The sequence below is a fragment of the Brachyhypopomus gauderio genome, chromosome 2 (genome assembly GCF_052324685.1).
Source record: "Brachyhypopomus gauderio isolate BG-103 chromosome 2, BGAUD_0.2, whole genome shotgun sequence".
NCBI classification, from domain to species: Eukaryota; Metazoa; Chordata; class Actinopteri; order Gymnotiformes; family Hypopomidae; genus Brachyhypopomus; species Brachyhypopomus gauderio.
The window spans coordinates 18,683,344-18,755,432 of NC_135212.1; the positions used below are offsets into that span (position 1 = coordinate 18,683,344).

A 72,089-nucleotide genomic window follows, 5' to 3' on the forward strand; every position below is an offset into this window, starting at 1 on the left:
ATTGTGAAATAACACCAATAGTGCTTACAGTACGCTAAATGATGGATGTAACTGCAGCGTCATTGAAGGAACACTGTAAATGTGGATAAACCTACAATCGAAATCTAACAGCTCTGGAGTTAGGTGAGTGTGCACGTATATCACAGTTTAAATTAGATGCTTGACAAAGAAGCATTGAAAGTGTATGTGTCTTTTAAGCCAGCTAAGCACTCTGTGACAGAAGGGCTTGGGTGTGCATCCATATTTTATATTTTATATGGCCTGCAGGGGGCATGATGTGTGAGAGTATCCTTTAGAGTCGCTTTTAATCTCTTTGATACACAGGAAGAGCTGTCCCAAATATTGATCTATGACTAGTTTTGATTATGTGGGCATTATGGTAAAGGGTAGAATGATTGGAAAGCAAGCGTCCTCCTGGTCAGTATTGGACTGATCAATAGTTCCTTGCTGTGGTTCAATTTTTTTCTGACACAAATGACAGGAGTCTCTTTGTAAAATCAAACCCATGAAGTGATTAGTAAATAACAGAATTATACAAGCAACTTGCAGTGATTAGTAAATAACAGAATTATACAAGCAACTTGCACAACATTTTAAAAGGCCACACCTGGCAAATTAAACTGGCATGTAAAACCAAAGTTAATCACAACAACAAGGAAAAAACTCTTTGAGTCATTGGAACTATCTTACCTTTATTAGATTATTTGTAGATAATAATTGTTACCACATGAGAATTGGATTTTATCAGGATGAAATACTGTATAGATGGTGGAAGAACTTAGCACCCCGTGACAAAAACCGCCAAACATTTAAGACCAAGAATGTGACTCAGCCAAACTAATTCACTGGTTTGTATGACTGAAATAAAATTTCAGAGGAACAGATGCTTTGTTTCCGCATGAATTGTCCTGACAAAATTCTACAATGCTAAAGCAACCCATTGGTTGACATTATTTGAGCGGTTGATACAAAGTCTGTAACACTCCGAATACAAAGTCTGTATTCAAAACCCAAGTATCCAAAATGGTTGACATGTATTCTCCTCACAGTTGCTTGGAAAGTCAGAGCTGGTGTTGCACTTTAGCCTTTGGGCTTGCGGTGTCCTCGCCACAGCGGTCCTCACATCCCATTCCGCCGGGACGACTCGGCGCCGCCCTGCTGGACTGACCCGGTTTGACTCTGGAAGAGGGGCTGCAGGAAGAGCCCTAACGTCCCCACCACACACACAATAACAAAGATCCACAGAAACATCCGGTCCACAACCATGGCGACGTACTTCCAGTCCTCAATGACCTTGGAAAAAAAAACATGGGGGGGTGGTAGTTAAAACCATGGATTATGTTGGAAAACCAGAGCAGAGAAGAATATGAATACAAACACAGCGCAAGATAAAAAACTGCAGTGTAAAAATAAGTCCAAGTAAGCGGGTTTCGGTTTGGTGAGTGCTGAACTGTAAGCCAGAATGGTATTGACCCCATAACCCTGATCCCTGGCAACTGTCTTCTGCACTTTCCGAAGGCCACTATTAGTTATCGGTGGATGCACTCCCCCTCCTTTATTGATTTATTCATGAAAACAATCAATGGCCTGACGAAGCGGTTTGGCTTTAATGTACTTCCTAGCACCTCTCACTCTCACCTCCATCTTTGAACTGTATCCCTAATGGCCTAACGCAGTGGGGCTGTCAGTCAAGGTGTTCATAATACCCAGTACATGTTCCTGAGGCTTAAGATAACAGCTATCTGAGGAAATTAGACAAACAGTCTAAGAAACAAATATGGTGTTCAGAAGGTCTTCTAGGAACATGCATATTTTTGGTCTAGTGCTTCTAGAGTCTCTTCAAGAATTTATGAAACCACTGTGTGAATATATACCCAGTACAAGCAAACTTTTATTTGACTATATACTGTATACAGTACAACAGAGATATATGATGAACAGTACAGGACAGAATGGAAGCTTTAAAGCACCACTTACACTCTGATCATCATCATTTCCCATCATGTGGTCAGCAACGTAGCGAACCCCATCCACCGCCTCCTGAACGTCAGCGCCCCAATCCAGACCTGCCCTGCTTCCTCTCAGATCCTGGGCGGAGGTGTGACCATTAGACTGGAGCTCGGCGGGCCTCGTGTTCCCTCTCCTGGGGGCGGGCACGGAAACGCGCGGCCCCACCTTGCCGTAAAGGTGTCCCGGGGAACAGAGGGCGGGGGCGGAGGATGCAGCAAGCAGGGCGGAGGCTGAGGAGGACACGGCCGAGTTGCGGGGAGCCCCGTAGCCGAGGTCCGGCGGGTCCCTGTGGTCGGGGAGGTGGCACTGCTGCCGAAGCCGTTGCCGGGCTGAGTGGCCCTGGGGCCTCCGCATGAAGAGCATGGTGGGCAGCTTCTCCAAGAAGACCAGCTTGACCCAGGACGGCATCGTGTGCGTGCTCGGAGAGCGGTGGTGCACATTGAGCACACACACGCTCGTAATGATGGAGAAGGTCACCAGAACCATGGTGAACATCAGGTACTTCCCGATTAAAGGTACGTCCAGGGAGGTGGGCGGCACGATCTTGGAGATGAGCAGGAGGAAGACAGTGAGCGCCAGGAGGACGGAGATGCACAGGGTCATCTTCTCGCCGCAGTCGGACGGCAGGTAGAAGACCAGGATGGCCAGCGAGGTGATGAGCACGCATGGGATGATGAGGTTGATGGTGTAGAAGAGCGGCTTTCGCTTGATGATGAAGTCATAGGTCAGGTCCACGTAGGTGGGATCCTGAGCGTTAACCGTCCTTCTCCCCGGCAGCGCCAGTATGTCCCACTCGCCGCTGGGAGTGAAGTCGTCCATGCTGGCTGCCTCAGACTTCAGGACGAGATCGATCTCCGTGTGGTCGTACGTCCAGGAACGAAACTTCAGCGTGCAGTTCTGCTGGTCGAAGGGAAAGTGCTTGACCTCGATCTTGCAGGCGCTCTTGTAGATTGCAGGAGGGAGCCATGCAATGGTGCCGTTAAACAGCACGATGGCGTTGGTGAAGACTGTCACCTCATAGGTCCCATCAGCACTGAAAGCAGGTGAGGTAATGACATCTCTATAATTGCTGCTATAAAACCCGATACCTTATCACAGCCCTTAATACCCAGTTACGTTTTGCTAATTGACTGCAGACACAGTCGAATTAATAATTTAATAATATATCAGTAATCCTTATTTAATTTTTTATGCATAATTACTCCCATTATACTATTCTGTAGACTAAAATGATAGCAAGAATTCTTAAAATTAATAGTATGTGTATTATACATGAGCCTCTACATTACTAATTAACAGAGCGCAAAATGATTTTCGAATGCTTTAATGCGTTTTGGTGTGCATTTAACTTACTTATTGTATAAAACGATGTCAGGTAGCCAGATGTGTGTGGAGGGAATCCGGAGCTTATCAATACCCTCATACTCAGACGGGTCCCATGACAGTCGGTAATCATTCCAGTTCTAAGCAAAGAAAATGACAATTGCTGTGGTTGAGCTGAGATTATTTAGAAATAAGGCCACCAAGCAACCGCATGCTTCTCAATTACACACTCCGTTATCATTTTAATGTGCGGTAGTGAGAGGGAGTGATCGCCACTCTTCCAGTGAACAGGCATGTCGGTGTGCAAATCCAAGGACAAGGATAATGAAGCCCTTTGTTATAACCGCTGTATTGTGAGCGTGTGGCGAGCTGCTCGATCGTACCTGCGTGAGCCACACGTTTGTCGTCATGATTTGTTCTCTCTCGTTCTGAGTGGATCAAAGAAGTGCACAGAGAAGTGTGTTCACATTTTTACACAAATACTCACAGCAAACCATAACAAGACAAATTCAGACAAATTCAAAACTACCACATGTGGAAAACAGTTATGAAAAAGCTTCGCAGTTCTGGCGCATAGATACAAGGCTGTTTCCACGATGAACTCACACCGGTCCTCTCATACAGACCAATTTTATGTGACAGTGATTTCAATTACAAGATGGGAAAAGGACAATAACGGACCATAAAACAGGATATATGTGGACTGCTATGTTTTCCCTTGTTATGACCCTGTAAATCACGGTGTGGGTTCTGAACAGTATCTCAACACTACAGCTTCCTTTGACACAAAGTGCAGATATTACAAATAGAAGCCTTACCCACAGGCGGATTCCTATACTAACAGTCCAGAACACTTTCGTGTCCCATATAATATTTTAAAATGAAACATAATACCAAACAACCAACTATAGACTTATAGAGAGGCTTTTTGCTATGTGTGCAAGCCCCAAATAACATGAATTCTGAATTTACCACATATAAAATGTGCTATTATTTACAATTTTCAGCCTATTTACAATGATCTAGTAAAGCCTACAACATTTTGTCTTGCAAATATTTTATATTTCACTTGTTTGTGTTGAAATTTCTTAAGACTGGTCTTAGTCTTAAATGCTAGTGGTGATTCACAGTTGAATATATAATACGAATTGGGTCTCCTAAGTTTTCATTCCAGTCTGGCTTTGGGTGTTAGGGTTAGGTTTCAACTCTTGGCTTCCTGTCTTCATCTTGGCCTGGTGTTTCTTCTCACCACGCTGATGAGCTGCGCCAGGGACACCTGGAGCTTCACCGTCACTCGCTCCGTCCTGTTCAGGGCCGGCCGGATCAACTTGTTGTAGCGTTCTTTCTGAAGGAGCCAGTTCATCAGCTTCTCCTCCGAGTCCGCACCACCGCCACCTGCACAGGGACACACGCCCACCGCCGCGGCATGAAAGTGCCATTTGTGGTTTTATTGGATGCTTTGGTTGGTTTTTTGCTTCTTTTTCTCGTTGTGTTTTTGTGTATTTGAAATTGGGGGTGAAAAGATGTATGTTGTGCATGAAGGGCACTCTCTTTTGTTTCACCACAAGCAGTGCCCCCCCCCTCTGCAACCACCCCCATTAGTTTTTGGTGGTGTTTAATCTCTTCTCTCACTTGTCTGCCTGTCCACATTACAGCAGTATGGATCCTCTTTTATTACTGTGCTGTGAAACTTGATGCTGACTTCGCTGCCTTTGTACCTTACAGCAAGGCCTGTTCCTGAATCCACAATGAGCCAGACAGCTTTAGCATGCATGGGAGACGATGGAAGAGCTAACAAGACTGCAGGAGGAACTAGCCTAACTTTTATCTGTTGGAGTCAAGCAATTCAGGGTTTAGTCTTATTTAGCACAAAGGAACCTTATATTTAAATTTCAGGCTGACATATACATAGTGTATATGGCAAAAGTATGTGAACACCACTCCTAATGAATACGTCAGCCACATCTAACAGGTGTATAAAATCAAGCACTTAACCATGTAATCTCCACAGATAAATATTGGTGGTAGAGTGGGCAGGTCACAGAGCTCAGCGACTTTAACGGTGGCACAATCATATGATGCCACCTTTGCCACAGGTCAGTTTATGACCTTTCTGCCCTAATATATCTGTCCAGGTTAATTAGGTTATTACGTGGTGCAATAATTGTGAAATGGAAGCGTCTAAGAACAATCATTCAGCCACAAAGCAGTGGACCATGCAAATTCACAGAATGGGTCAGCAGTGCTGAAGCCCATAGCATAAAAAGACCCTACCAAAGTACCCTGCCCTCCAAACTGCCCCTGAAGGCAACGAGAACTGTGGAGCATCAGGAGCATTGTGAAATAGGTTTCCACTGCTGAGCAGCTGCCCAAGATCACCATGCGCAATGGCAGGTGGAGTGGTGTACAGCACTGGACTCTGGAGCAGCAGAAATTAGGTTATCTGCAGCGATGAGTCACACTTCACTATCTGGTGTATCTACGTTTGGTGAGTGCCTGGGGAACATGACCTTCCAGAATGCATAGTGGCAACGGTTTGTGAGAGGAGATAATGGTCTGAGACTATAGTTCAGGGATTAAGCCCTTTTTTTCCAGTGAAGGATAATGTTAATGCTATAGCACAAAAATAAAACATAGACAATTATATGCTTCCAACTTTATAGCAGCAGTTTGGTGGAAAGTTCATTCCTGTTCCAGCAGGACTGTACCTCTGGGTCCATATAAACGTGGTTTGAAGAGTTTCGTGTGGAGGAACTCCAGCAGTGTACACAGAGCCACACTGAACACCTTTGTGATGAACTGGGATGTTAAATGTAAGCGAGGCCTTTTCATCCAATATCAGCATCTGACCACAAGGTTTCACATCTGAAACCTTCCAAGAAGAGGTTGTTATAGATGCTCAAATGAAAATGGGACAAAGGTCATGTTGATGCTTATGGTCTTTAGAATGGGAGGACCAACAAGCTAATGTAGGTGTGATGATTGAGTTCCACATATTTTTGGCCAAATAGCATATATACAGTGTTTTCCTTATAATTTCTTCTTTCAGCACGACAGGTGGGTGGTTGTTCAAATGCGACACTTCCTACTCTGCTGTCCCACTGGAGGTGAGCTGGGGTTCGAGCCCATCCTCTGCTGAGGCTCAGCGTACACGTGGAACATGCAGATGCATCATTCAGGCTTTGGTGCTCTAATTGTGAATAATTGATTCAGATGAGCAGCAGCGCTGTTTAATTAACACCGCGTTAATTAGCGCCTCCCGGGGCTGAGCTGGGAGCTTTGGCTTTGCGCTGCTGACAAGAGAAAATGCCGAATGAAGATGAATGAACTACAATAAAGCCACTAACAAACAAGCCGGTGGAAAAGCTTGGATTCAAAAGGATGATGATCTCATCTTGCCAGCACGAGGCGAGTCTCACGCTCCCCGTTTGGTCGTAAGTCCTCAGTTCCCGAATGATCTGGCGTTGGGTCCACGTGTGCGCTGGCAGGTGTGCCTGCTCCTGCAGAAGCAGCCAAGGTAGAGAACCAGCTGTCTCCGTCTAGCTTTTCACTGTCCAGTGCCATGTTGAGCCAAGACTCTAAGCTGATGGGAGACCCTTTAATCAGTTGCTTGGCTGGGCTCTCTCATAACTCAGAGGGCTTTGATCAGTTCACTACAGCAGATGGCCTACTGTCAAAGCAGCGGGACATGCCTGTCAAAACAGAACTTTCTTGTCCAAGTGTACCACACAGTACAATGTAAAACAAGGCCTGCATTAATGAACTTGCTGTTCCTTTAGCAGCTCTTTATCTGTTCATTTGGGTCGCCCAGTTTATGTGTACTAGGTTCACAGTGTAAGAACTGTGACTATTGAGCTGATTGATTGCCAGCATGTCAGTGTACTGGCCCTGATACAGCCTTTAATACACCATATCTAACCAGACAAATAATTTTTGCACACCTGAAACAGTGCAAGACTCCAGACATACTTTCAAAACCCTTGCACCTCTTGCTTTCATGTTTGTTTCACGTCTTAAACATACTTACACAATTTCAATTAAGGTTCCATATGTATAACATGGAAATTCATTATTCACATAGTCTACTTTCCTCTTTTAAAAATGCATGGCTGACTAGAACTGACCTAAGCTTCTCTTAACCAGTAATCGTTGTGCATCTTCAAAGGGATGCACATCACACACACACACACACACACACACACACACACACACACACACACATAACATAAGCACACACAGCTGGCCATGGTCCTAAATGTAACACTGAAAAAATGACCCTGAGACCATTTCAGTGTAGCATTCCAGAGAGTTTCATGAGGAAGCTCCGCTCACAGGAAGACTTGGCCTTATCTGGGCAGTGGGAAGTGGGTGAAACACAGGCTACGCCGGATAAATCCGAGTTACCTACATCCATTCATGGTTTATACCAGGCACATTCAGTGTAGAATTAAATGGGCTTTAGTGTAAACATTAGCTACTTATACAAAACAGCGTTTCTTGTCATAGTGGACAACGTAGCAATGCACTACGATCAAGACATTTCATTATACAAGGAATAAATACATCCACGTTCAATTTAGGCGCGCGGACGTGGATCCAGATAAACACACAGCGGTAAAGCCACGTCCGCGCGCCTAAATTTCTTGACTGACAAAATGTCTCAAATTTCCGCCACATCACTCATCTCCATTTTTAAAGTAATGCAAATGTGTCGAATGTAATTATAGTCAAAATATTCAGGTCAGATGCATAATAATTAATGCGTTTTTTATTTTTAAAGATCGGCTTGCACTTTTTATGTCTTTTCGTTTGTGTTCAGGTAACCAGATATAAACTTTTCATACAAAGGCATGAGACAAAAAACATTAAGGAGACAATAAAACTGACTTTTACTTACTCTGAACAAGGGTAAAGATGTAAACGAGGGTGAGTAGAATCCGTTTCATAGTCGATGTGGTGATGTCTGCGCGCGTTCTCCTCACTCAGTCTCATTACGCTCAATGCCGTGCCATGTCCAACTGAGCGAGAACGCGCTTCAGCTCAACAGTCTTGTGCCTGCCTGTTTCGGGGTAAAGTCACCCAATATCTACCTAAATCAAGCGCATTTACCAACCACCGTATCGGTGTCGAAAGCTCGAGTGTTTGTTGGTTTGGATGCACAAGCGAGCTGTCCCGCGCTGTCGCGACTCCCCCTCCCCGTAATGTCACTTTACGCTCATTCAGAAGCAAGCACCATCACCGAGCGCGGTGCACGTTTGTAGCTTCATCTTTGCGTGGATTTAGAATTGGCGATTTAAATCTTTTTTTTAATGTATTTTCATACTAGGAATGTTAAGAGCATTCATTTCTGTCTTTTGTCTTGCTATTATTCTCTCTTTAGTTTCATTAATGCATTTCATGAATACATTTAAATATATGTAAATTTTAATATAAGCAATTCATTTAACCAGGAAATATGGCTCGTATTTGCGTGTTGTAATGAACAGCCTGTGCGTACCTGATTTGTGTGGTGTCTTTGCATGAGGTCAGTGAGTGTAATGCAATGGTGTTCGCTGGTGTTTGTGAAGTACAGTAAACAGTGACTACAAAGCCATTCCACAGTTGACAGGGAGATCACAGCTCAGAGGGCTGTGTCAATTTCACATTTTGACCCGTACTACCCTTCTGACCCTCTCTAGGTCATGGTCACTCTCTGTCTCCATTTCTCTCTCTCTCTCTCTCTCTCTCTCTCTCTCTCTCTCTCTCTCTCTCTCTCTCTCTCTCTCTCTCTCTCTCTCACACACACACACACACACACACACACACACACACACACACACACTCCCAATCAGTCATGCCACAGTGCATTCGCATGCTTCGTGCTCTGATGTTTTCTGAAATGAGTTATTTTCACATTACCCAGCTCACCCACATGCCGTGTTCCAATCAGACCGTGAAGCACACTTCCTCTCCGTCGCTGTCCTCTTCATGCCAACCCAGCTGACCCTCCCCGCACCTCCACTCATGTAATCATGGCTAATGATCTTCTCTGCCCATGTCCCGCTGTGCTCCCCTGCTCCTCGTTATCCTCACCTTGTAGCCCCCCCCCCCCACCCCCCCGATGAGAGTGATAATTCACCCACTCCTGGGTTACACTGGGGACACACTCAAGGTCCGGCCTGGGCCAGATAAGATGGCTTTCTGGAACAAGAGATTTACACGGTGCACATCCAGCCAGCTCTGGGCTAATGTAGTCGCACCGAGACAGATTTAGCACTTGACCACAACTTTAAGAGGCATTAGCAGGCAGCTTCACCGCAGGTCAGGTTCTAAGCCCAAGGTCTAAGCGCTTGCATTGATTGGAGGACTCTGTCTTACGGGGAGCACTGAGATCCACCTCCACAAGACTCCGTACTGTGAGTTGAAGCGGAATCATATTTTTGCTCTTCATCTTATACCGTCAAACCAGTGTCTCCATCCTCCCCCCAGGTCATTCAGTGCGACTGCTCAGATTCTCAGGACGGTCTTTTCACGCCTCCTTCTCTTTGCTCGCACCACCACTCCGTCTTCCTTTTGCGGGGCTGCTTTGGTTTAATGGCCGCAATCTTCAGGGTCAATTTACTGAAACAAAGGGTGAGGAATCCTCATTCCTCTGACATATTTCACAGAGGAGGAAAGTGAGAGGGAGAAAAGCTCATAATCCCTCAAGCCGCTGCGCCCAAGCCTGTAGTGCACAGATTTTCACGTCTGCCTTTCTCCTACGCACAGTTTAGAGGGAGAATCTGGACATATCTGTGTCAGTGCTTGTGACACAGACCATAATCAGATAAGTGCTTAATGGACGTGATATGAATCGTGGCAATTCAGTTCAAATTAGTAAATAAAAGGTGAATGCTGTTCAACTCTAGATGTTCAGACGTATGTTGTTCAGCAAAAATTGCTAACTGAAGGTCATCAGTAATTTATCAGTTTGTAGAAATTCGTAAAGTGGAGCTATTGAAAAGATAACATAAATGAACCATTTACTTAATTTAATATTCACATTTCCGTGTGTGTAATGCATTGGGTCCTGTACATAATCAGAGTGCAGGGTAGATATTTATTTCTGCAGCTTTAGCCATTACAAGGGGCCATCACTTTAATCCATGTCATTCTCCAAGTCATAGGGCACACTGACACACATGCAGGCAGGGAGTAAGACACTGACAGACACTACAGACAGTGAGTAAGACACTGACAGACTTGCAGGCAGTGAGTAAGACACTGTCAGACACTACAGTGAGTAAAACACTGACAGACACTACAGGCAGTGAGTAAGATACTGACAAACATACAGGCAGTGAGTAAGATACTGACAAACATACAGGCAGTGTTTAAGACACTGACAGACACTACAGGCAGTGAGTACGACAATGATAGATAATATAGGCAGTGAGTAAGACACTGACAGACACTACAGGCCATTCCATTTCATAATAATTCATCCCAAACGGAAACACAGAGATAGTGTTTCAAGAGCTAATTTTTGATTTTATAAAAGGCGCATTGTAATTTGTAATTCTATTGTAAAATTGTAACTCATAAGATTGGTCTCAAAATTAATGATTGTCCACACAGTGAGTCTTACCTTTTTTTAAAATAATTTTTTAGTTTGTCTTTCTATTGCTGTGTGCATGTCACGTTGAGGACCCCGGCCCCTCCCTTTTGGGCGTGTGTTTACGTAGTCTACGTGCATCGTCTGCGTCTGTGGATATCCGTGGTTATGGCTCTGTCATGTGATAATCTGTCTCACCTGTGAATCGTCTCGTAATCACGTGGGGCTAATGTGGTTTGTCTATTTAATGTGCGCTCGCGCAGTGTCCTGTGCTCGTCTGTGTTCGAAATAGCCTACTACATACTACTGGCATACTGATCGAGCCCCAAATCAGTATGTCGTATGCAGTATGTGACCAAAATGAAAATTTCCAGTACGCAAAACATACCCGGATGACCTACTACTTCCGCAAAATATTCCAGTACGCGAACAGAGCTATCTTCGTGGTGTACTGCATCCCATCATGCAACGCTACGTTCACGTGACCCCGTAGTGTGCTTTGCTTTTGTCACATACTGGAAACTGTACTGCATACTACTACGAGGACCAGTATGCAGTATCCAGTATATACTGAGTCCAGTATGCAGTATCCAGTATGTAGTAGTCTATTTTGAACACGTTGTCTATAGTCTGCACGTTGTGTGCTTTGTTTGTTCTTCGTGCGCTATTGCGCAATATACGTCAAATAAAACGTGTCGTTCCGACCAGAGACCTGGGCTGTGTTCGAAATAGCCTACTACATACTACTGGCGTACTGATCGAGCCCCAAATCAGTATGCCGTATGCAGTATGTGACCAAAATGAAATTTTCCAGTACGCGAAACATACCCGGATGACCTACTACGTCCACAAAATATTCCAGTACGCGAACAGAGTTATCTTCGTGGTGTACTGCATCCCATCATGCAACGCTACATTCACGTGACCCCGTAGTATGCTTTGCTTTTGTCGCATACTGGAAACTGTACTGCATACTACTACGAGGACCAGTATGCAGTATCCAGTATATACTGAGTCCAGTATGCAGTATCCAGTATGTAGTAGTCTATTTCGAACACAGCCCTGGACTCGTGTCTCGTCCTTTCTCCAGCGCCCCAGCGTCACAGTGCAAAGAATACAAATGGCCCACTGTACGTTAATTCACGTTAATTCATCTCTTATAATTATATATTCATTTTGCTATTTATCCATAATTTGTCCCCACTGTAGATGTGCATCTTATTACCAGCGAGTTTCCCGTGATGCACATGAGGTATATATATATAGAACTGAAATTTAAATTACACCTGATTTGTTTGCGTGTGCTGGTGGTGTGGGCGTGATGGAGGAGGAATGACTAATCAAAGAATTGCTGGTGTAGTGGGGCTGCATTGCTGTGTTTGAGGAGAGATAGATCAAACAGGCAGTTCATTACCTCAAGTGCTTGGCTCCTATGGCAGAGAAAGCAGCAGATGCAGTAACGTATTGATTCCACTCTGAGCATCTGTGGAGATACTGGTCTAGGAAGGGATGTTCAGATGTGTATTAAACTTACAGGCAGGGAACAGGCTAATGGGCCTGACTGAGTGAAGTTTGCCAGTTTTCATTTGTGAAATATATATATATATATATATATATATGAAAAAGATTGGTGGTAAGTATTTGCAGAATTGATCACTAGCCACTAGCCATTAATCACTTGTCACTATTGCAAACACACTTTACAATCATACACTTTACAATCATACAGTTTAAAATCATAGAAATCATTCTTGTGAGCATGAGAAAAAGTGTGATATTTGTGTATTACTATGTGAAACAGATGATTCAATTAAATCTGTCTACTGATTCAGTGAAATCTGTCTATTAACAGGCTTGCAAAATTGATTCCATTTGTCAAAAGCTTGTGGTCTGTTTACTGACACCAGTTAAATGACAGTGTAAGTTCAGCCCATCAGTGTAAGTTCAAGTCCATAATATGTGACTTCCTGTGTGAATGGATGAAGGTACTAATAGCAGTATGGGCGGAAAATATATGACTCATTTTCAGTGTTGGGAACGTTACTTTTAAAAAGTAATTAGTTATAGTTACTCACTACTTGTTGAAAAAAGTAACTGAGTTAGTAACTGAATTACTCTAAAATAAAAGTAACTCGTTACCAGGGAAAGTAACTATTTGCATTACAGTAAAAAAAAAGTTATATGCCAATGAATAAGGATTTTTTGAAAAAGCAGTTTTCACAGTCAGTTGAAATGAGTAAATCAGAAAAGTGTTTAACTTTTGACATTTATTGCACATCAACAGACCAATGCAGGATAAAATCCTTTAAAATCCCAAATCTTTGAAAAAAAAGAAGCAAAAGTAAAGTTCAACCTGAGACAACTGGTTTGTTCACAACAGAAGTAAACTTAACAATTAAACCTCCATTCTTAATTAAATAAATTAATGGTAGACATTCAGGAACAAGTATTTTCTTAAATAATGTTTATTTCGCCGCCTTGAAAATGATCATTTTTCTTCGGCTTGCTCCTGACTTGCCATTTCTGCCTCTTCTCCGTTTGTGTCGTGTGCTTCGGCATGCGTGTAAAACACTGGCTCTGATTGGCTACCGTATGCTGCCTTAGACAATCGCTTACTGACTTGTTAAGTTAAACAGATGTTACACTGAGAACTGTGACCTATCGAGATCTGTTACTCCTCACTAGCCTGGGCAGCGGTCCGCTTGGATTACTGTTAGTATATCAATATATAGTAACGCACCGCTTTTAATGACCAGTAACGTCAACGGCGTTGTAACGACAGGAAAAGTAATTAATTATATTATCCCGTTACTGACCAAATGACGCCGTTATTTTTAACGGCGTTATTCGCAACACTGCTCATTTTGATTTATATTGTTATATTGTACTCTTTTGCAATTTCTTACTACCTCAGAATAGATGACAGTGAAACCCCAGCCTAAGTGTTTGTTTTGGAAATGGCAGTTTACAACTTTACTAGTGCAGTGATTGATATGAAAATGTCCTGTCACAACTAGGTCTGAATATAGGGATTGAACTGGGTCAATGGTTTCTGAATCAATTATTCACCAATCAAGCTGAAGGGTTAAAGGCAAAGACTACAACAAATGAAATCATAAATGGCACCTAAATAATGAACCATCATGTCAATCATCCTGGCCATGAGCAAACTTTTTTCCTCTGTGGACTAATTCCTGGTTTAATCTTTACCATGGGTGCCAGTAAATTTGCTGTTATAGCTTGTAAAATGAGGAAAATATATTGATGTAATAATTTATTGGTTCACAATTTATTTCATTTTGATAAATCAAATCTATGCAGTGTTCAAAACATTACATGTACAAACACTTTGCCATTTGCCCTTATATCATTGCTCATTTATGGTGTCATGGCAACAGCACACTGATGGATTTTTTGCCTCCATAGTCCAGCACACAATAACAAATAATTTCAAACATGCTGTCGTTCTTGAAAGAGGGAAGACTTCATACTGAACTCTGCAACCCCTTTAAACATTCATATAAAGCTTTCAGCAAGTTAGGCAAATTTTAGATCTGTAATGTCAACTGTGTTTGATCCATATCATCGGTCCAGGTATTGTATTTTAAATCCCGCCAATCTTTAGGTAAATTATAGAAGATGGGAAGTGTCCAATCCCAGTATGCTTCTCCTTGGTGCAAGAGGATGGGCCTGTGTGTAACACTCTTTGTGTTTTAATCTTTGTGTAACACTCAGCGAGATATTTTACTTCAATTTAATTCTGCAATAAAAAACCTGGCTAAAACATTTACATTTACATTTACAGCATTTAGCAGACGTTTAGTCAGAATATGCATGTCTATCTATAAACAGGTTTAAGTCCAAACTACTCGAGCTCAAGCACTGCCATAAACAAAATATAAGATTAGACACAGAGCAATACCTAGCAAGACTGAAATACCTACCAGACTACATGCAGTATTAGTGCAATAATTAGCAAGTGTTCCCAGAGATAAAGTGCAATTACGATTTATACCAATGCTTCAGTAGATTAGTGCTTATAAGTGTTTTACAAGCACTTATAAGCATTTACATACATTTAACTAACGAGCTACACAGTGTGTAGTGTAACTGTAGAGGATTTGGTGAAGGAATTACTTTGTCCACTGTCTTACTACCCTGCCTATAACCTTCATTATAAATCATGAGATGTACACCCCATCCCCTAAACATTTCTTTCTCCTGGGGCTTATCCTGTGTCCTGAGTCCTGCTGGGCTTACGGGTTTTACCTCCCTGTCCTGCAGCTGGACCCAAACAGGATGTGGCTTCAGGACTCCAGATGGCCTCTCAGGACTCCAGATGGCCAACCACCACACCCTCTGTTCCCTTGACTACAGGTGAAAATGATGTGTGTGGAGTTAGTTCTCTGCACAAACACCATATGTTCCTGTACATGTAAATGAGTATCAGATCCATCCTTCCACTCTTTTAGTCTGTGGTGGGTTACACTTTTTTTGGTCATGTTACACAGATCACTACATTTCATCCATGTTTCATTAGGTAGTCCAAAACAGACATGACTCCTTTCAAAGCATGAAATTCAACAAAAATCTTTTTTTTTTTCTATTTTGTGAGAAGAAAATTCTTCATATTAGGCAAAGCTTTTATTTCTCCATTTGTGTGGGGAGAATTCTTCTCCGATAGCTTTCACACCCTGCTGGTAGGAACAGTGTCCTCGGGGGACTCAGTCCTCATCGAACCACTGAGAGTTATTTATTAAGACAGTGAGGTGAATGAACCACAGAGTTTCTATTTGTCCTTCAATTCTTCACTGAGCAAGTCTAAACCACCTTTAGTGTAAAGCATTCAAAGCATTTTTGTTTGCTTTTGAGGCCATCATGAGGTAATCCCTTTTTAACTTTTATTGATGATACATTGATGGTGAAGCTTTTTCATCTTTAATACAATAAAAAACACAAAAAAGAAAATAAATATTTCAGAAGATGAGACACAGAGTGCATCTACAAATAAACACAAGTTTTTAGACGTGTGTGTTCATTTGAGGAGACCACAACATGACAGTCTTGAACACCTTTACTGAGCCATTTGTAGAGGTGTTTAACTTACCACTGTTTTCTATATTATCCATCACTACTGGAAATAACTGATTTCATAGCCCATGAGCACAAAATATGTAATATACCTTAATTTCATAATTATAACTCGTTAACAGAGTTATACAGCAAAGCTGCAAAAATTGCATCCACAGATTACACAGCATTTTATGCTAATACCCTTGGGATTGGCAGCTAGACACATTTTACAAGTAATGTGATCAGCAATGTGATCAGATCTTTGAAGCCTCTCTCTCTCATTTATGTACTTTCTCCCTGTCGCTTTCTCTTCTCCTTATATCATGCTCTCTCTCTCTCTCTCTCTCTCTCTCTATCTCTCTCCAGTTCCTTCTCTGACTCAGCAGCTCTGCCTGTCAGGTATTTGCCCATAACTCCAAGACTGGCCCTGACTAAGCACTACCTACAGTTCTGTGCTCTGCCCTAACTTGAGCAGGTTCCTTAGCTCTCTGTGATTTAGGCTGGGTTGGTCCTCTTAGCTAATTGATTTAAACCAGGCCTGCTTCCCCAATTGTCAGTCTGTCAGGGTCCTCGCAGGCCCCATAAACTGCATTAGCTACATGACTGATGGATCAGCACAGGTGGGGCCACTGTGGGGTCCACATGCACACCCAGACACACTCACTCACACACACACACACACACACACACACACACACACACACACACACACACACACACACACACACATAAAGACATCATGTAAAGACCCAAGTCACCCCTGCCAGCCTAGAGTTGCTCTCATCAGTGAGTAAGGTAAACAGACTCTGGCAGACGATTTGATTAGGCAACCGTTTACTTGGTTAGAGAGGATGGGGAAAACATGACCCAGTGCTTGATACTGATGTACTGATAGCCATCATCCAATTACACAATTACACAGCGCCAGAAGAGTCCATTACTACATTATACTCCTGCATTCATGCAATATACGTGGTCATCAAACTATGCGATTCCCTGAAATGATGACCCATAGTACCAAATGGAAGGGTCACTACCGCATGGCTTAGTCTGCATGCACATCTACACAGTTGTTTCCTAAGCTGTTCTCAACATAAATTTACTAGAAAGGGACTAATCAAATGGTAAAAAAAAGTACATATTGTGTTTGAAAGCCTTGTAGTTTCTGAGTCTCCTGGACATATTCAATAAAATCCTATTACACATTTCAAGTAAACCTTTATAGGTTTTACTACGATATTTCAGGTTTTACTAGAACGTTCAGGTTTCCCTTTGGCACTAGAGTTGTCATTGAAACACTTGGTGAGCAGTCCTAGTAGTCCAAGACTGTATCAGACCTTGGCTATGAGAAAGGCACTATATAAATTAAGCTTATTATTATTATTACCTTTCGATTTATCTGTAACCTTCTAACAAACCCTTAAGGTTCAATAAAAGGTTATCAGTGGTCTTAGAAAAAAACAAGACATTACATGTACCTTATTTCTAAAGTGTCATGGCCGTATTATCTTTATGGCATCTTTCATCTTTCATATGTTCATCTGTCCTTGTTATGACACTGATGTGGTGCTGTCATGTTCATTCATGCTACTGCCAAACTGCTGTGTGTTTGAATTCTCAGCCTATGCAGGAATAATATGGTAGTGACTCAACAGTGAACAGGAGAGTGATTTAGATCACTGAACAGCCACTCATATAGAAAGAACAGGCACATTTACTCTATGTGCAAAACAACGAAAGATGGCTGTCAAGGGCATGTGTGATTGTAAAAAGATTGTAGAGAAGGGAAGCTTTAAAGACATCAAATAAAGTTAAATATACTGTATGATTGTGTAAAAGGAGTGCTTCGGAGCTTGAAGCTATCTCTCTCTCTCTCTCTCTCTCTCTCTCTCTCTCTCTCTCTCTCTCTCTCTCTCTCTCTCTCTCCATTACATAATCAGGAGGAAGATCTGTGTCTGCTGGCTGCCTGTACACAATGCTGACTCCAGCTGACATTAGACTCAGCTCAAATATGCACCGTGTTACTTTTTAGTTTGGCTGTTTACCATGTACAGAACAGGCGCAGACAGGCTGTGCTAAATAAGGCTCTTATTGTAGTGACGTAGTCCTTTGGGTGGGTCTGTATGAGCTAGGTAGCAGGAGATGGAGGTCAGACCACCACCACCCTTGGGACATTATCAGGAATATTATAACTCCAAGTGGGGCAGCAACGTTTTTATGATACACCCCCATTTGTTCAGTACAGCTTTCGAGTCAAAGCAGCTTTTCTTAGTATCCTGCCATTATTTGTAATCAGTTACTCCAAGTTCATAACAAGATGGGTCTTCCTCCCTGGTTCAGGAAGGTATTTCGAATGATTAAGCTTTCTTTTGCTTTGACCATTTGATTGAATACGTTTGTTCTTTGTAAAACCTGGGCACACCAGTTCTCATCATAACCAGGGCGAAACTGCACATTTGGAGAAAATCCGTGGGCTACAGCTTCTGCTACATCTCTGACACCTGTGATGCTATATAACATCTCCTTGATGCCCAGGCATATTTCTGCTGATCAGCAGATAGAGTGGAGAGCACGTGGCAAGGGGGGTCCAAACTGCGCTGTCCCAGATTACGAACTGCAAAGGAATTAACTGCATCAGCAAATCAGAGAAAAATGAAGTGAAAATAAGGACTGCATTGGCTTCAACTTACCAGTGAGATATCTCAGGTAAGGTCATAGCCCATGTTACAGGGATCCAGCCTGCAGGATGATGGTGCATATAGATTTTTTGTCAGGGTGGCGGTTTATGTATGATATTTTGGCCATCTGACATAAATTTAAATTTCCATTACTTTAATCCTATGGAGCTCATGACATTAGATTATATTGTGAAAATCCTGCACTAGGCTGCACATACAGATCATTGTGTTTCTTGGAACCAGCCAAGTCATTAGCTGTTCATAAGAGGGCAGGCTATTATCCAAGGACAGCGTTTTAATCACCATGAACTGTTGAAGTATAGAAAATGGCTGAGAGCTTTGCGCTAGCACACTTGAAAGAAACTCGTATTCTCTAGGGCTTGAATGGGAGTCCACCAGGATCATCTAAATTGCTCGTGAGAAAGTAGTTCAAATCTCCAGAAACTGTAATGAAAGTGTGCGCCTGTCATCTTCACCCCTACCAAATGATCAAGAGGAGGCGAGATTTATTGTAGCTTTTTTTTTAAACTTTATTAATGTTATTGAAACGCATCACTCATTTTAAAGCACAAATTCCTTCCACGTTACAAAGAAGGAACCAGAACAGTGAACACTACATGCAGGGATGTGATTGCCCATGTCCACATTGAAGCAATTATGTGAGGGGCTTTAATAAACCTCAGCAGTGGTACAGACAGAGAGCAGAAGTCTTAGCTCAAGGCACCCCACTGACATTCCCGATCTGACTCTTTATTACAAGAGCATGAACGAGCTCCTCTGAGCAACCAACAGATGCTGCCACCATCGTAAACTACAGCCTAGGAGCCAATTGGATGCAAAGCAGGCACATTCGTTTTGGGTCTGTCACTGAATGCGACAGCTTTAGTATAGTTGTGAATGAAGCCCGGTGAGATTTGGAGTGTTGGCTTCAAATCGCACAGCCCAAGGTTAAACGTTGAGTCTTGTTGGAGTTTATCAGTGTAACAAACAGAAAACAGAACCATGCTCAGGTCAGGATCATCTTCTTAATATTACCCATTAGTAATCAACTGATAATTAAACTGCTCCAGCCCATCACACTACAATGTGATGTCTCTCTACCAGAAATCCACCAAGAAAGAATTTGATGCGGCTATATATTCCTACAACCAGATGAACAAATACGTGGCCCTGGTGCTCTTCAGTTCAGTGGTTTCATGGATCAAAATCAGCATTTTCAGACAGTAAAACCGAACCCTTAAATCTATCCACGGCACTCTCAGGCCTAATTTTACAACACTTAAAATGTCAAGCAGTGAAGATTCAAGGTCTGAGAAGTGGAATGCAGCAGGAGAATGCGTGAGCCGCTGTTTACTGCAGTTCATTAGTTATTCTTATCAAATGGCCCGACCGTGTAAGATTTGTTCTGAAGCAAAGTCAAAAGCTGTAATAGTATGGCATATGCAGAAAAGGGTTTTTTTGTGGGTTTCTTTTTTTTGGGGGGGCTGACTAATGGTCCGGATGCTGCAGTTTGTTCATATGACCATATGATTATCATCATAAGATCTTTCAAAACCACTGATAAAAGACTCACTTACATCAATAAGAAATATTTAAGAACAGCAGGAACATTTTCTTAAACATTTATTTTCTATACAACATTTTGCATTGTCTTATCTGTCTAATGAAAAAACATTAGCCTTGAAGTAAAGGTCTGTACGAAAAACAAAGGCACACAAACAAAGGCTTCTTCCTCAGACCTGCAAACAGTTCCTGGTCATTTTCAGGCGGGTATGGGCAGGCGAACAGGCTACCTTGACACCACGTGTGAACGGCTTGAAGAAGGTCACAGCATGTTTTCAGACTTGTTATTTCATTTAAAAAACACACGCACAAACACACAGAAATACATTGTACCAATAATGAATAAAGGTCACCCTTAAGATTAAGTGTCACTGCTTTATGGTACTGGGGCTATTCTCTCCATTTATGCTGTGACCATGCAGGACCCCCCACTTTAAATGTCACTTGAGAACACAACGTGCCACTTCTTGAGAACGGAATGAGTGCACGAATTAAGCCTTCTACACTCCATGTCCTACTTAATCATATAACTTGTTTTCACTCTGCTTATGTAAAAAGAACTGTGACAATGACATTTTAGCATTCCATTAAAAGGTAAAGCTCATAGTTATTCGAAATACACATTTCATTGAACTACTGTGCTGAAACGTGTTTCTATACTGTATATCCATTCCCAATTTGTGCTCTACAATTTCTTCTAGCCTTTTTCTACCATATTAAATAGATGCCATTAATCCAATAGCTTATATTTTCTCAAACTGACCCACTCCTATGAACCTGCGTACGCTGAATTATTGTGGTGGTGACATGACCAATACCCTGACCTCTGTTCTCCATTCATCTCCTGCGCTTGGATGCGCTCTTGGCAGTAAAGGGAGAATTACAGGAAGAGGGGAGATGACGATAAAGGCACCATATCATTTTCACTCCACCCGACTCCACCCGTTTTCTTTAATAAACATCTGTGGAACAGTCAGCCCCGAGTCTGCCTCACCCGTCTGCTCTCAGCCCAAGGCAATGAAAACAAATTACAGCCGTGCGGTGGGCCACAGGCATGACCTTTCACCTCGCCGCCCTCCGTGTCTTCTTCACCCCCCCCCCCCCCCCCCCCATCTGCTCAGCAGCCGGCAAAACCCACATTAATGTAGCTCCATGTTAACGAAAGATGGCGCATTTTCACAGGGTGTTGTCTAAAAACAATGTTGCCGCAGGACAGTTTCTCACTCTAAGACCGTCACGTCCGCACAGAACGTCAGACATTTTAATCAACACGGTTTCTGGGCTCAGTTTCTTAAAGTGCTAATCAGTGCCTGCTCTCGAAGTGCTCGTCCATGACTCATCTTTTTTTTATCTCTTCCTCCTTCTGCAGAATTGATCAGGAGCAGCTGGAGTGTTGATCAGGAGTCTAATGCAGCCTCTCCCTGTGGGGGCCACTTACTCATTAGTTTAATGTATAGTTAGTGCTGGAGTGTGAATTACCCGTAGCGGAGACCGTGAGTGTGTATGTCACAGAAAAAGAATACTCATTTTAGGGAATTGCCTTTTTAATCACAAGAGCCTCTGGTTTGTGTGAATTATTCATAAGTACCGTCAGTCTCTCCCATACCCCCTGCACCCCACAATCCCGTGTCCCTGACTTCCCTGCTTTCACAATCATGTGCTTTGCGGTTGACTGCTGTGATGTAGCGCTTCATTTCAGACACTCCCGGCTGTAAATTGCAAACATGGCCCCTGCTGTAGCGGCCCTATGCTGAAGTGGACCGGCACCAAACTTGCGTGGACAATGTCCGTCTGGACAAGGTAAAGAATGGGTGACTTTGAATCCGTATAAGACTGTTTATTTCATTTGAATGTTCTGATAAAGCTTTGAAACCAATGTCTTAAAAATCCATCTACACATGAAAGCACGCTCAAAAATGGCACATACACTGCACACCATTTGTCTTGGAAGAACCTATAAGGTGCTGCCTTGTCATAAGTTCCCAGTGGTAGTGCTCTGCGTGTAAATGATGTCTCAGCAGAGATGCCTTGACCCCCTTTTTTCACTCCTATTCTTCTTCTAGGCAAAAACTTCACAATGACACAGCTAAACATAGAGATCATAGAGAACATCTGTATCCGGGGCATATCTGAAGATAGGCAGTATTATTACGTGCACGAGGAGAATGACGCTATAGAGCCCCCATACTCAGATAGCGGCCCGTGGGCCACATGCGGCCAGCGGGCTGTTTTGAAAAGTGTTTTTTTAGGATTTTTTTTTTTTTCAATCGCGCTATCCGCTCTTATTTTGAAATCGCGCACCGCGATCTCAAGACGATGCCGGGGATTGCCTTTATGGCAACAACAAAGAGGTAGCAGACACCCAAATGCGCCCCCCCCCCCGTAACCGGCCCCTTCAGTGATTGAAAAAATAAAATGCGGCCCGTCATCATTTCTATTTGAGTACTCCTGCTATAGAGTATCTCTGCACTCGGCAGCAATTGCATTCCACTGACAAACCTGTATGAAACTTTAACATGAAACAAGAGCTATCAGATTGGTATCTACCTCCACCTAGTGGTAGATATTGAGTTTAACAATGATTCATAATGCTTCAATAAGCACCAAATTTGTTCTTATTTTTAGCTAATTGTTTTAAAGGTTGGTTTGGGGACTTTTCCATTATAATGTGCTTTTGCTGAAGCATTTTGGAGGAGAAAGAAATTGCACTGTTAACCACATAAAACACGGTCTCAAACAACCAGTTCAAAGCCCTTCAGTGGCCTGCCGACAATCCCGCCTTGTTTCTCTGACCTTCAGTCACAGGAAACATTTAGGATGACATGTCTGCACACACACACACACACAGCCCGTTCCTCTTCCCTGGACTCACTTGTGTATCTCTCCCACACCTAAGCTCTGTGATTAAGGTCCCCCTTCCATGTGATCTGTGTTCAAAGCTAAAGTGATTACAGTACCACATTCCACCCTATCAAACTTTTTATGTACACTTGTTAGGATTAATTCAGTGAGCTACTCTCAGTATTTGGGGGTAATAAAATAGATTGTGGGAATGTGAATGCTGATTAATTAATCTATTTCACCTTTATGTATTTATATTGGCAAGTGTCCTTAAAATGATTTATTCCCCATATAATGTGCATATGAAATGTAAAGGAACAGAAGTGAACTATCATACAGGATTTAAAAGTTAAATATGGATTCTAATTTTTGGAATAACAATGAGCTTTATACTAAAGGTCTTCCCAAATCTAATTTAGGCTAGGCCTAAACTTCTCCAAATACTAGAGATTGTTCTCATAAATGGAGCAAACTAGTATTGAAATTGTTCTGTCCTGTGGGGCCTATTACAAACTGCAGAGTAGGCTGGACTCTGGTTGTGGGCATTTACTGACACCAAAATATGCTTTTTGAAATGCATGTTCTTCTTTAGTGGAAGACTGTTCAGATCTTTTTACACAGAAATGCACTGTGTAATTATAAAAGTTATCAGGGCTTGAGTAGAAAGTTGTCATATATTTTCTCTAAGGTAATTACCTTTTTATTTTTATTCTTTGATTTGGTGGTCATAACAGGCTATTAACACAAGAGTGGAAACTGTTGAACTGTTTAAATATAATTACTTACTCGCTCCAACGTCTAAACAGTAAACAGTAAACAGTAAACTCCTGCCTGAAGTCCCTGTGCCTCTGTTTTCCGCGCACTGCATGCTGGGACTGCGCGTTCACGAGAGGCACGCCATCTTTAAACCCCACAAGAAGCTTCCGTTTAGCGCCAGGATTTAGAAGGCAGATAGTTCCCGCATTTTGGCTCTAATTTTTATAGCATCTCTTGAAAATGGAGCGTTAAAGGAGTTAATATAGAACACGCGATATCAGAAAAACGCTTTAGGGACACGCCTGATGTCTCGGGTCGCTTCTTTGTTCACTGACATCAACAAAACAGGCGGAAAAAACAACGGAGCAGCCGCGGCGTCGTTAGCCCGTTAGCCCCGTTAGCTCCCCGAGGAGATTTCAAACTGTTTTAACTGCGTGTTTTTTTTACTCCGTCGCCCTTTCGCTTGTTTTTTCCGTTGCTCGGAGCGGGCTGCGTGGCCGACTCGCGTCCCCCCCTCCTGCGCTTCTCCCCTCCCCTGCGGCCTCGCTGGAGATGAGCGGAAGATGTCGGTGTCGGGACTGAAGGCCGAGCTGAAGTTTCTGGAGTCTATCTTCGACCCGAACCACGAACGTTTCAGGATCATCGACTGGAAGCCCGATGAGCTCAGCTGCCAGTTCAACGTGACCGGGGACAAGCTGCTCGTCATCCACTGTAACATCACGGTAAGAGCCGCCCCAGCCCGCCGGCCACGGTCGCCTTAGCCCGCCCCACATAAAGACCAGTCAGTTGGGCCGCTGCTGGTGACCCAGCTACACCCGACGGTCGCGGTGTGTTGTGGCTCTCTCGGCTGGCCAAGCTCGCCGGCTAACGTCGCTCAACAAGGCGCCCTTGTTCACCCGCATTAGCCCGGCTAACCAGCTCCGTTACTGGGCGACCACAGCTAGGTGGCTGGCCCCGACGCTCCAACGCCCAGCTACACGACTAGTGCAGCGGTCAAGGAACGATGGCGGGCCAGATAGCCGATTAAAACACGGCAGACAGGCCGAATCAGTCCAATCTACACGTCTGATCTACACGTCCGATCTACACGTCTGACGTGTAGCTAGCCAACTAGCCCGTTAGCTCACTGATTAGCTGCGTCGCTACGGTCAGTTACACAGGCTGCTGCTCAGGTGCGTTAGCTGTGCGTTTGTGTGTTTAACGCTAGATTTATGCATATATATATCAGCATATATATATATATATATATATATATATATATATATATATATATATATATATAATGACGTTATATATGCTGATTTTTAACGTTTAGCTATCGTTACTTAACTAGCTATCAAGCTCGTGATACCGTTTTAATCCACCAGTTTGGCACCATTATCCGTTTTAATGGTTTCGGTGGGTGATTTGGTGGTTAGGAGCTTCCTTGAGATTGAGAGAAGTTATAAACCGACGCTGGTGTGAATTTGAATGAATTGCTGCGCAACGGCGAGTTGTTGTTTTTCTCTCTCCTTTCGGTCGTGTAAAAGCTCAGATCCTAACGAGACGTTTCCTAAAACATGTTGGTGGTTTGTGTGGGTGTCGTGGTGGATGTGTCGATAATACCTGGAAAATCTGACTCATTTGTAAACGAAGTTCCGACCAGCGTTACGAGTGGCTGCAGGTCAGGGTAAACACATGGTAGATTCAACACATTTCACAATCATCACCACTGACTGGGCACTAGGTTCGTTATGTAAAGTCCAGCACTGCTCACCACAAACACACGTAAGAAAATATACTAGGACTGAATATACATAGTGTAATGTAAGTATTTACTCGATAAACTACCGTGGTGACAAAGTGATTAATAGCAGTGTGCAGTTTACAAGGACACAATGGTATTACTGCAAATGCAATAGATTTGCTTGCTGATGAATCAGAGATGGGGCATGGGGAAAACATTCAAAGTGCTTGCTGGTTTTGGTCAGTATGGATTTAAAACATTTCCCCAAGGGATAGAGTAAGTGTTGTTGGTGTCCTGGGTGTGATGGGTGTTTTGATGGATTACTGCATTCCAAATTTCCCACATTGATAACTTTTCCCATCAGAACATTTAATGATCTCTACAAAATAAGTTTACCTTTGCTATAGACCAAGCATATGTAACAGCCATACGTCACGCGTGATTAATATGTGATTAAAACATGGTATGAATAATTATACACATGATTTTGTATTGTTATAATGGTTATTGCTAGTCATAAATTGAATCATAATCAGTTTTCACCCTTTTACTGTTTGAGAGAGCAGTGATTAAAACACCCTTTTGTAGTCAACCACCCAACTAGTCATCTGTTGGATGACTAGTTAAATAGTTATTGTTTAAGTCACCAGGGATTAGGGGTAGGGCAGTCATTTTTGGGCCACCTCCTAATCCCTGCGAGCGCCCTTATTGGTGTATGCCAGCATGGGGGTCAGTGGACGAGGTTAATGCTGTGTGTGCTGGTAGGCAGCCTGTGTGTGAGGGCCCATCAGGGCGCGTGCTGTTCTGTGTGTCGGCGGCGTCATTGACCAATTTGCAGATCAAGTAGTCTGTAGATTTGACAGACTAGCGGCCGTTCCGGGGTTGGGCCATGGAGCACTAAGCTACAATCCACAGACAGTATCTTGATCCTAGCATGTGTTCCTACAGTCCAGATGTTGGCTGAATTGAAGCCACACACACACACACACACAGACACTTTATTTGGACTGATTAAGCACCCTGGTACTCTACAGTATGAAATGCATAATTAATGAGTTGTACCAAAGCTTTTTTTTCTCTTTTATATTTTGTTCACAAATATAATTCACACATTGTAGTGCAAATGTGGGCAAAATGAGATTCTTTTCAGCTTGAAATAAACGGACTTGTAATTCTTGTAGAATACTCACACATGCCAAGTATACTCTGGTTAGATTTGGTTTTTATAATCTTATCTATTTATGTGCAGAAATTGGTCTGATTATTTCCATGTGATCTGCCTCATTTTATGCTATACTTTGCCACAGCAGTTCTGTGTATTTTAAAGATAGAGGTGTTACAAAATTTGATCAGATCACTTTATTTCCCTCTTTGGTATCCAATTCAGCACAGTAAGCTGGGATTGACATGACACAGATAGTGAGTAGGCCTATTGGATTGGTACATGTCATATTGACCGTCTCGAATTCCTGCTGTTTGTTAAATAGATTTGGACATAAATGAGGAAGGCAGGGTTAAGTGGCCACTTCTGCTACTAGTGAGTAGTTAAGGATTGAGAGGCTTTGAAGACTTCAGGTTCTGCTTGTATGTGCGTAATCTCGCTACCATTCTGTGCGCTCTGGACCCTTCAGGGTGTCCCTGAGGTGCACCTCCAATTGTACAGTTAGTCTCTTGTTTTCTACTAAACCAATAATTGTTTGTATTTCAGAAGTCGTTTAGTTAGGTTGGCACGGTTGATATTGCACACGTAATTATGGTTCGATTAGGCTAATGTTCCAAGCCCGTAACGTGGTCATCTAGTGCATGCTGTGCAGTTTTCCTTTTAAACGTCTAACAAATGAATTTTGTGGAGCATAAAATAAGAAAAATGTCTAGGAAAGTTTGTGCCACCCTTAAAGCCATCATGTTCTCGCTGACATGGACACTCTCGCCATTATCTCTGCCTACTTTTTGTTAACCTCTTGCCTCAGACAGCTCTGATTTGCCTGTGTTCACCTCACTGTCTCCCAGGAATCTTATCCTTCAACGCCCCCGATATGGTTTGTGGACTCCGATGACCCGAGTCTGACACAAATCCTGGAACGCCTGGAGGATGTAAGGAAAGGCAGTACTCTGGTGAGGTGCTTTCTATCTCCCATATTATTAGCCCACTGGAATTCTGCTCCTGAAATCAGAGTTGTAGGTTGTCATGTCAGTGTGTCAGGCTATATTGTCCTGCTTGTGAAGGCTGGTCATGGTGTACGTTACAAAGGTCTGGGCTTTTGCTGAGGTCGTTACTGATGCAGAATGTGATGTGTTGGGCAAAAAAAGCCTGCCCTTGTTGTATTACCCCCCATTAGCATGCCTTCTTATACCTGTAAATGCTAAGATTTGCAGTTAAATGTTTAATATTCATACCAGCAGTAGGCTGATCCAATCCATAGCATGGTAATTTAATGATGCTGAGATTAAAAGGTGGGATGGTTTTGGTATTATTGTCATAATAATGATATCAGGTTAATTGTCAGGACTGTGCTCCCCTGATAAGTCGTAGCTTTAAAAGGTCTCCCGTCTTCTTTGTCATTAAACATGATACAATTATGGGGGACTTGTGTGCTACAGCAAGAGTGTAAGTGAGGAAGCTATCAAGTTAGCAGTTGGGAATGAGAGGTGGTCTTGCACAGCAAATAAAAATTGCAACTTCCTATTCATAAGCCACAGCCTTTAAGAGTGACCGACTATAGATTGATTTCCCAGTAACAGTTTGTGGGAGTCAGTGGGTCCCAACATAGGATTCTACCATAACCGCTTTAACAAAGTACAAGAAAAGCCACCTTCCATGAAGTTAACCATGGGTAGATGTTAACGAGGGAGATAAACAAGACTGTTACAAGTGTACAGGCATCTCACCCCCTTGCTGTTGGCAGCTGCATTAAGTGTCTACATTTGGTGACGGTAAATACAGTCAAGCTCACAATCTGAACTTCAAATCCCTATCCACAGTTTTGGGGCTTTGCACATGTTCGAGCAGTTATTTCATATGGGTGTTGGACAACCTGTGGCTTTTAAATGTTCTTTACATATTGGGAGAGAGGTGAGATCCTGATTACATGCAAGTGAGATTATTTGAGCTGCTGTTGTGATGGTGTCAAATGGGCTCCATTACCCCGCTAGGCTGCTATATATAAATAGCCACCGGCTCCTCAAACGGCTTGAATGTTGGGGTGATCGAGACTTCACAATTTGTGTTCATGGAGATTTTGTCCCTCCCAACCCATAGACAGATTGGTGCGTGTCCCCTCGTTGCAGTTTGTAGTAAAGGTTATCTAAGTCCCTAAGTTTCTGGTGTTTTTCATCCCCAGCTTCTGCAGCAGCTGAAGAGGCTGATCTGTGATCTGTGTAGGCTGTATAATCTGCCCCAGCACCCTGATGTGGAGATGCTGGATCAGCCTCTCCCCGCTGGCCCCGTTAACCCGGAGAGAAAGGTTCACCGTTTCTTACCATTAAATTTTTTTTTACTTGGGCTGGGCTCCAAAACACTGGTGGACTTTATATTTCACCGGACTAACATGAGTCGTGTTTAACAGAGCAGCATCTGATGGAGCTCAGAGTTGTTAAAATATGCTGGATTGTGGTTTTATTTTTGCTCCCTTCAGCATGGCACCACAGACGAGGTGACTTCAGAGGAGGAGGAGGAGGAGGAGATGGGAGAGGTGCGTGCTTCTTCCCCATATTGTTGCTTTGCTCTTTGGTTTGATCACCATTATTATTTCACTACTATTTAACATTTTTGTACCTCACTGTCATTCACTAACTGTCACTGAGAGTTTCCGAGCTCTGATCTGTCTTGTGTATCGTCAGCAGGACATCGAGGACTTGGATCATTACGAGATGAAAGAGGAGCCAGTGGATGGGAAAAAATCCGAGGACGATGGCATAGAGAAAGAAAACCTGGCCATCCTCGAGAAGATCCGCAAGAACCAGAGGCAGGACCACTTGAACGTAAGTGCTCATTCGGTAAGGTGACTTTTCTTATGCTTTATGGGTTCATGGGGGATTTTAATGTGTTTATTTTAATGGTATGTTTGTTATTGGTACTTGAGTGTTTGAAACGATTGTTGCAATGTTATTGATCTTTAAAATAAAGGCATGTGCATGCACATGGCTCTGCTCTGCTGGTCTTTAGCATCGCTGAGCTTTTGCTTTTGAAGTCTTGCATTGTTTCCCTATTTAACAGTACAGTCGTTTGCAGGCTGTGCTAAAAATGTGCAATGAAAGTGGAACACAAGTGCTCTGTTAAGCCTTAGAAGCTGAGAAATGGAGCGTCCCATTGGCTCGAGCTGGGCCACAAATGCTACACTTGCTGCCTTGTTTGTATTGATTAGAAGTGTTGAGTAATTGAGTGTTGGGGTGATTTAGCTTGTGTCGGATGGTCATGCCTAATTTTGCTCATTTGTGTGTAAATGCTCTACGTGCTTCCTTTGCTTGAGCAATAAGTGCCCTGGTAGTTTTGGTTTGTTGGTGTGATGTACTTTGTGTGTGTGTGTGTGTGTGTGTGTGTGTGTGTGTGTGTGTGTGTGTGTGTGTGTGGAATTTCAGGGTGCAGTGTCTGGGTCTGTTCAAGCGTCAGACCGCCTAATGAAGGAGCTGAGAGAGATCTACAGATCTCAGAGTTATAAATCAGGTAAAACCCCCTTTTGCACCGGCCGACTGTGACCCGCCTTCACACCAGCCACACGCCCTGTGCTGGTTCTTTTAAAACGAGCTGTTGACCCGCGTCACACGCGGCCCTGAACAATGTCCATCCAGACGTCAGGACATCACACTGCGTCGCACTTCAAATCTTGACCGCACCGTCACACCCGTGGAGCCTTTACAGCTCCTTTACTGCTGCTCTTGAGCACTACTTCAGATTTCTAGTGCTTGTTCTTTTTAAACCAACTTGGCTAAACTGTTGTGTTGAGCTTGGTGTGTAAAAAGCTTGGCTCGACCCGAAACTCCACGCTTAAAGTCTCATGGAAGACAAAGCTCCAGACTATTCTCTGTCCTGGCTCCCAAGATGGTGGAACGATCTTCCATTAGCTGCTTGGACTACAGAGTCTATTGATGTCTTCAAGCATAGACTGAAGACTCACCTGTTTGTTGAGTTCTTAAAAGAGCACTAACTCGGCACATAGCACTTGCCGTTGTTCTTAAATTGTATGTGTGTCTATGGTTTTGTGCTTCTTGCTAAATGTTTAACTTGCAAACACTAGGTAATGACATTGACTGCTTTAGTTTAGTAGTAGTCGGACTCAAGGGTATCTTGAATTCTGGCCTATCCGTACTATTACCTAGGATGAATTCTGTTATCAGATGCAAAGCACTCTGAAAGTCGCTCTGGATAAGAGCATCTGCTAAATGCCATAAATGTAATGTAAAAAAGAGTGTGTGCTTGTCCTTGCGTGTACTGTGTGGACAGGAAAGAGGCTGAGGACGTTGCCGCTCATGTTATGCCTTACTTTCGCAGGTATCTATTCAGTAGAGCTCGTTAACGACAGCCTGTACGAGTGGCACGTCAAGTTAAGAACGTAAGTGCCCCGTCCCCCATTAATCCCGATTAGGGCTGCCACAAACGATTATTTTTATAGTCGACTAATCACCGATTAATTTTTATGATTAGTCGACTAATCGGATCGTGCGTTAATTGAATATAAAACATACAGCTTATCACACTAGAATGCAACTGCTATTATATAATCATCATTAGATTTCAGCTAAAAATAAAATCAATTAAGATCATAGTTCATTAAACCTTTAATGAAATATGCAACTTGTTGCAACAATTATTAAAATAAGTATAAGGCACTGGCTTAAACAATGCAAAAATAAATACATTAATAAAGAATTTTTTTTAGGTTTTTCTTTCTTTCATTTGTCTCTGGCATCAAACGTAGCTACATATGAATCAAATTAGGTAGGTACCTGAAACTAAGGAATTATTCACAAAAATAAAGTTTTGGTCTCACTGACGTTACAGAAAACACACGAATGCGTGCTAAGGCTAATGAAACAAATCGGCATCACTAATGTTAACTTTTACAGTTACCACGATAAGTAAGTACAAAGTTAACGCTCTGTTTACGGTAACGTTAGCAGCTAACTAGCGATTTAGATTACAGAGATGACGGTCCCTCTTCATCATTGTCACAATAAGCCACAACATGCTTCAGGTGCTCGTACATCGCGGTTGTGCTGCCGTGGAAGGAAAGTTCTGCCTTGCAGATATTGCACGCGTTTCGGAACCCGGTTACGGAAAATGATCCCACACTTTTGAGTTCCGTAGCCGGGTAGCCATAATACCAGTCTGTGTAATGTCCTGGGATGTCGTCCACTGTCTACCTCGGTTTCCACTACTGCACATGTGCGTTAGGGACAGAAAGGCAGTCGCGACCGCAGCAGTATGGAGAGAAAAAAAAAACACGACACATCGACTATTAAATTAGTCGTCGACTATTTTAATAGTCGACATAATCGTGACTAGTCGACTAATCATGGCAGCCCTAATCCCGATATCAACTTTGTGAGACTGACCCGATCGTGCGGTGAAGCCGCTCTCTCAACGCCCTGTGCTTCTGCATCTTGGAGCAGGGTCGACCCAGACAGTCCTCTGCACAGTGACCTCCAGGTGCTGAAGGAGAAGGAAGGCGTGGACTACATCCTTCTCAATTTCTCCTACAAAGTGAGTCAGCAAGTCTGCAGACAGACGTGTTGTTCTGGAGGGTGGGCTAGGCCGGACGCGCCAGTGAAGGTGTGCTCTGGTCCCAGCACCAAGCGCTCCCTCTGCTGTCAGTGCTGGGGCGGCGCTAGTCATAACTCAGGAAGGGGCAGCTAGGCTGGTGATTACATTTCAGAAGACCAGTGGCACATTCTGATTTGTGTACATCTACACACAAACAGTGGCTTTGAGTTCAGTCGTTTATTCCTGCTTTCTTCTTCTTCTTTACAAATATGTGTTGGTCGAACTCCAAAAAACAAAACACTCTGTTTGTCTGTGGCCTGCAGGACAATTTTCCCTTTGACCCGCCATTTGTACGAGTAGTTTCTCCTGTTTTGTCTGGAGGGTGAGTACCTGCTGATAGATCTGATTTTCTTAATTGTTTCACTATTTTGCTGTCGTAAATGTTGCCTTACCGGAGACCTGTGAAGTAAAGGTGTGGTGTTCCTCTCTTATGCTTTCACAGTAGGTCAAAAATAGAAGCATATTATATATTGTATATATATTTGCTTGTTCATATAAAGCCAGTAATCCTGTTTGTTCTGGTTTTGCTCTAGTTACGTCCTTGGAGGAGGAGCCCTGTGCATGGAGCTTCTCACCAAGCAGGTGTGCCACGCCCCCCTTCTGACACGCCCCTTTTGGTGTCATTATTTACCATTCATCTCTTTGATTGCTTAGAGTCCTGCATTTTGTTGTTTTTTATTAAACATCTTGTATTTAACGAATCGCTCCACGTGGAGATGGAAAAGTCCTGCATGTTGTTGTTTCTTATTAAACATCTCATATTTGACGAGTCGCTCCACGTGGAGATGTCCCATAGCGCGAGCTGACTGTGTGCTCACCGTTCACAGGGCTGGAGCAGCGCATACTCCATTGAGTCTGTCATCATGCAAATCAACGCCACTTTAGTCAAAGGAAAAGCCAGAGTACAGTTTGGAGCCAATAAGGTAAAGATCCATATTGAACACGCATAGTCAAATATACAGAATGACCATCCGTTATGTTTCAGTGTCTGACTGCTAAGCACTAGATGCAGAAATGCTAACAAAAGTGTGTTTGCAGCTGGAATAGACTGATTGCCGTGGTGGAGAGGGGTAGTGTAGGCTGGCCGCTCTCTAGACCAGTGGAGCTTTGCTCTGGATCTCGCTTCCAGAACCTTTCCTTGCATGTACCACTCATGGCTGGTTAACTGATCAGTTCCTATGACTGGTCATGTGTTATCACACTGTAAAGGGAGTGTGTGAAGTGTGTATAACCCAGACTCTGCTAGACTGTGAGTGTCGGGACATAGCAGTAAATACTCCTCTTGCAGGTAGAGCGGCATCACAGGTAGGCAGAGGAGCATTGCGGGCAGGTAGAGCGATTCCTTATCCAGAACAGGCAAAGTGTCTCCAATTGCTCTCAGAATTAACTGGCATGTAAATTAATATAAGATCTGTGGTGACTCGTAGTGCCTGATTGAGACAGATTTGATCTAGCAAGCAAATGTTTAGCATCAACGTATTTAATATCCCCAAAGCATGAAAATTGGTATTGATTGGTTTTGGTAATTGATATGTGGTAATGAAACCTGATGCCCAAGAAAATGGCATCATTTACATTGTCCTGTAGTCTTCATAGCATTTGGTGTATACAGGTAATGTACCTTTTGATATCATTTTTACTTTGTGGTCCCCCCCCCCCCTTTTCAGAACCAGTACAATCTTGCCAGAGCACAGCAGTCTTACAAATCACTGGTGCAGATCCATGAAAAGAATGGTAAATATTCCTTTAGTTTTTATTTTGCATGGTATTTTAGATCAAATCATTTCTTCTTGAGTCTTTTGAGTAGGTATGTGCACTGTACCAGAATATGAAATAGGGTAACGTATCTGTGTGGTGTGGGTGTTCTCATTACGCTCAAATACATGCATATTCACCCACTTAATCTTACTACAGCAGACTTCACTTCTTTGATAACAGGACTGTTGTGCTGTGAACCATGTTATTACTTCAGTGTCTGTCTCTTGTAATTTTGCATGCCACTGAATTTTGAACATGGTTTCTGAACTACAATGTTAGCATTTTGCTTCTTGCTCACTTTTATAAGTGACTGTTCTATATGCATGTGTTTTAAACTTTATTATAGTTATTTCTTTTCTACATATATACAAGCACATTTACTCCCCACACGACTCATTTTTGCAGTATAATGCCCGACGTTTTCAAGAGCAGCGATCCCATTTGTCCTGGGCAGATCAAAGTCTTGGCCAGATCAATAATTGTGCTGGCTTGTTTCAATCAGAAACTGTCTACTGTCTTGGTTCCTGTTTACACCTTGCATCAAAATGCATCAAAATACAATCCAGACACATTTTGCCCATATTCCCCAGTGTGAACGGATGAGTTATTGTATATAACTGAGATTGAACATTCAATACACAAATCCTGCCTAAAACACACCAAATGCATACATCTCTTATTTCCATAGCGTAAACATAGTTTGTCACCTGTGTATTAAATGCTGAAATAAACAATTAAAATTATGAAACATATTTTATACATGCATCTGCTGTCCAAGTCCACAGGACTTTGGGTTATGAGCAAGGTCAGAACTCGGCAAATGAATTTCCATTTATGCAATTTTACAATTGTATGTGAATAGCAAACACATCTGTTCACACTTGTCTTAAACGTGGTTTTCTGACCATGTCCAAATGTGGTTTGAGTGATCGATTTGGCTTTTCATTCAGCCAAGTGAAACTGAAATATGGCCTGATCACCTGAAGTGTGTGTTAGTGCAACTTGTAAACAGAACCTTTTTAAGGGTTTTGATCATTAGCCTTTTAAGTGTTTCACAGTTCAGTTAGTGTATGTTTAACACTTGTGCTTTGGCCTCCACAATGCCAGGCAGGGCTTAGAGCTCCTGACAGAATCAGAGTAGAGCCAACAGGGACCATGTTTTAAGGCAGATATATTTTGACAGTTGTTGTTGTCTTGGAAGTTTCCAGGCCAGTATTCTTGGTCACTGTGTGTGTGTGTGTGTGTGTGTGTGTGTGTGTGTGTGTGTGTGTGTGTGTACGCCTTGCATGCATGCCTTTTATTCTCACAGGCTGGTACACACCACCAAAAGAAGATGGATAAGGAATTTCTCTCTGCATTCAAACTAGGACAGAATGTCTTGGAGTCAACACCTGTTCTTTTTAGTTCCCCCCCCCCCCCTTTCTTTTTTGTGGTGTCGTTATTCTCCTCCCCCCCCCCATCATTATGTTGCTAATTGGACATCTACATGTCTGGATTATGTGACTTCTGAACAACACCTTTGGCCTGCAGAGTTAACGGGTAAAACATTAATTCTACCGTTTTGTCGATACAGCTTCTTTCTCCTGTATTCTCTCCTGCTGGCTGTCCTTACCTCCTCTCCAGTCGCTTTCTCTCTCGGGCTGCTTGGTTGACAGACTGGAATTTCATGTGGCACATTTGCAAAAGAGATGCCTGTGACTCTCCACGCTTCATGGATGGATGTCCTTTTGTCTTCTTGATCTGGGCGATCCGAAAAAAAACGGCAAGATTCTCGCAGAGTAACGGGCCTTGTGGACGCTTGGCTGTCCGACGGTCCAAACTCCCCCGTGCCCACAATGGCGCGAAACAGTAACCTCCAAAGGGCGAGTATGAGAGGCAAGAAAAGACTAAGTGTGGTAGGGAGTTTTGTGGACATGGACGCTTACGGTGACGAGGCCAGCTTCTCACAGCCCGAGGGTCCACACCGTGGCCCATGTGTTCTTGCTGTTTTCGGAGATTTCGGCTTCTCTGGTCGCGCACTGAAAAATGTCTGTGGCCAGGCAGGTTGGACGTGATCACCGCAGAGTCATCGAAATGAACTCCGTCTGTAAGTAAACTTGTAAAGATGCATCGCAGCAAATGAATTTTCCCATCGAGTCCGGCAGGTTTCACTGAGACAGGACTGGATTGCTTAGAACATGCCTGCATAGTGCGGAACGTCCTTCCTTCTGAAGATATATCTCACAAATAGAATAAGGTAAAATTACCTAATTGATATCCTCATGGTGACAAAATTGAATACCTTAAACATGTTTTTATGTATGCATTATGACTACTGCTTATTATTATTATTATTATTATTTTTTTTCTTGTCAGAATGGAAATTGTATGTTGCTCTGCCATCTTTAACTCCAGTTGTGACCATTCCTCTTTTAACAAGTGTGATTTCTACTGTGACTACCATAACACAGTAATGTTACACCACTCAAGCCATGCCGTAACACCTTCACACACACACACACACACACACACACACACACCCCTATCTCGGGCACATGGAGAGGTTAAAGTATTAAACAGTCCATTCAGAATGCAGATTCCCATAGCTGCCACCCTGCTGAATTTATTTCCAGCTCTAACCCAACACGCTGTGTCCAGGTAATCAAGGTCTCCATAGAACCTGAATATTAGGACCAGGCGTGTTTATCTGCTGGGTGGCATGTTTCCTAGGCTTGAGGTTGGAACCTCTGCCGAAAAACTAACCATTATTGCCTTATGAAAGGGGCCCTTCTTTAATGTTGCTGTCTACGTGACCTACAGACATGCCATATGTTTTCAAGCAAACTTCATATTGCTTTTGCCATAACCCACCATTACATGCATCAGCTATAAGGAGGATGAAAACAGATCCATGAGTTTGAGTGTTTAGTAAAGGGGGGGGTTTCTTGCATCAGTGCTGTTTAATACTCCAATATGCACAAGTCTTCAGGAAAAATTATATCGTGCTCAGTAAATTTAAAGCTCAAATTGCCATCAGTCCATATGTGATCCAGCTGTTCTGCTTTGGCTCTGGTTCTGTGTAAATGCTTTTATTTTCCTCTGCACAGCCTCTGTTTGGTCTTTGTGGACTACTGAGTTCCTGAATTTAAGCTGTGGGGGGTTTAAATTGTGACTTTGTTAAAGTAACTTGAACCACAAGTCTGGGTCAAATATTGGACACAATGTTTGTGATGATGAAATCTTAACGAGGAATAAAATTTAGTATTCTTTGCATATCACCAACCCAAGAAGTCATTAACCTATATTAAGTCTTGCCAGCTTTTTAATATCCCGAGCGTGACGCACCTGGTTAGTTAATATAGTGTTAAATGCAGCTGTAGATTCATGGTGCCCTTCATAATGTGTTGTGTCCAGCTGTTTTTTCCAATTTTGTAATCCCACATTTAAAATCTAATTATGTCCCAAATCTCCATTATGCCTCATTGGTCAGCGTTGGCACCTGTAAAGGTTCACCCACTTCACAGAAGCCCTGGCCCGTCCTTCCACTGTCGGCCTGACACACACTTGCTGTTTTAGATTCTTACCAACATTGGGAATAACCGATTCCTGGGCTGCGTTCAGTAAGCAAACATTTTTGTAAGTTGTGACATACATTAATTTTCCTACTGACTTGGTCTCTGAGGCGTGTTTGCTCCTGTTTGAAGGGTGTGGCAGTAAGATTGAGGGCAGCAGGTGACGTGTAAATAAAAAGAGAAAAACCTCAGTGTAACTTAAGCTGCTGGATTTTGGTGGAAATGAAGATTTTAAAACAGTTTTGGCCTCTTCGGGGTCCTCATGACCTGGGGAAATATTCTCTTTAGACAAGTATTTAAGACTCATCGAACGTCTTGAAAATGTGAAACGCAGTCAACGCAGTTCTAGGTGTCTTGTACACTCCAACATAAAAAGAAAAATAACCATTGCACTATGGTGTGAGTCTCTACAGCAGGACACTCGATACAAAACTCTTCCCTCCTGGCTGAGCGCAGTCCTGGTCTTTAGGAGCAGAGCGGGAAGGCAGAATCCTGCACAGTTATCTTTAAGTGGCAGTTGTACAGTAACTTGAAAGGTCACTTCAACACCCTGAGCAGTTCTGGTGGAGGGGGTTTGGGTGGGTAGGGTGTGTATGCACTGTTGGCATGAATTGATTTTATTTTGCCTTTTTCCCCCCATTCATTGTAAGTGTAATTTTGGCCATGTACAGTACAATTTGTAAACTTGCATCAAGTTTATGAATAAAGAATTTTAAGAAACATTGTTTCCATCAAGTGTATATTTTTGAATATGGGCGGGATGTTTTTGTTTTGGTCTGGAATGCTGCATCCAAATACATGTTGGTGTTGGTTTAATTTGTCCACCAGGTGGCAGCATCGTCTAATTTTAGATGTACAGTAGTTCTGTTACTTGGTAAGATTTAAAAAGGGCTTGCTGACGTTATGGCAATTGTAGCATTTCAAACAAGATATTTTTTAGATTAGAAATGGGTTGTAATAGTCTCTGAGTGAATAGACTCCAAATAGTAAGAGAGTGACGGATTGGTAAAGATGTCTGTGATCTTTCATCTGCATCTTTGCTTAATAAAATTGTTCTTACCTTTTTACATCAGATGATGCTTTGACAATGAAAGTAATCTGAGAGGAACTAACCATACATCTAGGTAGATGTGTGGAGTAATTACCAGAACCTGTTCGTATGGTCTGAAGACACCATAAACCATTCAGAACGATTCCCTAGGTTCAAGTCCTACAAATTTTCCAACCTTCTAAGTCAGGTGTGATGACCAACCAGTTACATTAATCTTTTAATCAACTACAAGGGATTTGAAAAATTCACAATTTTATTAGGATTTAAGGTCTCTAATACCACTGGTATAAACGGATGGAAAATGGCCATATACAATAAAACAATTTTTTCCATAAGATACATGTCAAACATGATAATAGCATCTGTTGTACCTTACATGAAGTCCTAAATGTACTGAAAGTAATTTAACAGGATGGCTATTTTAAATTCGACTGTTTAGTACAAGGTTGCAAATGAGCAAAGATGAGCAGACAGCCACATGCCTGTCGCAGTATTTACAGGGGAGGTGCTGTTTTGCATAGTGAGTTTCACATTGCACCTGTTTCTGTCATTCTGATAAATCCTCGTTTTAATTTTGTTTGTGCAGAGGTCATGACCAGAAGTCTCCAGACTGTTTTTTAAGTGGTCTGACTTTTAAGTGTTTTTGCGACTCTTTCATCTTTGTCTTTGGTAACATTTAGACCTGCATGCTAGATTGTTCCTTTGGTGTTTAATTATTGGAATGGCAACTTTCAAATTAGGCAATGAATGAATACATTTCAACATGTTTATCTGTGGAGTTTTTGTTGTTGCTAAAGCTCCCCAGTTAATTCTTGCTTAATATTGCTCCAATTTGAAATTTAAAGCAGCCAATGTTTTAGCTGTATTTATGACTCATTTCTGCTGATTTCTTTTGAGATTTCGTTTACAGTGTCTGTGGCACTAGGCATGGATATGTCTGCTCTCCATGTTGAACAAAGGCATCATAACACTACCCTAATGCCACCTTTGTAATCAACTGCAAAGTAACTGAAGCATTCCAGCAAACTAATGATGCATCAACACAGCTTGCCAAAAAACAAACAAACAAACAGTTGATTCATGAGTCATGATTTTTGTTCCACTGTGATAAAGGAGACCTGTGTGTAAAGAGGGCTGTCATTCAGTTTGTATGCACAAACACGCCTTCAAATTGGAGCTAAAGTCATAGCCTGCATTTGAACCTGGATAGATAGCAAATCCTGTTTTGTAGTTTATATTCGTGAGGATGATTCTCCGGAAGCTGACTAAGAATATGCTGGAAACTAACAATATAACATGGTAGTCGCATTTTTTAAAGATCCCAGTCGATGTGCTTTGGTGCCAGCACAAATCCTGCCCATCCTGCCCCGTGAATCCTGCAAAGCTTCCAGCGATTTTTAACAGAAGCCCCATGCTGTCTCTACGCCGCCTCTATGGAGCTACGCTTTAGACAGTGAAACAATGATTGCTCTAATCGCATTGCCGCGGCCCGGACCTTGTAAGCCAGGGAAACGGATGTGGTGTGCTGTCGCTCCAGGGACGACCCATAAGTCTGAGGATGGGATCCTTGAGATGCTTTCTGCAGAGATGCTCTGGGAGGTTAATTGCTCATTATTGAGATCATTCTTGTCTATGGCCATGCTGTGATGTCATGCTGTGTTTACCTCCGGATGGGTAAAGCACATTAACCGGCCGGACTGATCTGTTTCCCTAAGCATGTCTGGGGTTTAGACGTGGACAAGCCAAATAAGACAGAGGAGAGCGAAGGAAGACCAAGACCGGGTTGCACTGCAACTGGAATAGTAGCACCAGTCAGGTTTGAAGGCTTCTGATTGCAAAGACTCCCCCAGGGCCACCAGAGATTTGATGTTCATCGCTGGGCATTGAAGCGCTGACAGTTCACCCCCCCTCCAGCCCACGGTCCAGTTCCACCAGGACATGGGTCATACTCATGGTCTCTTGTGTAATAAACTCATGAAGTCTATCAGGATAGCTTGTGTATCTGCGAGGGATGAAGGAGGGGCCCTGCCTGCTGTTTTGTTTTCATATTCAATATCATCAAATTCGATCTCTGTGTATGACACAAACTAGGACAGGGGCCAGCAGATCGTGCATCCTGTGCTGTTAGCGATTTCCGCCCATGGCGACCCGCCGATGTATTTATCCAGAGTGCCTCGCTATGGCTGTCGATATTGTGTCCCATGTACTGTTCAACGGCTGTCTTGTCCACTCTGAAGGCCTGGGTGCACTTTCCTTGAAGATGCTCTGAGATCATCATTCGCCGAGCAGCATATGTATATATGTAGGAGTTCAAAGAGCTTCGTTTTTGAGTGTGGCGAGAAACATAAAAGTGGAATTTTAGCAGTTTAGCAGTGGAATTGAACATGAGGTGAATAAATTAGAGGTGAGAACTGGGTGAGTGAAATCCTTTCCTCTTTTTTTCCTTTTTCTGTTTAAAAAACCTCTACACATCATGGGAGCTAGAATTAAATCCTAGGTGGCGCAATCTGTATTTCTCATACGTTGCAAGTAAAGATGCCCACCATTAACCCATAACTATGCGCATACCTTGCTTATAAGCATTCAATCAAGCCTAATTGCTGTGTTTTTGCACTAACAAAGAGTTAACTCCCCGGAGCTGAGCTTCTAATAGAAATGGCTTTCCTCTCCACACAGGAATCTCATTTCACTGCCTTACAAATACGCAAATCAGTATTTCCAGCCCCATGTAATTGCAGGAAGCAGCATTTAGAGAATGACCTTCACAGGCATTTCAGCATGTTGCTTTTTCATAAATTTACTTTAACCGTATTCACGGCCTGCCACCCTGGGTCCACTGTTGTCATGGGCGGGAGATAGGATACATACATTACTGTGAAAGGCCAGCCTGCCAATTCAATTTCTCCAGCTTGCAGTCAGTGTAAATATTAATGGGCCACCCGTCTGTATTTCAGTGCGTATTTCAGAGCCAGGAGAAGTTTCCAGGGGATCGCTCCCTAAACTGTGTCTTCTGCGGGTGCCTGCTTTGCCTGTTTCTTGCTGTGAATGGCAAAGACCCATAAGAAATGGTTAATGCATATTAAAACTATGAATTAAAGAGAGCCATCAGATGTGGCAGATGTGATAACCTATGGAAACATTTTTTTGTTTGTTTTTATCTTGCATTCGTTCTTCACTGCCAGTAAGGTACGCAACTTTATATCTGACCGAACTACAGTAACTCGCCATTTAAGGGCCTATAATTTACTACATCGGTGCAGTTCCCATTCCCATGTCTGTTGTCCCCCTCCAATCGGTGACCGTCATCGCACAGCAGAACAGACAGATAAGTGGATTTATATTATCCTCAGTGGATTACTTCTGCAACCTTTCTCTGAAATGAGTTTTGGTCCATTGCATTTGAGTCCTAGCGGTAATTGTGTTAATGGTGCCCACATCATTTCTCTCTCTCTCCCTGTTTCTCATCTGCCTGGCCTCTGTTTATGTGCCCTACCTGGAAATCACATACAGTTAATGGATGAGAGTGATATGTTACTGTTGTGATCAAATATTGATACAGATCGAGTATATGGTGCAGAACGGCAACTATAAAGGAAGAGGCTTCCGTATTAATGTCTAACCGTTTGCTAACTTAGTCATATAAACTGCTGTCATGACTCAAGAGACTTGGCACCAAGTCCTGGTTTTGTTTTTATGATCCTCCATTACCCACAATGCATATCTGGCAATTGGATGGGTATCCGAGCGTGACGGAAGGACGGCAGGAATACGACCGAGAAGATGCGAGATAAAGGACATTAGAAGGAGGAAGATGGAAGGAGTGAAAGCGGAACATGTAGCAGCAGAAAGGACAGGTGTGTGTGTGGCGTGCTGGGAAGGGTTCGTTCAAAAATGGATTCCACTGGCCATTAGTCATTACCTGGGTTACACAATCTCAATACCTCTGCTTAAGAACGTCCTGTTTCTTCATCACTCAGCTTGCGCATTATGGAGCAATTATGCCTGTACCTGCCAGAAATCATAGGGGTCACCAGGAGGTATTGTTTGCCTTGTTTGTCTTCCAGTGTTTTTTTATGCTAGATGTCTTTCCCGTCTGTTTTGTTGTTGTTGTTTAAATTGTATCATGTTCTTCTTCACCCAAATCTATAGTAGGGAAAAAAATAATAAAATGGTAAAACAAGGTTGTCAGTGAAAAGTATGATTTATTATATCTTCTCCTCTGACTTCTCTCTTTGCCTCCCTTCCTTTCCACCGCGCTCTCTCTCTCTCTCTCTCTCTCTCTCTCTCTCTCTCTCTCTCTCTCTCTCTCTCTCTCTCTCTCTCTCTCTCTCTCTCTCTCTCTCTCTCTCCCTGTCTCTCGCATATGACTCAACTGGAGCTCCTTCTCATCTCATCAGTTTGTTCCTCTCATCATGAGAGCATTAATACATTAACAATAAATTACAAGCAAATCCATTACGCTCTCTGCATATAGATAGCCTACTTAACACTCCAGTGGTCCTTAGCATAACCTGCAGGAATTTCCGGATAATTACTGCTGCACGATGAGGGTTCCTTATCCTCACCTGTCCGGAGTTCACGCACATGTCCAAACAGGCCACAATATCCTTTTTCACTATATTCTTCCCCATTGCACATATACACAGATGAGCCAACGAGTCACATCGCCTGTTTAGGGCCAAGCAGAGATTCACAAATGGCAAGTGTGCCTGCGTTGTCATCCTGTTGCAAATAACAGCGTATCTCTCACGTCGTATGTCACATTGTCATCCTGTTGCACATAATAGCAGTGAACACAGCAGCCTCTGCCATGAGAGATAAGACATGCTGACTCGTTTATGAACACCTGCCAACTAACCTGTCCATAATGTAGAAATGATGAAGCCACTCCCCCAGCACTACAGACAGGTGCTGAAGACATACGCGCAGGACCGCAGGAGGGTCGAGACGTGGCGCGGGAGTAGAAGCGTCAGGTCATATCCTACAGGAAGCTAGAATTAGCTCATGCCTTCTCGCTCATTTTTAAAGAAAATGAGAAACATCTGTGTTGTGCACATGCTGTTTTGTACAGGATTTATTGTTGGTGGGTCGCTAGCTTGGCCTCGTCACCTATAATATTAACAGAAAGCAGTGTCCCTTACGATGCTAAAATGCCAGTGCTGTATTTTATGATCAGGCAGTACAAAGACTGCCCTTGGCCTTGGGTCTTCATGCGAGTCCAAGATCCACTTTGGAGATTGATGCTGTGCCAGGCACTGCCAAGGACCAGACTGAGCAAAGCCAGCACTCAGCTAACGACCCCATCGCTGGGAGCTGCTTGTAAAATATGAGATAAATTAAATGGCGAGGACATTTATGGGCTATCCGTCAGGGCCCGTGTCGCGGCTGCCCGAGGCGGGGCCCGGTTCGATGGCCCACCCTCGCGAAGGGAAAAAAACAGAGCCGTCCCGGTGACTGCTCAGGCCACGCCCCTTTTGGAGTGGGACGATTGTTCATGTGTATGTCGGCCTTCCACTGGGAGCCTGGCTGCAAATGACAGCATGGTGCTGTCAGGCAGTTGAAGGTTGTCGTTGTTTAGTTTTTTTTTTTCTGTGTGTGTGTGTGTGTTGGAGTTGTGGCCATACGTGTGCATCTGCAGCAGCTCCTCTTTCACGGTCGACTGGGAAACTCTCTTCCTGCTCCCGAGATCTTCACAGCTCATCCCTCCACTCACCGACGGGCTTCTAATCGGCCGCCCGAGCGTTGCTTGTGTGATGCGGCGTGCCGTTGTCCTGACAGTCATCCCTTTCATCCCCACGAGACTGCAGCCCGATGTTTATGTTAACGGGGATGGATGGTGGGGCGGAGAGAGGGGTGGGAGAGGCAGTCGAGCTGATCGGGCCGGGGTCCGGGGTCCGGGGGTCCGGGGGTCCGGGGGTCCGGGGCAGTGGAGCCAGCACTGAGTCCTGATAGCGCTTCACTCTATATTTGGACACAGACACAGGAGGCATGTTGTGCCTGTACCCCATACTCGTCAATACAATGTGTCTCCTGCTCTTGGTTGGGGATATCGTTTGGGCATGATTTATCAGCTAGTTATGCTCTTCTTTTGTATTATTTCTAAGCTCTGTGATTGATTAGGAATGTGTGCGTGTTGTGCATCTACGGTGTGCTGTGTTTGTTCTCCCAGCCGTGGTCTAACACCCAGCTCCAGTCTTGTGGTGAGTCATATCTTGTAAATTCAAGAGTAGTAAGAGTCTGCAAAAACATGACTTAATGGTTCAACTCATTAAAGCGTTAGTGCCCAAACTGAAATATGCATGTAAAAGTCTTAATGCCCAAGTGAATCTTCCAGCAGCGTATACCCAACAAAGCACAATTAAACATGCAGCTCTCTTTTGCAAATCGGTTGTCCTGATTCAGCAACAAATTAGCCTCAGTTAGAAACTACACAAACCCGGACTAATCCCCCAGCGTGCAGTAGTGCGACGTGCTCTGCCCATGACCCCCCCCCCCCCCCCCCCCCCCACCCCCGTTCCCTCCATCTGTCTCCAAACCACTGGAGCATGCGTAGCTCCCATATGGAAGGGCTCCTGCCTTCCAGCCTGCTAGAGATATACACCCTGCAGAGAGATCGAGGTAACAAAAGAGACGGGGGGGGGGGCATTAAGTGTGCTCCCCCAGGGAGAGATGGATGGCTCCTACACCCCTTGCTGATGGACCTTTCTGTGGGGGGTTCGTACGAGGAGTCCGTTCTTAGTAGGATTAGCGGTCAAGGTCCTATCTGCCGTCCTCAGCTAAGGAAAATGCATTTCCTTAGCGAGGAGGATGAAGTCCCTGATTGATTATCTCCAGGCACCCGGACCTCATAGTTCCTCAGATGCCTCATGGCAAGTCAATCTGGAGCCATCATTCATATGTACGTGGAAATTAGGTGTCTGCCAGCCCCGCGTCGGGAAAACCATTAGAAAATATGACACGTTATATGAGAGGGGAGGGCAAGGCAGAGAAACGAATCATCGTTTGAGAACGGACGTACGGGGAAAGATGGTGTGTGACACTGGGTCCTGCAGGGCAGAGTCTATCAGTGTGAAGGTATGAGGAAGACAGAGGGACAGACACGAGCGTGTGCAGGTTCACCCAGGGGCAGCAGGAAGTTCACCAGGAAGTTAAGGATGGCTCGTTTGAAGCCAGGTAAGCAACATGCATCAGCTAGTTCTGCTCTTCGTTTCCTACCACTGGGGGTCGGTCGGTGAACATTATGCAGCACCACAGGTGCCCTGAGATGCCTACACACACACACACACACACGTTCATCAGATGATGTCCTCAGCAGATCAGGGTTGGGATGGCACGGTGCTCGTTCTGACAGTAGAGGACACGCGTTTTATAGCCCGCACTGCCACCCACACGTGGCTCCAGCTGAACACGACTATGCTAATGGAGGGAAACGAAGCTCTTTTTGACGTTTGGAGCTGTCGTTCCTCGTCCATCCGTTTTGATCCCCCCCTGACCTGACCAGACTCGGGGTGGAGGAGGCACCCCATCAGCTTGGCTGCTGTCCAGATGACGACATCATTGAGACAGATCTGGCCTGTCCTTCACCCCTCATCCTCTTCCTCAGGTACTTCATTAAAGTATCTCACTGCACTCTCTTCCCTTTCTCATAATGGAAACTCAGGATGGCAATTTTTCATTCCTCCCTCTTTTGCCCCTGAATTTTGCACTACATACCGTCCTTAAATACCTGACTGAATTCCTATCTCTCATTCTGTATCTGTGTCCATCTCTCTCTCTCTCCTTCTCTCTCTCTCTGAAATGATTATTTTCTTTTTGTGGATGCAACCACCAACCATTACCTTTCTTTTCTCTTTCTTTCTGCCTCCAGTATCCAATTTCAGGTAGACATTTCACCAGGTATATATATATATATATATATATATATATATATATATATATATATATATATATATATATATATATATATATATATATACCTGGTGAAATGTCTACCTGAAATTGGATATATATATATATATATATATATATATATATATATATATATATATATATATATATAATGAAACAGAAATATGGGGGGGCATACATTTTTTGGGGTAAACAGTGTTCCCACCATCTCTTGCCAGCTCTGAGAACCTCTCGGAGAGACCAAGATGCTGATTGTAGTGAAGAGTCTTTTTTTATGATGTTCAAGCTGACGAGCTGACATAGGAAGCTGTCACACAGGTGATATTCCCAATCCCACAGATGTCTCTGGATGAAGTCGTATTAGAGTCAGCGCTGCTGGAGAGGGCTCTTGGTTCCCAGGTCCTGGGTAGAACTAGAGTCCAGGGGGACAGTGCTCTTATTATGGTTCGCTGAGGTGCCCAAGAACTCATGATTCTTTCATTATGAACGTGAGGGTTTTGTACTCTTGAAGGGAAAACATTGCCATGTTGCATGAGCTGCAGGGACCTTGCACTGCCTGGGAGCGTCATGACGGGCTTATATATATATATATATATATATATATATATATATATATATATATATATATATATATATATATATATATATATATATCTTACCATTAAACCTGGGCCCACTCCCATCCCATAATAAAAAAGCAATAAAGATTAAAGAAAAAACTGAGATGATAGTAAAGCTTTAGAAACGCAATAAACAATAACACTAGATAACTTCTTAAGCAAAATAAGGTTCCACAGCTCCGTGTTCCTCGGGAGCAGAATATGTAAACGAAGCGCACGGGGGCATCAAAGGAATTAATCGAAACTAGGTAGCGGTGGTACGCTAACGCTAGCTAGCATCCTCATAGCGGGCGAAAATTATCATAGAGTTAAGCCCGCCCACAAAGAGGGAAGATATGATTGGTCAATTTTGGTATTGTGCTGAATTATAACTGCCAGGGCCTCTGTAAACGAACAGCAAGACCACCAATCACCACCATTCTGCGGAGGCATCACAGTCCTGATAGGGGGAGACAGGCTCACAGACTTCCACTTAACTTAACCCCTCACCTTCCAACACAGATTGAATAGACATTGGTGAATCATTTATTTGCTTATATATTTGTAAGTAGATAAAACTGTAAGTAGATAAAATAAAATTGGATAATCTCCCTTTCTCACCCTCACTCACACACACACACTTCCTCACTCCCTCTCTCTGTCTCTCTCACTCTCTCTCACTTCCCTACGCTCTGTCTCTCTCTCTCTCTCTCTCTCTCACACACACACACACACACACACTTCCTCACTCTTGCTCCCTCTGTCTCACTTCCAGTGAAAACTGCTGAGTGATGTCATGATTGTTAGCATTTACATCAAATGCTACCTCATTAAAAACCCTCATTGTCATGACTGTGTAAACACACACACACACACACACACACACACACATTCTGACAGGACCTGAATGAGTTTGAAGGAAAATGAGAGAAGGCAAGAGGCAGAGAAATGAACCATTTTAGCTTTCACACCTGCCAAGACACACACACCTCTCTCCCTCTGAAATTTTCTCTCTCTCTCTCTCATGTACACACTGCAGTGCCGATGCTTCTCCCTGGCTGATCAATAGTCGCCCTTGGCTCCTGGATTATGCGGCTCTGATAGCGCATCCCCATTGTCGATCTTCCTCTCTACGAGCAGAAACACAAAGCTTGTCTTTTTGCTCAAGTTTAAACTGACAGATTCCTTGTTCCCCATTTTTCTTTCGTATGTATCTAGGCTTTCCTAACACACACTAATGAACAAATGTCCCTGCTAGACCATATCATGATATACACATCAAAACTAAAGAGTGGCCTGGTTCTGTTTGGGTTTGGGACAGCCCAGTCCCCTCCCCTCTCTGCCGTCCCAGAGGGACGCCTGCTGTCTTAACTCTCAGAACCTGCCATGGAGCCTTCTGGCTCGGACCATATCAAGTCGATTACTCCACTCAGAGAATAATCTTAAGCGTCACTTTGGGCTCAGCTGTGCAGCGAAGCCCGCGGCGGCTCGCGAGGCCCAACTCTAATGGATTCTGCGGCAGGCTACAGTTGGATTTTGCTGTGAGCCCTGTGAGTGAAAGAGCCTCATGGGTAATGAGCTGCATTAGGTCTTGAAGGTTCTCCGTTGCTCCGGACCGCAGTGTGGAGACGGTTTCGAGTGCTGGGGGGGGGGGGGGGGGGGGGGGGGGTCCGCTGGGCCTGGTGCCTCTGTCTCCCTGCATCGATCGCGCTGTTGACCTGTTAAATATGCCTGCTTACCTGTGCACGGCCAGTGGGGACGCAACTGTCGAAGAGGTTGCAAGAGACAGGGAGAGAGAGAGAGAGAGAGAGAGAGCACAGCATGGAATGATAATGTGCAAAGGATTGTCCAGATGGGGGAAATACTCGTGTGGATGGGTAGATTCTATAAACTCCTCCTAATCCTCCCTAACAGCTCAGCGTAGGGGAAAGCTGTGTACTGTACCTCCATGACCCACGCACCGCACACACGCCACGTACCACACACACACCGCGTACCACACGCACGCCGCGTACCACACGCACGCCGCGTAGCACACACACACCGCGTACCACATGCACGCCGCGTACCACACGCACGGAGCATACCACACGCACACCGCATACCACACACACGCCGCATACCACACACACACCACGTACCACACACACACCGCGTACCACACACACACCACGTACTACACACATCACGTACCACACACACGCCTATGTCTTTACATGCGTACAGTTTTGCAGCATCACCACGCTCACTTGTGCAGCAGATTTTGCGGAGGGCTTTTCTAGGCTGACAGGGGAGCAGTGGAGAGGAAGGAGGCCTCAGCTCCACTTAACTCCACACCGGGAAGCTGGTGATTGCGCGTGAGATTGGAGAGAGGGAGGCACACGTCTTCCTCACACGTGAACGTCTTCTCCCTGCATCTCTAGCCTTCTATCGTTTTCTCTGTATTGTTTTTTTTTTTTGCTTTCAATTCTTGCTTGTCCATATCTCATTCTTTCTCGCTCCTTCTCTCTCTCTCTCTCTCTCTCTCTCTCTCTCTCTCACACACACACACACACACACACACACACACACACACACTATAAGCCCTACTGCTATGTATCCATTATGGCTGACATTCCATTCTGCTGTTTAATCACAGTATTATATCACCCTCCAGCTGCCCCAATATGACTCCATAAACCTTTCACATACACACACGCTCACACATTTATATACACACACATAAACACATCTGCGTTTACACACATTCACATATGTACATATGCTGTTCACATACATGTGCACGCACAGACTTTCTTTTCCACATTCCACACATACTTATCATCTCAGCCAGATCCAGCCTAGCTGCTAAGTAAACCAACAGTTCTGTCTTCTCTCACCTCTTTATGACAGACATCCCTACTGGCGTGTGTGTGTGTGTGTGTGTGTGTGTGTGTGTGTGTGTGTGTGTGTGTGTGTGTGTGTGTAAGTAACCACCTGACAGCAGTTCCCTCCACCCATCCAACAGCCTGCTTTTAGCCCACTGAACAGACACACGCTTACATTTCAATCACACAGTCTCTTTATCCATTCCCTGACCTCTTTCTCTGCCTGACTCTTTCTCAATTCCTCTCTCTCTCTCTCTCTATCTATCTCTCTCTGTGTATCCTGCAGTCACTCAATCCTCCATCATGTTGTTCCAAGGCGTGGAAATCAGTCTTTTCTCACCAGAGGCAATGTCTTTGGCTGTCCTTGGCAGAAGAGCTCACCCGCACACACACAAACACACACACACACACACACACAGCATAGGCGGTGATGGGAGAAGGTAGGGTGCTTTGGCAGCCACCAGGCCTTTTCGTTTCAGGGACAACCATTTGTATTCCTCTCATACTGTGTGTGTGTGTGTGTGTGTGTGTGTGTGTGTGTGTGTGTGTGTGTGTGTGTGTGTGTCTGTGTGTAGACAGTAGGGGGTTTTAAAGGTGCTGATATCAAAGAAAGAACATTCTAGTCACTTTTCCCAGTGACACAGAAGGGGAAAGTGATTGTGTGTGTGTGTGTGTGTGTGTGTGTGTGTGTGTGTGTGTGTGTGTGTGTGTGTGTGTGTGTGTGTGTGTGTGTGTGTGTGTGTGTGTGTTTGCGTGTGTCTGTGTGCGTGTGTGTGTGTGTGTATGTGACGTGTGTGTGTATGAAGTGTGTGTGTGTGTATGAAGTGTGTGTGTGTGTGTGTGTGTGTCCAGTCCAGCTCCCATCTTGTGCCCAGTGCTACCAGCACAGCCTCCAGACCCCTGCAATCCTAAACTGGATTAAATGCTTTACAAGATGAATGTACACATAGAATATTCTTGTCGCTTTTAGCCATGACCCAGGAGAAAATGCATGTGTGCATGCTTGAGCACCTGTGTGTGTGTGTGTGTGTGTGTGTGTGTGTGTGTGTGTGTGTGTGTGTGTGTGTGTGTGTGTGTGTGTGTGTGTGTGTGTGTGTGTGTGTGTGTGTGTGTGTTTGTGTGTGCGTGTGTGCGTGTGTGCGTGCCTGTATGTGTGTGTGTCTGTCTGTCTCTGTGTGTATGTGTGTGCTCACAGACGTTGGTGGGCCATTTAGCAGTTATCAGCTTTATCTGTTGTAGATAGAAATGTGAAAGAATGGAAGAGAGAGAAAGTATCCGAAGAGCCAGTTGAAAAATATATGACACAGAATCCTCCAATCACTGTGTGATCTCGCATATTTATAGTATCGGAGTCTGTGTAATCTCTTTGTAATCTCATTATAGTTCACAAATCTCTGATACCACCCCTGGTTGGTCTCCCTGGGGCGGGTCAGGGTGTGACAGCCCTCGCCCTGCAGCCGCTCGGACGTCTAAGCTGACCCGTGCTCATTGCTCTCCTCCTAGCCTACTGAGGTGTTCCTGTGAGACAGATGATGTGTGTGGCTGGGGGGGGGGTGTTAACTGCTCATTACGGGGAGTGTCATACCGGGATGGGGCTAAGGGGTAAATCAAGAATGGAGGGAGAACTTAAGACTTGAAGGAGTCTTTAACTTTTACCTGTGAGTGTCAAGCTTTTGTGTGAGACAGAACGCAAAAGACGTGTTATGTCCTCAGGAGAACATCTGGCATATAGGGGAGACAGAGGAGAGAGGGGGAGGGGGGGCAACATGAGAAAGGGACACGGGGAGAGGGGTGTTAAAATGGGGCGAGAGACGAATGACAATGAGACTTAAGGTGAGAAAGGCAGGCGAGTAGGGGAGGCATCTGAAAGACTCAGAATGGGACAGACAAGAATGAGAAACTGAAGCTGTGAGGAATATGAGGTGTGACTGTGAGTGACACCAGGGCTGAGCTGAGCCTCAAATGAGCTTTACACACTTATCTCTAATAGTGTATACGTTCCTGCATGAGTTTCCATGTGCGTACGTGCGTGTAAGATTTTAAAACATGAAGAAAAATTCAATGACAATCTGCAGCCATGCAAATAGCTTCCATATGCGTCATCTGTGAGAATGCTGTCACCTTTTGTCACTTTTTTATGGGAGGTCTTCTCGACGGCTTTGGTCTGATGCACTATGCAGTCAATGAAGTAACTGTTTGCTCATCAGAAACTGAATCCTCCTGACAGCGATTTCCTGAGAGGCAGCTGTGAACCTTCTGCCTTTAGATGAACAGTGCAGCAGGAGACCCACTTCTGCATAATGTGCTATTGTTTCATGGTCAAGTCATGGCAAATTTGCATGAACATTATTTATTATTTGTTACAGGTGACATAAAAACAGGTCCAAAACCTGAAGAAAACATGAGGAAAATACCCACATAATATTTGTAGAGAGAGAGAGAGAGAGAGAGAGAGAGAGAGAGAGAGAGAGAGAGAGAGAGTGTGTGTGTGTGTGTGTGTATGTATGTGTGTGTGTGTGTGTGTGTGTGTGTGTGTGTGTGTGTGTGTGTGTGTGTGTAACAGAGAAATAGTGTGTGTTAATGTGTGCATCTCACGCTACCAGTCCCCGGGTTCTGCTGTGACTGGTCCTGTCTTTGAAGGTTAGGACCTTTTCCATGGTCTGTCAGTGCCAGAGCTCAGCACTCTTCTGCATGGCAGGTGAGTAGTGAGGCCATTAGCATCCTCTCTCCCTCTCTCTCTCTCTCTCTCTCTCTCTCTCTCTGTCTGTCTGTCTGTCTCTGTTTTACACATCTCATGGTTGCTAGAAGGTGAGTCACTCTTGTACTCTATGTAGAGACTCCTCATTATGACTGCTGTCTGATTTATTGCTCCCTGTCATTTAGCTCAATTAAATATATTGTGCAGGAACAAGTCTCTGAGGAATCATTTTTATCACCGTGGCCTAATTGTGCTCACTCACACATGACAAAGAGGAAGGCCTGACCATCACACTACTGCCTCCCCTTCTGGACTGTGTGTGTGTGTGTGTGTGTGTGTGTGTGTGTGTGTGTGTGTGTGTGTGTGTGTGTGTGTGTGTGTGTGTGTGTGTGTGAGAGAGAGAGAGAGAGAGAGAGGGTGCCAGTTGCAAACCTGAGGACTAGTGTGTAATTCATAATCATATTGAGCATATGCAGTTTTGTATGTTATAGCTTTTAAATTCGTTCGACTGTTCATAAACTGTAGTTATGTAGCTGTGAAGTGATTCAAATTCCATAACATATGCGAGAAGTGATATCTCATTATCTGATACATATCTAGTAGTCCATGCATAAAATCTGCATATTACATTCACCAGATTCTGCAGCTGAGCATGTAATGTCTTGAGGGAAAATGAGGAAATGGCGGCCCTGTTTAGTCGGAGGGGAGTTGCAGTTAAATCGAGCAGGCGGCGAAAAATCGCCTATCAGCCACACGTGTCATAAGATAAATAGTTTAGCCCGTGTGGCTGGGTTAATGAGGCTGCCCCTCCAGCGGACCGGGGTGGCCGTCTAGCCGGCGAACCGCCAGTTGGTGCGCTGCCCGCACGCGTCCGCGGTCGCGGAACCATCGCCTCGATCATCCATCATCTTCAACATCTAATCATCCTTCCGACAACCGCACTTCTATCGGCCCGGCCGGATCCGCTCGTGCGCCTCGACAAGCCGGCGAGGAAATTACTTATTTATCATCCGCGGGCCGGTGATTGCAGATCGGCACGTGCTAAGGATTCTCTGGCTGTCCCGAACATGAAGATGTTCTGTTTCTATGGAGCGTTGTCATGGTAATTTCATCCCTCAGCAGAGTGCTGATTGGAGATGATGGTTCAGGAATGGCGCAAAACGGTGTTCCTGCCATGCACAGAGAGCGCTCCTTTGAGATCACTTTCTTAAACAAGCGGCACGTCGTTATTCTCTACTTTTAAGCTTTGGGAAATAAAATAAGGTGAGACGGTGGGTGTCGTTTCTTTTATCACAGCCAGTATTTAACATTCAGAACCTAATGAACCTAAAGTTCTGGAGGCCATTACGATGGTGTGTGCTGTGATTCCGAGGTGAAGATATATGTCCTTCTATAAAACTTTGTTTCAGAACTGGAATTGGAAAGTAAAACTGTCAAGTAAAGTAGCACAGTGCAGAGGTGGGGACTCGAGTCACATGACTTGGACTCGAGTCAGACTCGAGTCATTAATATTAAGACTTTTGACTTGACTTGAAAAAATATTCAGAGACTTAGACTTGACTTGGACTTTTACACCAATAACTTGGGACTTGAATTGGACTTGAACCTGTTTACTTGCAAAGACTTGATTTTTTTTTACCCCAAATCTAAATTTTAAAACGCATATTAATATTTATAGTGTGCCCCATTAATTTCATTTCCGTCCTTCTGACGCAGACCGGTCCTCTGCTTTTCCACACGTGTGTGTGTGCGTGAGCTGCAGCACAACCAATCAAATGGGGGGGTTGGCGAACGTAAATTTTTACCGGGCGGGGTGTAAAATGTACACAAATTAAGTATTATATCGCGATCGATCGATCGCCAGTGGTTGGTGCCAGAGCGAACTAGTAACTCATTGAATCATAGATGTGGATCAGAGGTAAATAAACTAGATTTTTTTTCCGGCGTGAGAAATCGGATGTGTAGCGTGAAAGCGTGTGAAGACGGTCAAATGCGTCTCACGCTCAATGCGTGAGAGTTGGCAACCCTGGGTTCTGTATCTGAACTCGGGGAAGAGAGCCTCTCTCTGTCACTATCATAATATCCAGTTCTATCTCAACATGGATTGTGTATTTGAAAACATCTACGTCGAGAAAAAAATATATTGACAAAAGTGGAGCGAGTTTTCAGCTATGGGGACATCATTCATCGTGCACAAATGACATACAGACTTTTGGCCAGCAAATGCAATGCAGAATAGTTTACTGAAATGTCTAAAGTTGCAGATTCCTATTAATTGTTCAGTTCTTATATTTGTTTGTCTTGTGTCACTCACACATGTTCTCCAAGAAACCAGATAAGAGAAGAGAGGGAAAATGCTGTTATGGTTCTTTGTATTGTACTGTGAAAATATCAGCACTTTTTATTTGAACATGGAGTTCTACTTATGACTTTTTCACAGAATATTTATTTCTGGAAAATTGTAGTTTAAAGTATGAATATTTTTGCAGCTAAGTTTAACAAATTGAACTGTGCAATAAAGAGGTGTAATTTTATTTTATTTTTTAATACTTCGTGTTTTCAGTTGCACATGTTTTATCAAGATTTGAGGAGAATACAGATTTAAAAAAGAACGCATGTCTATTATTTACATTTAAAATATACCTGCAACATTGGTAAAAAAAAAAAAAAAAAAAGACTCGAAAGGACTTGAAATTCCAAGTTTCAGACTTGGGACTTGACTTGACTGTTGCCTGTCTTGACTCGAGACTTGACTTGACTTGAGTGTCTTTGCTTGAGACTTGACTCGGGACTTGAGGTATAAAGACTTGGACTTACTTGAGACTTGCAAAACACTGACTTGGTCCCACCTCTGGCACAGTGATTAAGCCAAGCCGCTGGAGTTTTTCTAGTTCTTAAAGCCCAAAACAAAGATGCTATGGCTACAGCGCCTTTTTACACCTCATGCCCCACCCCCACACATCATGCCCCGCCCCACAGCCCTGGGTGACGTGTCGCCAGCGTTCCACCTCCTCTAATAGTGCAGCGTATGAGAGACAGTACATACACATGAGAAAATATACATGGTTTCCTCAACCATCTCAGTGTGGTGAGATTATATTTCCTTTCACAGGGCAGGATGGCTTCAGAATGGTCGCATGCCTAAGAATTATAGATTATTAAAATCTCAGGTTAATAAAAGTGCATTGGCCCTAAATTTACAACCTTAATGTTGAAATTATTAATTAGAATAACAAATATTAATTGTATTCAATCAAATCTAAAATATTACACTGTGCATCTACTTTTTAAGAAAGTAATATTCTTAAGTAATGCCCAGATTCTGTTTTCTATATGTTTCTACAGCTTATGGATACTGACAACAGCCAATAGTTAAGTGATATCGCAACAGACAACTTATCTGAATGTTTAGCGTGTGTGGTGTGTGTGTGTGTGTGTGTGTGTGTGTGTGTGTGTGTGTATGTGTGTATGTATCACAAACAATTTGCACTATATTTTAATAAGGGGTTGCATAAGGTCTTTGTTCCAGTAGGTTGGTCTCTTGTCATGAGCAAAAGGGCACATAGCACTGACGTGTAAATGAAAAGGTGCACGATACACACATGATCCCATGATCGAGACTCCACAGTGCTGTGTGTGTGTAGCAGCCGGGCTTTCAGTGGGACACACAGAGCATTCATGTGCTGCATGTGCTTGGATCCTGCCTTAGTCCTGGTGGACATGTTTTAAAAGTGCATAATATTCTTGATGGTGTTTCACAAGGCCTGATCCGTAGGCCCCTCTTGATTTCCTACACACTGCTATTGGGTTGATTTATAATGGAGCATAAGGCCAGTTTCCAAAACTGACATAATACACAGCTATATCTGCTACAGCAGATGATGCAAATACTTGTCATTATTATTACTGGTATTACCTACAAAATATTTCACATTTCATGGGCCAAGTGCTTTAACTCTGAACCAGCCACAGCAAAATCTCAATTTTGAGTGTTTTTGAGTGTCCATTTGTATCCAAGTGGATTGCAGAGACAGTGTGAATTCAACACTGGGGATTTTGTAATGGCTCTTCTGTGCAGGTGCAGCTCCTGAAGTTTGGGATGGCAACGGTATTACCAACGGCGACCCCTGCTTCCATAAAAGATCTCCTCTGGGGCTTGTAAAGACCTCCTAGGCAGCAGGAGGAAACAGCTAGACTTTTTTAGAAAACAAATACAGACTGCTTTTAAGTATTTTGTGCCACTGCTGCACACAAACAGAAAACGAATAAATATCAGCCTTAATAAACAGGAATCAATATCCAATTAAAAGACAAACAAGGTATTGATATAGCCTAAGTATTCCTGCAAACCAGCCAGGCAATACAAGCAAGAAGTCGATGTATAATTAATACGATTTGACCAGACTAAACGCTTTATGTATCTCTGCTACAGATTTCGCGTCTCAGTCCTGTTTTGCCCCATTCACAGTGGTGCTGAAAGCCTGAACCCTGAGAAACATGATTACGGGAAGCTTACAGACGTCCAAGCTTTATTAGTTTGCCGCAAATGAATGACACCCTGCACTGCTGTAAATTTTTTAAAGGGTTTGGGCTACGTGTTTTATGTTCTGTGTGAGACATCAATAACACTCAATAAATAATTAGCCAAGGAATGCTGTGTTCATTTTAAATTCCAAACTCCCTAGATGTGCAGAAAGACGTAAACATGTGAGTGTTACACACAGGTGAAACAGTCTGTCATGGGTTGGGACCTCCACACACCTGTAGGCAAAGTCACAGCCAAAGAATTACGAGCAAACGAACTGCTTGAACAGGAACCCAAAGCCACACTACTCCTTATATCGTTTGACACATCCAGCAATATCCTCAACAACAAAGCTTTACTGGAAGTTATACAAGACAACAGATATATACTCACATATACCCACAAATAAGCCCATCTTTAGTCCCAGTGTTTGACTATTTTTTAGAATCTCTAATTCATTATGAGCATATCTCAGTTTTTATTTATTCTGCACAGTGGGAGGGCACTGCTGTGGAGACTGACAGATAGAAAGACACATTTAATGAAAATAGAGCCTTAGAAAAAGAGATTGTGTGTGTGTGTGTGTGTGTGTGTGTGTGTGTGTGTGTGTGTGTGTGTGTGTGTGTGTGTGTGTGTGTGTGTGTGTGTGAATCTATTTCTTGTCTCTGAACTCGTCTTTTTTGGCACTATGATCAATAATGATCTAAGGGCAGTTCAACTAGATAATCACCCTTCAGTATAATGAAATGCCACATTAGCAAGAACGAAAGCCCAAAGGGTCCAACTCTGAGCTGTGTGCTGCGCAGAGAAAACAAGGCATTGAAGAGAGAGATGATGCCATGACTGCTGAGGTTTTGCTCAGACGTGTTTAGAACAGTTGTATGTATTTCCTTGATATATCACAAGCAGAAGAACAAAATGATTGAATGCGATTTTGTACAATTAGTACTGGAAATCTCTGTATTTCTGCTCCAGAAATTTCACCAGTCTGCCAGCCTTTATGCTCTGTCCAAGATGGCAAGAGGAACAGATACATTCGAAAAGATCCAGTGGTGTTTGAAGTATGTTGTACACACTTTACATGAATTTCACAACCAAATACTCCCTTTACAGGGATGTCATTTTGGACACAAAAATTGGACAGATGTATGAGACTCAAATTACAGAGAAAGAGAAAGAGAGAGAGAGAGAGAGAGAGAGAGAGAGAGAGAGAGAGAGAGAGAGAGAGAGAGAGAGAGAGAGAGAGAGAGAGAGAGAGAGAGAGAGAGAGAGAGAGAGAGATGGGGTGGTCTTACATTTGTCAGTGGCTATTGAGTGTGTCAGCTTGTGTGTGGAGGCAAAGCCACGGAGCATGCTGCAGTCATCCATCTAAATCACAACACACACACACACACACACACACACACACACACACACACACACACACACACACACACACACACACACACACACAACACTAGAGGAGTCTTGGACATAGCACATGCTGGACCAATGGTGAGCATATTACACCATTAAAAATGTCAGAATACAGGACAGGAGACAAGAGGCATAAATGGGGCAAATAAAATTATGCACTCTAGGCAAAATAGGTTTTGGTTATTGGGATATTGTATGATGAAGGACAAAACACTGCACATATTCTTCACTACAAATTCCAAACAACTGTGTCACACTCTGTGATGTCACCTTAACTAAACTCTGACCCCTTATACTCTGACCCCTAGGGTAGGGACGGTTGGTAAGGTAGCCAAGCCATCTGAGATAATCTTTATTAGCTTCCTTTGCTCTCAGCAGAAAGGAGATGCAAGATAAGCATTTGGGGTAGAAACGCAAGAGAAATAATGTCTTCTGAATTATTCTGTGATGGTGTGATGTCGTGTACGTAATGAGGATGAGAGAAGGCATCCTCCTAATTTATCTGTTTTAGTCAGTGCAGTATCCTCCCCTTAATTCACACCTTAGACCAGGGCGAAACTACACCTGGAGTGACTAATTACAGCCAATAACAGCTAACAAGGTTATGATAAGAAGCCTAGAATCTACCAGAATCTGAGGCAATAATAATTAAACTCAAGTCCTACCTTAACCAATCACAGGATGTTCCAAGACTAGATACACAAAGCACACTGAAATCCAAAACTAGAGTTGTCCTAATTTATCTGTTTTAGTCATGAGGCATGAGGAGGAGACATGTTCAGGAGGAGAAGATGTGTTCAGGAGGAGGAGACATGTTCAGGGGGAGAAGATGTGTACAGGAGATGTGTTTAGGAGAAGATGACAAATCCAGGGGGAGGAGACATGTTCAGGAGGAGAAGATATGTACAGGTGGAGGAGATGTGTTCAGAAGGAGGAGACGCGTTCAGGAGGAGGAGACGTTTTCAGGGGGGAAGAGACATGTTCAGGAGGAGGAGATGTGTTCAGGGGAAGAGAAATGTTCAGGAGGAGGAGACGTGTCCAAGGGTAGGAGACGTGTTCAGAGGGAGGACACATGTTCAGGAGGAGGAGACATGTTCATGAAGGGGAGACGTGCTCAGGGGGAGGAGACATGTTCAGGAAGAGGAGACGTGTTCAAGGGTAGGAGACATGTTCAGGAGGAGGAGATGTGTTCAGGGGGAGGAGACATGTTCAAGGGTAGGAGACATGTTCAGGGGGAGGAGACATGTTCAGGAAGAGGAGCCGTGTTCAGGGGAGGAGATATATTCAGGAGGAGGAGACGTGTTCAGGAGGAAGAGACATGTTCAGGGGGAGGAAACATGTTCAGGAGGAAGAGATGTGTTCAGGGGAGGAGACATGTTCAGGAAGGGGAGACATGTTCAGGGGTAGGAGACATGTTCAGGAGGAGAAGATGTGTTCAGGAGGAGGGGACCTGTTCAGGAGGAGTAGACGTGTTCAGGAGGAGTAGACGTGTTCAGGGGGAGGAAACGTGTTCATGAAGAGGAGACATGTTCAGGTGGAGGATATAGTGTCCATAAAAGTCAATGAAAGACTGATGGACATATAGAGAGATCAGGACATAGCGATGGGACAGAAAGGATTGTCCTGATTGATTGTCTTGCATCTTGGATGTTATTTTTCTTAGAGAGAGAGAGAGAGGGGGGGGATAAAGTCATCAAGAAAGAGGAAGATGTTGCAATGTGACCATGGAGTAGAGATCAAAGATATACCCCTCATATAAAATGCCCACTCAAACACTGATTATCAGCTTTGTTAGAAAAACCTCCATTTCACCTAAACTCATTAGTCACTTTGGTCATTGCAGTTTGTCAGACATGCTCTTAGTACACAAACATTCAGTTTCTGAACAATTCAATTCAATTCACTTGTGCTTTATTGGCATGACAAATATTGACCCTTGTATTGCTAAAGCTTTTCACATTCGTAATAACAATTATAGTAGTGGTAGTAAACCCTGTGATTATTTAAATATAAATAATATAGATTATTTAAATATAAAAATAAAGTTAATTGAAAGAACAAAATATATAAAAATAAAATACCCCAAATATACAGGATCAAAACATTCAAGGAAATGAAGGTAAAAAAAGAAAAGTAAAACAAACAAACCAAAAAATAGTAAAACAAAATACACTAAACAAAATAAACAAACTAACAAATAAACATTATTTAAAACTTAACAAATTAAATAGACAGTGGAGGCAAGCAGTTTAATCTACAGAATTACGTACAGAGGCCTACAGCATCAAAATGCTTAGGGACGTATGGGAGGAGGCCTGTTCCCCACACAGCACAGGAGCTGATGTATTGTCAGGGTCGTGGGTATTGTGCTGGTACAGGTTTATTGGACACAAGTGCATTGCACAGTTTTTATACGCCACTGTTACTCCTGGGTCCAGTATGATTCACAAACCCAAAACCCATGCAACAATGTTTACATCCTGTGGTCAGAACCTGACCACTTATGAAGCATTATGGGATGTCCAAACTGGTGTCCATAATGATGATAATTAATGAATAATTCTATCACCTATCATTGTATTTCATATCAAACATGAAGATACATAAAGAAATTCTGTTTCTTTTTTAGTGGATACCTTACTAAAAACACACTGTAATGCAATGTGAGAGTGAAACGATTAGCTATGACCATAGACGTAATTTTGTAATAAAAAGTGGGGGGGACATGGATTCGTCGCTATTTAAATATTTGGTTTTAACCGTAAAAACTGGGGGGGACCAACACCAGCTTTTGAAAAAGTGGGGGGGACATGTCCCCCCCGTCCCCCCCCAAATTACGTCCGTGGCTATGACACTGCTGCACATCTGTACACTATATTCACTCCAGGTCCTATTAGCTCGAAGCACTTCAGCTATTGGTCGAGATGTGCACTAAAGCGCTAAAATGCTAAAACGCTAAAATGCGCTTTCAAAAAGGGTGTTCAAATTAGCTAAAAGTAGCTTGTTTTATGTTGGATGCGTATAAAAGACATTGGCCATCAGTAAATGATGCATAGTACTCTTGCAGGGTCAGCACAAATGTGTTTCGGGTTTTTGGTGCAGTTAAAAATAACATTGCGTTGCATAAATCATTTCACACTCAAAGTGTGGCTATTTCACATTGGACATGAACTCAGTATTCCGATTAACCTGTTTAATAGTAGGTTTAATTGTCATTTATACCTTTGTAGATGTTTGTATTAATGCTGCTGAATACAAAGCCTGAATATAAGCCTACATTATATCAAAATAATGTAATTCTTTACTATTCCTATATAGAAACTGCTGGTTTGCCGTGCACGGCAAGCAGTAAAACAGATACAAAGAGTGTTTTAGCCACAGCTGTTTACACTGGGAGCATCATGCTCGCGTCAGTCATAGTGCTTATGACTCCATAGACAACTTTGAAAAGATGCGCTTTGAAGTGTTAAAAAAAGACTCACTTGGTCATGTCCTCAAATTTTTAAGTATGTGATGCGGCTCACCTCCTGTGTAAAAAAAAACATCATATGAACGCACCCTTACTTTGTGGAAAATGTTGATTTAAAGGTCACATGCAGAGTTCAGTGCAGAGCTTTGCTGGTAAGTTTTTGCACCTAAGTCACTGCATTGGCATGAGTTGGAGTGCAAGAGTGCACAGGCAGGAGCATATGAGCATGTGCATCCCGGATCGTGTGCGCACATCGAGGACGGGTCCGGGAAGCCAAGAGAGATGTGGAGTGAGATGACAACACAGAGGAGGCCTGAGCGGAGGTTTGAAGGCCATGCGAGCAAGATAAATATAAAAAGGTGGAGGGAAAGAAGGAGGGGTGGAAGGAAAGAGGAGAACACGGTGAGGTTTGAGCGTTCACACAAGGCACGTATCACCTCTTCATCACATAAACTAACGACTCTCACTCCAATGTGAGTTGGCCTAAATCTTCACATTTAACATATAACGCTTTACATCTGCATTGGTCTGCCGGTTCTTTAAAGCGTACCCGGGCGTCCTCCAGAGAAAGTGGGCTCGCCCAGCAGGTAGCCTGGCTGTTTGCTTTCCCCTTGGTCTGACATTTGAGATTATCACTTCAAAAAGTAAATCACCATATAATTTCACAGAGGATGGAAGCTGGACTGAAGGACAGATGAGGATGAAAGCCCAGGCAGATAAACATTAGAGGTGGAGAAGAGCAACATCTCACACAACACATTTTGTGGAAATACCAGAGTGTCTGAAATGATATCTGACAGCAGTAATCTCTAAGGGGTTTACAGTCAGAAGTGCACACCCACTCACTGTTAGCATAGGCCATATTTACCAAAGCCCAGCAGTGACTGAACTGTTACCAAGTCTGTTGAAATGTGCTGAATAATTCTGCTCCACTCATGATGGTAAGACAACGAGGCAGTAAGACATAATATTTTGGAGTCAGGTCTAGCTGTGAACACTGGAGGCCACTATGAGAATGAAAATCCTGTTTGGAAATAAACCTGTTTATTCACTTACAATAAAAATAAGAGTAGGTCTGTCTCAGTGGCAGAGTACTGAGGTCAGTATAGCTGTCAACTGGCAACAATACAGAAATATAAGCAAATGAATAAGTAAAATAAGTATGAAACATACATCTCAATATGTTTCAAAGGGCATGAAAGGGTTTATCAAAGGCAGGATCCAGTTTTTATTTATATGCAGCAGATCATTAAATGGATCAGAGAGTGTTTGGTACAATCCCACAAACAATATGTTTTCTGTTCTTTGGCCCAGCTGAGACGGCGGAGGCGCAAATCCACAATGGGAAGAATATATCTATTCATAGATTCTTTTAAAGGTCAGGTATAACACCCTTCTTGCTGCTCATCTCTGCTCCTGCCTGACTGTAATGAATGTGTGCAGGTGGCAGAGTTTGTGTGGCTTAGAGGAAGTCTACCACCTGCCTTCATCTAGCGTGGTGCATGCTTTGAGGACTCGGTTGAGAAGAAGAGGAGAAAGACTATGGAAAAGAAAGATGCAACTCATATCAAAGACTGATAAGCTGAGCTCTGTGCTAATATATAATTTACACCTACAGAGTTAAAATCGAAGTACACTATACTGCAGCTGCTTAACTTATTCAGCGTTCTCTGATCACTGCTTAGTTTACTGTGCTACAAAGAGTGGTCTGAGAAATGAAGAATGCCTTTATGTTTTATGGAAGACTGCAATCATCTGAAGTTCGCACTTTTAAAACTAATGAATTCCTCTTTGAGCAATTCACATTTGGGTTGGTGAAATACGAGTGAAACTCTCCATTGTGTCAACTCTGAATTGTTCTCCAGCTATTTCAGCACCGCTCACTAAACAGACTATGCCTTGCCGGGTGACAGGCGACACAAGCCCCTCTTCGAGCCGACGGAGCCAACCACTCACCCCCCTCTTCAACGATATGTCACGTGATCTACACACACACAGGCTTCAAGTATCTGCGTTTGCAGAAGACACGTGATACAGCAGATTCATATGACATATGATCACAGTAATGATAAGACATTTCAATTCGAGGCCTCAGCTACTATATCACGTCCTTGTATAAGTTGCTTATGTTCCATTTCTAAATATCTACAGGCAGTAAACTAAAGTAATGCACTGGGAAGAAGTGAAGTTACTGGCCTAAGCAGATAAAAACACTAATTTACTGCAGCATGCACTGATTTATCCAATAGTTTTTTTTATGTGTATTCCTACAAAATACATTTTCTTTATAAATCCAGGAATGTTATTGTGGGTTTGTTGTGGGTTTAAATAAAACCGAACCCCAGTCTATCAGCTGTAATTGAATTGTCATGAAAAGTCTACAGTAGTTGGACTGTGAAGACATGATAGAACCTCTGCAGGGTTGAACCTATCACTCTGTACCGTGATCTTTGCCTAGAGGATACTATGTTATTATGAAGAAATATTGCTTTATATGAAGCCATATTCCCTGGCCGTTGCTGTACGTGCGTGTACATGTTAAGGGAAGTGAAATGTCTTGTAAGGTTTGGGATAATCTGGAGAATATATACTGTATGCCACATATCGCAGAAGTAGAGACAGCCGTGTGTCCAGGGACGTCCTTATTTGCTTAACCTCGCCAGCACCGCATGTATGTCGAACGCTTTAGATGAACCGTCAGGTCACTGGAGACCTTCGGTACATGGATTTGCCAACTAAGCACAGGGCTTTCCTTAATCAAATACTGTTGGCTAAAGTCAAACGCTTGCACTGAGATTTTTACACTTCCTCACACTTCCTAGGACTTGTTGCTCATCTCCCCCACATACATTTGGGGTCTTTGGACTAGGACGTGGAGGGTTTGATATTTGGGAGGACACATTTGCTGGATGTAATACAAAAGACTTTATTATTTTTATTGTGTGTTAGCATGTTAGTGTAACGGGGTGTCAAGCCCCGTTTTGTGGGGGTAGTAGCAGCAACCTCACCTTGGACGACGGGAGAGCGGAAGGATCTGGGTCCCCACCCTCCAGTACAATTAGCCTCAGTGCTTATTTGTTTAAGTATGGGTAGCCTGCCCTGTTCTACACTATGGCTTCTAACTTCCCCAATAAATAGATGTAAGGTGAGCCACTGCCTGAAATGGTGAGGTGGGCTTCGGTAGACCCTGACACGGTGGCGGCCCGAAGGATTGGTGTTAACCACACTGTGAATGGCTACAGGTTTGTTAACCCCCCTTTCCCCCTCCCTAGATCAGGACAGGACAGGTGAGACGCCCCCACTCCAAGGTAGGTATATCAGTAACACAGTAAATACCCTGTTGGGCATCCAACACATACACACAATATAACTCAAACAGTGACTATACTTAAACAACTATAATTTGAACAATTATTAACATAGTTTATTCATTTTAAACATATATAAATCTGGGTGTTCCTCTGGAATTAAATGAAACAAATGACAACAACAGCAGTAAATAATCCACAATATTATTTCTGCACTCCCACTCTGGGTGTATTTGGCAGTCCACAGTTTGAGAGAAAGAGTCTACGAACGGTCACGTGGATCTCAGTCTCTGATCACAGTCTCTGATCACGAGACAAAATACTCTTTCTTAACGTAGCCTCATAAATAAAATACCCAGGAAAGACAAACAAATACAAAATAAATCACTTCCCTTCAACTGAGGAGGCGAACTGCTGAGAGGATGTCGTCTGGATGGCAGGGTACACGGCAACAGTCTGACACGGAGAAACAGTCTCTGAAGACCAGGAACACGCTGAGTCTCTGTGTGGCGCTTCCCCACTGCCGCCGGACGGCAGACGCGGCCGCAATCCCTCGCGTTGTGCGTGAACACGGCTCCCACTCAACCTGCAGCTAACGCCAGCCCAAACGCGCGCACACGGACACGCAGGAAAGTGCACAAAAAACAAACCAGCAGCCTTCCCCCGCGGCAACGCCGTATCCTCCGCCACATGCACGTTGCAGAAAAGGCCTCACGCACTCTTCTTGCTACACAAAGGTGGGCACGTCCGCCATTTCGTGCGCTACGCAACAGCTGAATTTTCCCCGAGACCAGTCCTGACTCAATACGCACCGGAGTCTAGTTTAAAGAGCCCTCAGACCTGCTCGTCTCACTCTGAACGCTGGTGCTCACAAATACAGACTTTCTCTCGTTTGAAAACACATAAATACTCGTTTGTTCTCTCTATATGGCTGGAGAGCACGCATACACGTTTACTGCTCTTAACCCACCGTTCGCTTTCGATTTCCTTGACCCGCCCCCAAAGCGATACTGGGACCTCACATTCATCTTCGGACAATACTTTTAACCCTTGCATGCCCCGGTACACACAGTACATTGTTGGAGATTGCAGAAAAGTAACTAAAGCATCATAAATATTTGTGTACTCCACATTAGCAATTAATATGTGATTCCATTATTGTACAAAGACAACGCTGAAGAATTACTATCCAGAGCCTTGAGTATGTAACCACTTCCCTCACTAATAAAATGAGTATCTAAATAAATTATATGAGTGTGATGTAACTTCATCTATTGTGTTTATCTATTTTGTATATATAGTTTAGTGTTTCTTTCGAAACGTTGATAAAAACACGGATTTGGTGGAGTTTATTTGGCTGTACCACATCGAACCGACAGGTGGCGGTAGACGCGCTCAGGTAGCGCTCGGTGAGGAGCGCGTCCCGCAGCCAGATACGCGCTGAGCGCGCAGCGTGGGCAGAGCTCCACACACACGTCCGCACACACGCCGGAGTTTCACCAACACAAAGTGATCGCTCGTTACAAACTGGCAACTCTGACTAAAGCGAACAAACTGTCCGGGGTTCGAGAGGGGCGACCCGCTTCGGAGCCCACAGGAGCGCAGACGTTGGTGATAAAACACTGGTACGGAAATACAGGGTTTGAGTTTTGAGCGATGCGCTGGCAGCATGGCCAGATGGTTCAAGGAACACCTGGGATTCAAAACGACCAAAGCTTCTCCACCGGCGCCTCCGAAACCGGACTACCGACACACCGCCCTATCAGGTACGCCTGGCTACCAGCCGCCCGGCACCGGCGCGACCTCGCAGTACCCAGGCTCGGCTCAGCCCGACATACTCACTGCGTACAAACTACAGAAGGAACTGGACTTCGAGGATCCGTACACGGGAGGCGGAAATATTCCCTTCTCGGGTGGACTGGGTTCGCTGGGCTCGCCGGATGTAAAGTACGTGTCTCCGAAACACAGGCTTATCAAGGTTGAAACGAACTCGACTTCGGGCAGCGGTGCCGCCGCAACCCAAACGGGGACCGTGGGGAGCACCAAGTCCCCCACGTCTCCACCCGCGGAACCGGAGAGCAAGCAGGAGAAGGTAAGGTTGCTTCCAGAGCCGCACAGGTAGCTCCTGGGACGGACGGCACCGGTCCAGCGCCAGTTCACATCTGTTCGTCTCCAACACTGCAGCTGTTTGGAGAAGCAGTATTAACATGCTGTTTAACACCTGAACTCTCTGCATATCGGACCTGCACAGCACGGTCCCCAGGCTACTATTATCTTTCTACGATCCACGTGCTTGCGTTGTCAAAACCTGAAAAACAAGTCGGTTTATCTGTTCCCCAACGGTTGTGTTAGGTCTTGGCAGAACGTCGTTACATGACATTCATAAACACTCTTCACGTGACGTCAATCATGCATAACTTAGTGTTCATTCATAACAAGTTAGTTATAACTAGTATGTATTAGGTCTAGCCTTTTTTTTTTTTTTTAGCTGGGCTTGTGACTTTGTATAAACTTTTTTGGATAACCTACAGTACAGTATATACAGTATATGATTGCCTCAATTTCCTTCGAGATTAATAAAGTAATATTTCTATTATTCTATTATCTATCTGCCTATTATACACATTATAATGAATGCGAACGTCAGAATCCCATCCTAGATATGCCTATAAAACAGTTTACAATCTACTATGACACACTAAAATTCAATTGTAATATGATTAATGTTCTGCAAAGTAATAATGGTAATAATGAGGATGATGCTGATATGATGAAGTCTTGCATTATTGCCCAATACCGGTTGTTTCACCAATGTAACGTTAGCACCCGGAATAAAACACGCACACCCGCACTCACCCACTGTGTTTATTTAATTAATCTGTCACCTTGTAATAACTTGGTTGATGCGTATGGAAAACAGCCAGGGATCCTTCTTGTTATATCGGGTTTTATTGTACCTAGACTTCCTCTCTCATACCTGCCGCACCTCTTGTTCAAGGTGGGGCACGCCCGCTGTGTGCAGGTAGGTTGAACTCACTCACAGCTGAGTCCACCGGTGCTGCTGACAGTGACTGTGAGAGGCTAAATTGCTGTGACGATGGATAGAAATTGCTGTCCACCTGCGGTGGGGGCACGCGGGTCATGCTAGGTGTTAAGCCCGGCCCGCTCAGCCACCTCTGCACATATGGAGTTAGAAGCTGTGAAGTAACAGCTGCACAAAACGAAAACCAGCACAGATTTGTTATTTTCGGTTTCACCATATGCTGTAGGTCGCCCATTATATTTGAGCTTGGAGATGTTTAAACAACAAACCAATGACGGCAGCGGTACCCAGCGTCTGATCTTGATTGGTGGCCCGTGTCTTCGGTCTGATGATGTCTACAGAGCGTTTTAGCCCAGGATGTAATGAACATGCTCCAGCACTGTCAATCATTGAAGGGTGGCTGACATACCTGTTCTTACAGACCTTGCAGTGGCTGGTCTATCTAATTAAAACGCTGCATGCTGACTCCTCTTAACGCGAGCTCGGCTGTCTTTGACGGTAGTGGTAAGCGACCCCCTGCATTTGAAACAAGGCAGACAATGTAGAGAGCTGATAAGTGCTGTTATTACTGTTGAAAGGGTGAACTGGAGCGGCCAGTTCACCCAGGTCGGCGAATTACATGGTGTTGAACGATGAACGCACGCACATACGAAAAAAAAAACCGTGTAAGGCCGAGGAGAGGGAAGGTACACCGTGGCAGCTGGCTTGATTAAGTTCCGAGGAAAGGTGCTAAAATCTCACAGCCGCTCGGAAACATTCACAGGGTAAGTATTTATAGTGGTGCTGGAAATTTCTAGCTAATATGGAGCATTCATTTGGACCTGAAGCGTTTGTGGGATTTTAGAAATGCCAGTGTTAATCTCAGCAGTGCTCACCGGTATCAGCATGGGCCTATGATGTCATGCGTTACGGTAATGAGGCCGGCAGGGTTTGCTGGCCGTGCAGACTGCAGCCCATCGACCGGACTGACGTGCTGGCTTCCTCCTGATACTGCAGAAAGGCCAATTGATGTTTTAATTACTTGAGTAGTGAGGGCTAATTACATAACTGCTTACCTAAATGCTCAGAATGCCAATAGCCATGTCAAGTGTTTTGTTTAACCTCGAGCTTTGAAGCAACAGCACGATACCTTTCATTTCGCACTTTAAATGGTGGGCCGGGCCTTGGCAGACACGGGGTGCAAGTGGACATGTGTGGGGCTGCTGGGGGCTTTAGGTGCAGCTGGTGGGTGCTGTGAGTGTGAGCGGTGAAGGTAGCGCAGGAACAGGTAAGCAGATTTAAGTGTACAGCAGAGGTGAAGGTGGCAGCTCTCTGCATTACCTTTAATGTGTTTTTGTTTAGAGTGATTAGCCCTTCATGAGTGAATGACTTTAGGTAGATTATCAATTATCATACTGCTGTACTGCTAATTAACACACACACACACACACACACACACACACACACACACACACACACACACAGCTTTGACCATTCTCAGCACAAGGTGGTCAAGGACTCTTCAAAGTGAATTACTAGAAGATAAACAGCAGATAATGAAAGCAAACAAACCTCACACAGGCAGGCAAGTGCGCATGCACACACACACACACACACACACACACACACACACACACACACACACACACACAAGGTCTGACCTTGCACTTGCCCATGTCTTTAAGGTCTTCATTCTCACATGTGTTGATGATTTATGTAGGTTTTTTTCACATGTGGTGATTTATATAGGTTTTTTTTCTTGTTGCTGTACCACTAACCTCAAATTCTTGGCAACAAAATAATCTGGATAGACAATCCAAGGCAGTTAGAACAAGGAGAACATACTTGGAATTAAAGTCACTCATTTTCCTCTAGAGAATCACATGATCACAGGTACAGGTGAGATGGTCTTTACCGCCTCCTTCCTTCACCTGCGCTGCGTGCAACAAATTGCCACCAGCTGTGCTCTTTTACCAGAGCAAAATGTTGTTGCAGGGCTGGTACTACACCTGGTACTTATGGGTGGCACAGTCATGTTTAGACTACAGCGATGCTAGCTATTTAGCATGGCTTCTACATTTACATTAGCATTAGCAAGGTCAGGATCAGTATTTATATTAACATGCCACAATATCCCTACATGTATACATTGGCGTGCATGTGACTTTGGCTGGTACGACTGGCTCTTAATTCTTCTGAAATGAAATGGTGCCATAAAAATTGATAATACCTCTCACAGTGGCAAAATATGCAGAGTATGCGCGTCAGCCTCGCGACGATGTCTGTGTCAGGGTTCCAGTGTAAGGCTTCATGCTCATGTCTGCACTAAAAGCACTGGAGCTTATTACGAGAAAAGTCAGGAGGCAAGATATTTACTGAACTACATTTAGCTGGGACGTTACCATCGCGTCTTCTGCCTGCTGCCTGCTTATCTGATAATCTAAGCTGCTATCAACTCCATTTTTGATGTTTGCAGCGTTAGCTTTGGATTGTGTCGCGTGCGTAGAACGGCGGGTGGGCCCTCTTCACACTTAATGGTGTGTTGGGCCCTCCGCACACTTAATGGTGTGTTGGGCCCTCCGCACACTTAATGGTGTGTTTGTGAACGTGGTGGAAGTGTAGTGGGCCTTTGGGTTTCGCAGTCTTCTCCTGCCTTGAATATGCACTTGAGATTCCATTTATAGAAGAGCTTTTAGGCTTTTAGCATTGAGCTGACTCACGTAATCTTCCTGACATGCTACTGATACATTTTCAGTTGTTTTTTTTTTCTTTCATGGATTAATTTCCATCCACCATTAAATGGCTTTGCAGGAGACTAACGCACCCTTGAGCAGTAACCTGTTTTGATTTCACCCAAAGTTCAGAAAGGTACATTAGGTGCATTACATGGCTTTGGTTTGTAAAGCAGCAAGCATATCAGTATCATGTTGAATAGGGATGGTTAACATGACTGACACTCATATTCAGAATCTTTCAGAATGACCTTCGGAATATTATTTTGTCTCCTGAAATTAGTTGCTTTGAAAGGCTTTCGCCTTTGAGTACTGCCATCAAAGGTGCAACTGTATTATGGGTAATGTAGTTATTGGAGACTCAGCCGATTAGTTTGCTTCTGTAATGTCTGTGATGGAACACATCAGTGTCACTATCTTGTCTGAAAGTGTCAGCAGTGCTGAGACATATAATCCAATTAACTTTAATATACCAGAAAATAAAATTAACATTTCCTCAAAGAATACTCTAGGTCATATTCAAATTTCACTTACCTTCACTATGAGGAGACATATTGTCAGAAAGATTTTTCTAAACTTCATTTTTATGTGTGGGGAAGCAATAAAATACTAATAAGTTGAAGTACATGAAGTAGGTCCATATTTTCATGTGTGAAGGCTAAACAAGTCTTCACTTCAGTATGTTTTTGTTAAACCAAAGCAGTTAAAGCAAGTTCGATATTTTTTTTACCATTTAATTGGCTTTAAAGGGCTAGGGAAGAGGTATTGCTATTCCTCTTAAATTAGGCTGATGGAGCTTCAAACTACACAGGCTATTGTGTCAGTAGCTATGGCAACAGTTTGCACACATATGCTAGTTTGGGGATTTTTTTTTTCGTCTTT

The 72,089-nt window shown here is 43.5% G+C and overlaps 3 protein-coding genes across 8 annotated transcripts in view; 2 read left to right on the forward strand and 1 right to left on the reverse strand.

The window, feature by feature from the left end:
• Window positions 1-691: 691 nt before the first annotated feature.
• chrnb4 (cholinergic receptor, nicotinic, beta 4 (neuronal)) lies at window positions 692-8,512 on the reverse strand. Of its 2 annotated transcripts, XM_076989534.1 has the most exons (6): window positions 8,231-8,512; window positions 4,583-4,728; window positions 3,717-3,761; window positions 3,364-3,473; window positions 1,978-3,043; window positions 692-1,293 (listed from the first exon to the last, which is right to left on the reverse strand). In XM_076989534.1, the coding sequence occupies exons 1-6, from the start codon at window positions 8,277-8,279 to the stop codon at window positions 1,120-1,122; spliced, it is 1,590 nt and encodes a 529-aa protein (XP_076845649.1). In that variant the 5' UTR covers window positions 8,280-8,512; the 3' UTR covers window positions 692-1,119. The 2 variants fall into 2 exon arrangements, with proteins under 2 accessions (XP_076845649.1, XP_076845655.1); XM_076989540.1 differs by lacking the exon at window positions 4,583-4,728.
• Window positions 8,513-23,932: 15,420 nt separating this feature from the next.
• On the forward strand, window positions 23,933-36,557 carry ube2q1 (ubiquitin-conjugating enzyme E2Q family member 1). Of its 2 annotated transcripts, none has more exons than XM_076989551.1 (13): window positions 23,933-24,539; window positions 27,554-27,658; window positions 28,885-29,007; window positions 29,179-29,235; window positions 29,387-29,539; window positions 30,122-30,206; window positions 31,032-31,092; window positions 32,153-32,243; window positions 32,567-32,625; window positions 32,837-32,885; window positions 33,131-33,226; window positions 33,971-34,037; window positions 35,371-36,557. In XM_076989551.1, exons 1-13 carry the CDS (start codon window positions 24,381-24,383, stop codon window positions 35,400-35,402), a joined length of 1,137 nt encoding a protein of 378 aa, XP_076845666.1. In that variant the 5' UTR covers window positions 23,933-24,380; the 3' UTR covers window positions 35,403-36,557. The 2 variants fall into 2 exon arrangements, with proteins under 2 accessions (XP_076845666.1, XP_076845675.1); XM_076989560.1 differs by having other exon boundaries at window positions 23,934-24,539; window positions 29,387-29,524.
• A 30,320-nt stretch (window positions 36,558-66,877) lies between these two features.
• Window positions 66,878-72,089, forward strand: part of shf (Src homology 2 domain containing F) — a 94,106-nt gene continuing 88,894 nt past the window's right edge. For 2 of the 4 annotated variants that reach the window (XM_076989591.1, XM_076989569.1), the window contains exon 1: window positions 66,878-67,545. In XM_076989591.1, the coding sequence (XP_076845706.1) occupies window positions 67,123-67,545 (423 nt within the window). In that variant the 5' untranslated portion in view covers window positions 66,878-67,122. The remainder of the gene's footprint in view (window positions 67,546-72,089) is intronic. The other 2 variants (XM_076989576.1, XM_076989586.1) reach the window with 1 other exon arrangement.

Bases quoted from the DNA above. Each gene is read 5' to 3' on its own strand.
- chrnb4 (XM_076989534.1), bottom strand. From the start codon at position 8,279: ATGAAACGGATTCTACTCACCCTCGTTTACATCTTTACCCTTGTTCAG. The intron at 3,474-3,716 runs GTACGATCGAGC...TTCTTTGCTTAG, and splicing joins CAAACGTGTGGCTCACGCAG to AACTGGAATGATTACCGACT. The intron at 3,044-3,363 runs GTAAGTTAAATG...ACCTGCTTTCAG, and splicing joins GACATCGTTTTATACAATAA to TGCTGATGGGACCTATGAGG.
- ube2q1 (XM_076989551.1), top strand. From the start codon at position 24,381: ATGTCGGTGTCGGGACTGAAGGCCGAGCTGAAGTTTCTGGAGTCTATC. The intron at 24,540-27,553 runs GTAAGAGCCGCC...ACTGTCTCCCAG, and splicing joins TCATCCACTGTAACATCACG to GAATCTTATCCTTCAACGCC. The intron at 32,886-33,130 runs GTGTGCCACGCC...CACCGTTCACAG, and splicing joins TGGAGCTTCTCACCAAGCAG to GGCTGGAGCAGCGCATACTC.